Raw genomic sequence first — 71,096 nt, forward strand, 5'->3', positions numbered from 1 at the left:
ATTCTATTCATCCGGGGTCAACAAAGATGTATAGAGACTTGAGGGATGTGTATTGGTGGGGCGGTATGAAGAAGGACATTGCAAAATTTGTTTCGGGTTGCCATAGTTGTCAACAAGTCAAGGCCGAACATCAAAGGCCGAGTGGCCTAACTCAAGACATTGAGATACCTACTTGGAAGTGGGAAGAAATCAACATGGATTTTGTAGTGGGCTTACCCAAGGCTAGAAGAGGCTTTAATTCGGTTTGGGTAGTGGTTGATCGGATGACAAAGTCGGCTCATTTCCTACCGGTTAAAACTACTTACGGGGCTGAAGAGTATGCCAAGTTGTACATTCATGAATTGGTAAGGTTTCATGGGATTCCTTTGTCTATCATCTCGGATCGTGGTGCCCAATTCACTTCTCACTTTTGGAAGTCATTCCAAAGGGGTCTTGGTACAAAGGTAAAGCTTAGCACGGCCTTCCACCCTCAAACGGATGGCCAAGCCGAAAGAACAATTCAAACCTTGGAGGATATGCTTAGAGCTTGTGTATTGGAGTTGAAAGGTAGTTGGGATGATCATCTTCCTTTGATTGAATTTGCATACAACAATAGTTATCATTCTAGTATTGGTATGGCTCCTTTTAAGGCACTTTATGGTAGACGGTGTAGGTCACCGGTTGGGTGGTTTGAAGTTGGAGAGGTGGCCTTGTTGGGTCCGGATCTGGTCATTAATGTGCATATATGTTTAAATTGATGAGTTATGGATGCTTTACACTAAGTTTTGAAATCTTGAAGTGATGTTTAAATAAAATTTTTGCATTCATGTTGGGGCTGATATGTTCTTACTAAGTCTTGCCTTGTACGTCTCTTCCACATTTAGGGACGAATGTTCCCAAGGGGGAGATATTGAAATGACCCAAAAAGTTCTTAAAAATGTGCTTCGGAAGTTACCGGAAACTTGTTTAGCAATATAAAAACAATCCGTTTTCTTATTCGAAAATCCGACATCTTATTCTTGTTTAGGGGGTCAAATTGAGTTGGAAATGGGTCTAACCCAAATTTTAGAGCAACCGTATCAAAATCCGAAATTTCCAAGTGAAGCCTTTTTCGAGGGTCTACTTTGGAGGGTCATATCTCCTAGCACACAAATTATTGGGTGGCCAATAACATATCCATGGAAAGACCTTGGGGTTAGCTACCTAACGCACTTCGTTTCACCTCATTCGGAGTTCGGACGAAGAAGTTATGCCCATTTTCGTAAAATCTGTCCGGCAGGAAAGGAAATTTCCTGTGAGCGTTTTTACTGTTCACCCGCCTCATTTTTTTTTCTAAGTGTTGGACCATTTTTTCCAAAGGGCATATGTTATTTCCTATATACCATTAGTTTAATTCCCATCTCTAAAACTTTTCCCAAAACACCTCTCCCATACTTAGACACATTTTCTCTCAAGTTCTCTCAAGAACCCTAATTCAAAACCTTCCTCAAAATTAAAGAGACTCTTGCTCCAAGTTCCAAGCTTCCATTGAAGACACTCTCAAGACCTTCATAAAAACTCAAGGTATGTGGTGTTGAACTCATGGGTCCTTCCACCCATAGTGCCTAGACTCTATTCTACTCACTAATTCATGGTTTAAGTTAAGATTCATAAATTAGTCTTGTTCTTTGTAATAATTTCCTGCACATTGAATTTTAAACATGAAAAGTGATTGTTTTGAGCATGTTGTGACTCTAGAACTTGAACCTAAATCTGGAATGGATGTGGAGATTTTCATGTGGTATTGTGGGTGTTAAAAAGGTGTTGTTGTAGGTTGTTCACTGGTTTGGCTGCATAATTACTACAATATTTTCCATGCTCTTTGATTCCATTACATGCCTTCAAGGTGTTTGACAAAATGTCCAACTATGGAGAATTGATGAATCGATGCTTTAAAGCTTGAGTTATGAGATGTATGGAAATCCAGAGATGTGTTGATGACAAACTAAGCTTATGTATATATTCATTCCATACGTGAGATTGCATTAGAGCCTAATAAGAATTTCCTATATAAAGTGTTGCATGACCATGCCAGGTCTGGGGGAAAAGAACCGGACAACCATGTGAGAGTTTTATATCTCACCACCTAGGATGCTTGGGTGTGACCAACATCAACCATGTGAGAGGTTTATATCTCATCACCTAGGATGCTTGGGGTGTGACCAACATCAACCATGTGAGGGGTTTATACCTTGCCACCAGGGTGTCCGGGTGTGAACGGCATCCCCCATCCTAAGTTGGGGTTATAGATTGGTTGGATCATGCATACACATATGATATCTACTGTTATGATAGATTTACTTAAACATGTTTTGACTTCACTTTGATCATGCATCCTCATATTGTTATTCATAATCCCTATGAAACTATTTCTTGTATTTCGATTGTGTCCTTGTCTATTTGTTGTGTTGCACCACGCATACTTAGTACATTCCAAGTACTAACGCATATTTTGCCTACATGATGTCACCATGTAGGGACCGGAGCTACTCTTGATCCTTCTCTCCATTCACGTGGCTAGTACGGTGCTTATCCGAGTTTGTTGGTGAGTCCTCAATGATTCGAGGGCTATGTTATGTTTCCTACTCCTATGTTTTGAGACTTTAGATTGCAATTGTATTTTGACTATGAGGGGAGCCGGTAGTATGTCATGGCCCCCGTCCTATCTATGTATGTAGAGGTGTGCGTTGGACAAGTATTTTGTAAATGAGCTTGACTCTTGTTCTATGATGTCATTTTGAAATGGTTTGCCCTTAGTCCCTATTTCCCGTTAATTAATGTTGATTGTACTTCCGCGACCGATGAAGTGTGATGACAAGTTTTAGAGGCTTGTTTGGGGTTCCTTCGGGTTCCTCATTCGCCATGTCACGTCTAGGCCCTAGGCTTGGGTCGTGACAACCAAGCAAGTAAAGGACCAAGACACTTTGTCATAGGCTTTGGTCATGTCTAGTTTGATTACCACATTGTCTCCTTCTTTAGGCCTCTTGATGTCATGAGTGATTTCTTATGCAAGCATGATACTTTCTGTGATGCTCCTCCGTCTCACAAATCCGGATTGATTGTCTGATATGAGCAGAGGAATGATATCAGGTAGCCTCATGCTTAGAATTTTAGAGATGATCTTATTTGAGAAGTTACTGAGACTAATAGGCCTGAGGTCAGAAATATTGCTAGGCTGTTCCTTTTTGGGAAGCAAAACCAAGCATGCATGTGACATAAACTTGGGCATAATGTGACCACAAAAGAAGTGTTGTACAGCAGCTAACAGATCCTCTTTAATGATGTTCCTGTCACGACCCATGCCTAGGGCCTAGATGTGACATGGCGAATGAAGAACCCGAAGGAACCCCAAACAAGGCTCTCAAACTTGTCATCACACTTCATCGGTCGCGGAAGTACATTCAAAATTAATTAACGGGAAATAGGGACTAAGGGCAAATCATTTCAAAATGACATCATAGAACAAGAGTCAAGCTCATTTACAAAATACTTGTCCAACGCACACCTCTACATACATATATAGGACAAGGCCATGACGTACTACTGGCTCCCCTCATAGTCAAAATACAATTGCAAGCTAAAGTCTCAAAACATAGGAGTAGAAAACATAACATAGCCCTCGAATCATTGAGGACTCACCAACAACTCGGATAAGCACCGTACTAGCCACATGAATGGAGAGAAGGATCAAGAGTAGCTCTGGTCCCTACATGGTGACATCATGTAGGCAAAATATGCGTTAGTACTTGGAATGTACTAAGTATACGGGGTGCAGCACAACAATAGACAAGGACACAATCGAAATACAAGAAATAACTTCATAGGCATTATGAATAACAATATGAGGATGCATGATCAAAGTGAAGTCAAAACATGTTTAAGTAAATCTATACTAATAGTAGATATCATATGTGTATGCATGATCCAACCAATCTATAACCCCAACTTAGGATGGGGGATGCCGTTCACACCCGGACACCCTGGTGGCAAGGTATAAACCCCTCACATGGTTGATGTTGGTCACACCCTTAGCATTCTAGGTGGTGAGATATAAACCTCTCACATGGTTGATGTTGGTCACACCCAAGCATCCTAGGTGGTGAGATATAAACCTCTCACATGGTTGATGTTGGTCACACCCCAAGCATCCTAGGTGGTGAGATATAAACCTCTCACATGGTTGTCTGGTTCTTTTCCCCCGGACCGGGGATGGTCATGCAACACTTTATATAGGAAATTCCCATTAGGCTCTAATGCAATCTCACGTATGGAATGAACATATACACAAACTTAGTTTGTCATCAACACATCTCTGGATTTCCATACATCTCATAACTCAAGCTTTAAAGCATCGATTAATCAATTCTCCATAGTTGGACATTTTGTCAAACACCTTGATGGCATGTAATGGAATCAAAGAGCATGGAAAATAGGGTAGTAATTATGCAGCAAAACCAGTGAATAACCTACAACAACACCTTTTTAACACCCACAATACCACATGAAAATCTCCACATCCATTCCAAATTTAGGTTCAAGTTCTAGACTCACAACATGCTCAAAACAATCACTTTTCATGTTTAAAATTCAATGTGCAGGAAATTATTACAAAGAACAAGACTAATTTATGAATCTTAACTTAAACCATGAATTAGTGAGTAGAATAGAGTCTAGGCACTATGGGTGGAAGGACCCATGAGTTCAACACCACATACCTTGAGTTTTTATGAAGGTTTTGAGAGTGTCTTCAATGGAAGTTTGGAACATGGAGCAAGAGTCTCTTCAATCTTGAGGAAGGTTTTGGATTAGGGTTCTTGAGAGAACTTGAGAGAAAATGTGTCTAAATATGGGAGAGGTGTTTTGGGAAATGTTTTAGAGATGGGAATTGAACTAATGGTATATAGGAAATAACATATGCCCTTTGGAAAAATGGTCCAACACTTAGAAAAAAAAATGAGGAGGGTGAACAGTAAAAACGCTCACTGGAAATTGCCTTTCCTGCCGGACAGATTTTACGAAAATGGGCATAACTTCTTCGTCCGAACTCCGAATGAGGTGAAACGAAGTGCGTTAGGTAGCTAACTCCAAGGGCTTTCCATGGATATGTTATTGGTAAACCCAATAATTTGTGTGCTAGGAGATATGACCCTCCAAAGTAGACCCTCGAAAAAGGCTTCACTTGGAAATTTCGGATTTTGATGCGGTTGCTCTAAAATTTGGGTTAGACCCATTTCCCACTCAATTTGACCCCCTAAACAAGAATATGAAGTCGAATTTTTGAAAAACAAAACGTGTTTTTTTATATATAGCTAAACAAGTTTCCGGTAACTTCCGAAGCCCATTTTTAAGAACTTTTTGGGTCATTTCAGTTCCAGCATGCTTGGTAAAATTTGCTACCAATACCATCAGGACTAGGTGCTGAATTTGGATTCATGGCAAACTCCACCTGCTTTAGTTCCTCCAAAGTAGGCATTTCCTGCAGTTTCTGGTTCTGTTCAGGCGTAACTATAGTAGGCAAATGTTGAAGAATTCTTTCATCTATTCTGCGATTGTGACCAGTAAACATTTCCTGGAAGTATTCACAAGCTGCTTGTGCAATCTGCTCATCCCCTTGAACCCACACATCATTCCCTGTACAGATTTTATGTATAAAAAGTCTTCTTCTTCGACCCCTCATCAAAGCATGAAAATATTTGGTGTTGGCATCCCCCTCCTTAAACCATTGGAGTTGTGTCTTTTGTTTAAGAATGGATTCCTCCAACTTCAAATATCTAATATAATTGGCATTCATGAGTGTAACTGCTGTCTCAGTGCTTCAGTATTATGTGTAAGAAGTTCCTCCTCAGCCTTCTTGATAGTTTCTTCAAATTCTTTCACTTTGGCATAGGTATCTCCATACTCATTCTTTGACCAATTGCTAAGAGTGTGTGTCAGCCTCTTCATTTTCTGATGAAGTTGCCACATAGGATTACCTGTGACCTCCCTCTCCCAGCACTTTCGAACCGTCTTCATAAAATTAGCATTATCCACCCAACAATGAAGGAACTTGAAATACTTGATGTGGTTCTCATTTTTCCTAACCATTTCCATCAATAGAGGGCTGTGGTCAGATCCAACTGAGGATAGATGTTCAATAGTAGTTTGTGGCATGATCTCTAGCCATTTGTCATTGACCATAGACCTGTCCAACCTCTTCCAAACTCTAGCCTGTGCAGTCCTTTGGTTGCACCAAGTGAAAGGTATACCTGTAAAGCCCAGATCAGTTAGGCCACAAGCTTCAATCACACCGATGAACTCAAAGCTCTAATTCATGTTGTAAGGCATTCCCCCAAGCTTTTCTTCTATATTAGTGATAACATTGAAGTCTCCAATGGTACACCAAGGGATGTCCAGGTTAGCATACTGCAGTAGACTGTCCCACAGAGGTCTTCTCATATGTTCCTTACACTTAGCATAAATGAAGGACACCATGAATCCCTCAGTAAGATCAGAATGCTTGAAGTCTCCTGTGATATGTTGCTCACTATTTTCATGAATATTACCAGTGATCGCATTAGACCAAAAAAGCCAAAATTTTCCATTAGAGTTACTAATTGCATGTTCCATTTGAAGATGAACTCTCACAGTGTTGAGTTGGGAGTTGTCTACAAAGGGCTCAAGTACAGCAATCATATCTAACTGGTGCATTTTCTTGTGTGTTTGAAGTCTCTCCAGAGAACCTTGGGTATTGATACTCCTAGCATTCCAACAGATGGCCTTAATCATAAAAAACCTTTAGATTTGAACCTTGAGATGGGCCTGCTAGCAGTGGCAGAGATACTGGTGGTAGCCGGCTGTTTAGTGTTTCTGTTTTGCTTCCTACCTCTGGGAGACAGGCCTTGCTGCTCAGTGAGTTCTTGGACCTCTTCTGACCATTCAGTGTTAAAGGTTGAGCCAAAAGCTTGAATTAGAAGATTACTAGTTTCCTCTTCCTCTTCATCATACTTATCTATGGATTGATTATCAGGATCCAACTCATCCTCTGAATTCAAAGCTCCATAATCATCTTGTATGGGTCTCCCCTTCTTGACTTTGGTTTCTATCTGTTTCTCTAGTTGCTGGCCTTTTTCTGTTAAAACCTGTTCCAGTTCACTACTTTTTTCATGCCTCTTTTTCATAGCATCTCTTTTCTTTTTGCTCAGCCTTCCTCCTAATTTATTGTTGGTTCTGTCTCTCTGTTGTTCTGTTTCAGTATTCATCTCTTTCCTTTCCTGAATTGCATGTTGATCAACTTTCTTTTGAGTTGAGATAGGGGTAGCAGGGGCTCTGAGTCAATCCTATGGTCATAGGTTTCAACCTCATGCAGAACATGAGTCAATTCCCTCCCCCCTTTGGATACCCCTTCCTGCAAGTTAGTGTGTGTCTCATGTACCCTCCCTTACATACCTCCAGCAGCTTCCTCAGCAATATTAATATCAGTAGTATGATGGGGGTTAGGGGTGGGATTAGAGAGTCAATACCTGGGGTGTTGTTGATTTTAGTGGTTACAACCTGCTTTCTTGTTGTGTTATTGTGAGGATTTATTAGAGATGGATCCTTATCTGATCCTTGCATTGGATGACTTCCTTAACCTGCTGTCCTGTTGCTGTTACCTTCCTCCTCATTGTTTGTAGCTTGTAATTCCTGCATTTCAAAGTTAATATAGTTATTATGAGTAAGAATTGTAGGAAGTATACCTGATGGTTGTGTCTCCTGCTGCTTGCTGTCCATGGCTCCTTTTTGTTGTGGTGATACAGGTCTCCAGGCAGTCTTGGGATAGGATTGGTCCTGATTTTTGTTCTGCTTCTTTCTTTGGATCTGCCAGTGCTCTTCTTGATCACCACCATCCTACTCTTGGTGAATCTGGACCTAGGTAGTGTGAGTTTGCTGTTGGGCTTTAGGGTGGATTTTTCCTTGAGGTTGTCTTATATTTTCTCCAGGTCTGCAGTCTCCTCTTTGATCAGATTGTTGTGGAGCTTGTGCTTCTGATTTACCATTGTCTTGTTCCTGATTTTTATTGCCTTCTTTCTGTTGTTCCCCCTTAGTTTTGCTCTTCTTTTCAGCCTCCATTTCTTTCCTCCTTTGGAACTCCTCATCTCTTCTCTTGATATTACAAACATTATCCACATGCCCTTGGTGTTTACAGTAATGACAATAGTCGGGAATACCTTCATATTGAATTTTTTGCCACCTCCCTTTGTTGGGATCAGAGTTCTTGAATCCCAGCCAAACATGGGGAGGTCTTTCCTTGGTAAGGTCAATTTGAATCTTCACTCTAGCCATGCTGCCTCTAGATTTTTGGGAGGAAGGTGAATCAAGGTATAATACCTTACCAATAGAGCTCAGAATGGTTGTTAATAGGACCTTATTGTAACAATGCCACAGCAGTTCAGGAAGTGCCACCTATATAGAGACTATAGGGGTTTCTTCTTCAGGTGTGAAATTAGGGGTCCAAGTTTGAATTCTCATTAATTGACCTTCAATATTCATTCTTTGTTTAGTCCAAACCGTAACATAGTCAAACTCATTATCAAGATCAATATACACATGTCTAGAATTAAAATGAGTTATTTTCACCCCTCCAGTTAATTGAGTTTGTAAAGTGAAGCTTTTCCGGATCAATTCCATTTTGGACATGGTGTTGGTGAATTTGCCAACAAGAGTGTGTTTACAACTTTTAGCCAATTTGATATTATAATCATCCTCATCCAGAAGTACGGCAGGTAGTCCCTGTCTTGTGGTGTGTATGGGACTATTCAACACAATAGGAGTTTCATTTTTGGATTGGTTATATCTTAAACGAGCGGCAGAGAATTGCACAATAATGAAAGGAGCAGGTTCAGGAATATCATCCTGTTTAGAATTCTGGGCTCGACTTTGCTGTTGATTGTTCAAGTTTTTCGTACTACCCTGGTCTACATTATTACTAACCTGGTTATCTACATTCTTACTCCTTTGAAGATTAGGATCATACCTAGCAAAGTTGTCGGAGATCCTAGGAAAGTTGTTATGATATTCCATAGTAGCTCTAGTGTTGTCCTGTTGAGTTCGACTAGTCCCTCTCTGTTGATTTGCATCCTCATTCTGATGTTTTTACCCCTCTTTGTCTTTGTGTCCTGTTTGCACCTCTTTACCTTTACTTTGGCGACTTTGACTTGTTTGTCCATTCTTTCGCTGCTGATCCATTTTGGCTATCTCCATTGTCTTGCCCTGATTTGTGTCCTGCATTACAGAAGGATTAGCATTAGGAATTACGTTCATTGAGTTACCTCTAATTCCAAAGGAGAAATTCGATGATTGAGCTTCTGCAGCTGAGCTTTCTGTAATTTTGTTCCTCTTGCTCTGAATATTGGCTTGCTGTATATTTATTGACATTTCCTGTATTTGATCTGCTTCTTCATGTGTTGTAGGTGTCCTTGAGGTATGGATTGCACTCAGTTGGTCGTTGGTTCTTGCAGCTGGAACAGGGAAGGAATTATTCGTAACAATATCTTAAGCCTTCCTACTAGTTCCTTTGCTCAAATTCATTGCAACTTCATCCGGATGGATTGTTGTTGGTGTTTCCTCCTTCCAAATTGCTTGAAATGTCTGAAAGATGGATGTCCAAAGGTGGCGAAAAAATTCCTTTCCTAGATTTTTCATAAACTCCGGTGTCCTGGGTTCGAAGTTCGCCGAATTCCTTCCCGCCGGTGATTTCGCCGTCCATTTTGCTTGAAATTTCTGTGAGATGAACCTCATCATGTGGGGAGTAATCCCCAGTGGTTGAATCAACACGAATTTGACTTGAACTATCTCAAAATTGAAGGCGCAGCTCTAGAGATTTGTTCGTGTCTTTCGCGTAGATCGCCTCTCGATTATCGTTGATTGGGACGGTGAAATCAGTTGAGTTTTTACTATGATGTAGATCGAGACTAGAAGATTCCATATATCCAATCACTTTTTCATGAATCAATACAGAATCGCTTGGGGAAATAATATTACGCGTCCCTTCCAACTCTTTAACCAAAATTGTTGTGTTGATCGCGTCTGTGTTTTGTGAATTCGTGGAGTTGTGGGATGAATTAGAGAGAGTGGCTGGGTGGGTTTTGTCGGTAGCATTCAGGCGCTCCGATTGCACTTTATCTGGTGCCCTGGGGAGCTCTGCTGGCGGCTCATGCGCCGTTCCGGCAGTGCTGGCAGATTTTGGAAAAGTAGCCATTTTTTTGGCTATCTTGAGCACTTTTTTAGAGTGAGAAATTAGAGAGAGAATTTTTTTTTGACAATTGAAGATGCGATAGGTTTAGGGTTAGGGTTTAAGGTTCAGGGTTTAGGGTTTTGAGTTTAGGATTTATAGTTTAGGGTTTACGTTTTAGGTTTATGGTTTAGGTGTATTGGTTTAAGGCTAGGGTTTAGGGCATAGGGTTAAGGGTTTAGGGTTTAGAGTTTGGATTTTAGGAATTAAGGTTTAGCCTCTAGTTTTAGGGATTTTGGTTTAGGCTTTAGGCTTTAGGCTTTAGGTTTAGTGTTTAGGGTTTAGGATTTACGGTTTAACATTTAGGATTTATGATTTAGAATTTAGGGTTTAGGGTTTATGGTTTAGGGTTTAGCATTTAGAGTTTAGTGTTTTGGGTTTAGGGTTTACAGGTTAGTATTTAGGGTCTATGGTTTTGGGTTTAGGATTTAGAGTTAAGGGTGTTTCGGGTTTAGGGTTTACGGTTTAGGTTTTAGGTTTTTGGGGTTTGGGTTTAGGGGTTAAAGGTTTAGAGGTTAGGGTTTAGGGTTTAGGGTTTAGGTTTATGGTTTATGATTTAGGGTTTAGAGTTAGGCTTAAGGGTTAAGGGTATAGGGTTTAGGTTTTGTGGTTTAGGAGTTAGGGTTTTGGGCTTATGGTTTTGGGTTAAGGGTTTAGGGTTAAGGGTTTAGGATATAGGGTTTAGGGTTAGGGTTTAGGTTTTAGGTTTAGGATTTTGAGTTTAGGGTTTAGGGTTGAGGGTTTAGGTTTAAGACTTAGGATTAATGGTTTAGGGCTACAGTTTAGGTTTTAGGGATAAGATTTTACGGATTTGGGTTTACTGTTTTGGGTTTAGGGTTAGGGTTTAGGGATTAGAGTTTATGAATTAAGGTTTAGGGTTTAGCATTTAGCGTTTAGGCTTTAGGGTTTAGGGATTAGTGTTTTGGAATTAGGGTTTAGGGTTTAGCATTTAGGGTTTAGGGTTTAGGTTTTAGGGTTAGGGTTTAGGGTTTAAGGTTTAGGATTTAGGGGTTAAGGTTTAGGGTTTAGGGTTTAGGGTTAGGGTTTAGGGGTTAAGGTTTAGAGTTTAGGGTTAGGGTTTATGGTTTAGGGTTAGGGAAGGTTTAGGGTTAGGGTTTTGGGTTTTTGGTTTATGGTTTAGGGTTAAGTGTTTAGGATTTAGGGTTTAGGCTTAGAGTTTAGGTTTTAGGGTTTAGGATTTTTACTTTGCGCTTTAGGGTTTAGGTTTAGGGTTTAGGATTATTGGTTTAGGGCTATGGTTTAAGGTTTAGGGATTATATTTTACGGTTTAGGGTTTAGAGATTAGGGTCTAGGGTCTAGGGTCTAGGGTTTATGGGTTTAGTGTTTAGGGTTTAGGGTTTAGGGTTTATGGTTTTGGGTTTTGGGTTTAGGGTTTAGGGTTTATGGTTTAGGATTTATGGTTTAGGGTTGGTTTAAGGTTTAGGCTTTTGGGTTTATGGTTTAGAGTTTAGGGCTGAGGGATTAGGGTTTAGGGTTTAAGGTTTAGGATTTAAGGTTTAGGGTTGAGGGTATAGGGTTTATGATTTAGGATTTAGGGTTTAGGGTTAGGGTTTAGGTTTTATTGTTTAAGGTTTAGGGTTTAGGATTTAGGGTTTAGTGTTTAGGGTTTAGGGTTTATGGTTTAAGGTTTACATTTTAATATTTTGGGTTTAGGGTTTAGGGTTTTGGTTTAGGGATTAGGGTTTAGTGTTTAGCATTTAGGGATTACGGTTTAGCATTTCGGGTTTAGAGTTTAGGGTTTTTGGTTAATGGTTTTTTTTTATTTGCCTGTAAGTTGGATAGAACTGGTGGCATGCATTGAAAAATGCAAACATGAGATACAATTTACCTTAGTTATGTGGAAAACTCCTCCTCGTACTACATACAAGGTAAATATGGATGGTATTGATTTACATAATTCTGGAAAAATTGGAGGGGGAGGCATCTTACGAGATGATCAAGGGAGTATAGTATATGCTTTTGTTGTACCTTTTTGTGAAGGAACTAACAACCATGCAAAGGTTCAGGCTGCCTGTTTTGGTTTAAATTGGTGTATCCAACATGGTTACACTAATATTATATTAGAGGTTGATTCTGAATTATTAACAAAGTGGTTATTGCAGGTTGCTATTCCCCCTTGGAAGATACACTTGTATATACAGGAATTACAGATTCTTGCTAACCAATGTGTCTTTTTTCAGTGTGTGCATACTTACAGGGAGGCGAATGGTACTGCTGATCTATTGGCCAAATGTAGTCATCAACAAGACATTGTACAAAATTATTACACTCATCATCAATTACCTCTACTAGTTAAAGGAAGCTATCTATTAGAGAAATTGGGAGTACAAAACTTTAGACGCAAGAAGCTTAAAAGAATTAAACAACCACCTTGAACATAATTCAAAATCCTTAAAGCAAAGGCTCTCAAGGATAACAACATTACATTTTGACATGTTATAAACTATTCAATTTACTATGTCCTTTAGGTATAGTATTTTGTTTAGTCTTATTTTCATTAATTCTTGTAAAGGGAGAGTCTCCCTTATTTATGCTTTATTAGTAACTTTGTATTAAGAGAGAATCCTCTCTAGGTGCTTAGTTTTAATATTACATCTTATTGTATCGGGTGGAGTTGACTAACCTTAGTAGGTAGGTTGACTCTTGTCCCACCTTAGGTTGGAGGTAAGGTATATGTTCCCCTTCTTGTATAATTTTTTTTCATATATGATAAGGCATGGGGGTGTTGCTTTGGTTTAAGGTTTAGGGTTTAGGGATTTGGGTTTAGGTTCTAGGGCTTAGGGTTTAGTGTTGTAGGATTTAGGGTTTAGGGCTTAGGGTTTGGGATTTAGGGTTTAGGATTTAGGGTTTATGGTTTAAATAGTTTATGGTTTAGGGTTTAGGGTTTAAGATTTAAAATATAGGGTTTAGGATTTAATGTTTAGGGTTAGGTTTTTGAATTTAGGGTTTAGGATTAATGGTTTAGGGCTGCGATTTAGGATTTAGGGATTAGGTTTTAGGGTTTAGGGTTTAGGGTTTATGATTTACGGTTTACGATTTAGGGTTTTGGGTTTAGTGTTATGGTTTAGGGTTTAGAGTTTAGGAATTAGGGTTTAAAATTTAGCATTTAGGGTTTAGAGTTTAGAGTTAGGGTTTACAATTTAGAGTTGAGGATTTAGGGTTTAGGTTTAGGTTCTATGGTTTAGGGTTTGCGGTTGTAGGTTTAGGGTTTAGGGTTTAGGGTTAAGGGTTGAGGAGTAAGGGTTTAGGGTTTAGGGTTTGTGTGTTAGGTTAGGGTTTAGGGTTTAGGTTTTAGTGTTTAGGGTTTTGGGTTTAGTGTTTTAGGTTTAGGGTTTAGGATTTAGGATTTCGGGTTTAGGGTTAAGGGTTTAGGGTTTAGGGTTACAGATTAGGGTTTAGAGTTTATGATTTATGGTTTAGGATTTAGTGATTAGGGTTTAGAATTTAGAATTTATGGTTTAGGGTTTGGGGTTTAGGTTTAGAGTTTGGATTTAAGGTTTACGATTTGGGGTTTACGGTTTAGGTTTAGGATTTAGGGTTTGGGGTTTAGGATTGGGGTTTGGGGTTTGGGGGTTAGGGTTTAGTGTTTAGCATTTAGTGTTTAGGGTTTAGGGTTTAGCATTTTGGGTTTTGAGTTTAGGATTTAGGGTTTACGTACAATTTAGGGTTTAGGATTAATGGTTTAGGGCTAGGGTTTAGCATTTAGGGTTTAGGTTTTAAGGTTTAGGGCTAGGGTTTAGGGTTTAGAATTTGGATTTAAGGTTTAGGGTCTAGGGTTTACGATTCGGTGGTTAAGGTTTAGGTTTAGGATTTAGGGTTTAGAGTTTAGGTTTGGGGTCTGGGATTTTTTTTTTTGTTAACGACCCTTTGAGGGTTCAGGGGCTTAGCTACACCCCCAGGCCTTAACATAGATAAAAAGCAAAAATTACACGGAGGGGGACATAAACCTTACCTCCACTTATCGGTGGTATAAGAGTTGGTAGCCTACTAAGTAACCTTAGTAGGTTCTCCAACTCTTCCCCAAACTAATTAAGAGCTTATCATCTAAGCACCTAGATGGTTTAGGATTTACGATTTAGGGTTTTGGGTTTAGAGTTTACAGTTTAGGGTTTATAGTTTAGGGATTTGAGTTTAGGATTTAGGGTATAGGGTTTTTAGTTTAGTATTTAGCAATTTGGGTTTGCGGTTTAGGTTTAGGTTTAGGGTTTAGGGTTAGGCTTAGGGTTTAAGATTTAAAATTTAGGGTTTAGGGTTTAGGGTTTATGGTTTATGGTTTATGGTTTATGGTTTCGGGTTTATGGTTTATGGTTTGGAGTTTAGGGCTTAGGACTTAGGGTTTAGGATTTAGGGTTTAGGCTTTAGAGTTTAGGGTTTAGGGTTTATGGTTTAGGGTTTAGGATTTTGAGTTGAGGATTTACGATTTACGGTTTATGGTTTAGGTTTAGGATTTAGTGTTTAGGGTTTAGGAAATAAGGTTTAGGGTTTTGTGTTTAGGTTTTAGCGTTTAGAGTTTGGGGTTGTAGGTTTAGGGTGTAGGGTTAAGGGTTTAGTATTTTTGGTTAATGGTTTAAGGTTTAGGGTTTACGGTTTAGGTTTTAGGTTTAGTGTTTAGGGGTTTGGGTTTATGGGTTTAGGGTTTAGGGGTTAGGGTTTAGGGGTTATGGATTTAGGGTTTATGGTTTATGGTTTATGGTTTAGGATTTAGGATTTAGGATATAGGGTTAGGGTTTAGGTTTTATGGTTTTAGGTTTACAGTTTATAGGTTTAGTGTTTAGGAGTTAGGGTTATGGTTTAAGGTTTAGGGTGTAGTGTTTTGAGTTTTGTGATTGGGGTATAGAATTTAGGGTTTAGGATTTAGGATTTAGGATTTAGAGTTTTAGGGTTAGGGTTGAGGATTTAGGGTGTAGGATTTAGGGTTATGGTTTAGGGTTTAGGGTTTAGGGTTTAGGGTTTAAGGTTTATGGTTTATGGTTTAAAATATAGGATTTAGGATTTAATGTATATGGTTAGGGTTTATGGTTTAGGGTTTAGAGTTTAGGTTTTTGAGTTTATAGTTTAGGTTTTGGATTTAGGGTTTAGGATTAATGGTTTATGGCTATGGTTTAGGATTTAGGGATTAGGTTTTAGGGTTTAGGATTCAGAGTTTACGGTTTAGGGTTTAGGGGTATAGTTTAGGGTTTAGACTTTAGGAATTAGGGTATAGGGTTTAAAATTTAGTGTTTAGAGTTTAGGGTAAGGGTTTAGGGTTTAGAGTTGAGGATTTAGGGTGTAGGGTTTAGGGTTTAGAGTTGAGGATTTAGGGTGTAGGGTTTAGGTTTTAGATTTTAGTATTTAGTGTTTGAGGTTTAGGGTTTAGGGGTTAGGGTTTAGGGTTTAAGGTTTAGCGTTTAGGATTTAGGGTTAGGGTTTAGGGATTATAGTTTAGGGTTTAAGGTTAGGGATTAGGGTTTAGAGTTTAGGATTTAGGGTTTAGTCTCTAGGGTTTTGGGTATAACTTTAGGGATTAGAGTTTAGGATTTAGTGTGTAGGATTTAGGATTTAGGGATAAGGGTTCAGGGTTCAGGGTTTAGGGTTTAGGTTTTAGGATTGGTGTTTTGGGTTTAAGGTTTAGGGATTAGATTTTGGGGTTTAGGGTTTTGGGTTTAGGGTTTGGGTTTAGGGATTAGAGTTTAAGAATTATGGTTTAGGGTTTAACATTTAGGATTTAGGGTTAGGGTTTAGGGATTAGAGCTTTTGAATTAGGGTTTAGGGTTTAGCATTTAGGATTTAGGGTTTAGGGTTTAGGGTTTACGATTTAGGTGTTAGGGTCTAGGGTTTAGGGTTAGGGTTTCGGGTTTAGGGTTAAGGGTTAAGGATATAGTGTTGAGGGTTAGGGTTAATGGTTTAGGGCTACGGTTTAAGGTTTAGGGATTATATTTTAGGGTTTAAGGTTTAGGGTTTTGGGTTAGGATTTTTGGATTAGAGTTTAGGAATCAGGGTTTAGGGTTTAGCATTTTGGATTTAGGGTTTAGGTTTTAGAGTTGAGGATTTAGGGTTTAGGGTTAAGGGTTTATTGTTTAGGGTTTAGCGTTTATGGTTTAGGGTTTAGGGTTTAGGGTTTACAGTTTAGGGTTTAAGGTGTAGGGTTATAACTGGGTTTAGGGTTTATGGTTAAGGTTTAATGTGTAGGGCTGAGGGATAGGCTTAAAGTTTAGTGTTTACGAAATTAGGGTTTAGGGTTTAGGCTTTAGGAATTATTTAGGGTTAGGGTTTAGGTTCGGGATTTAGGTTTATGGTTTAGGATTTATGGTTTAGGGATAGGTTTTGGGTTTAGGGTTTAGTTTTAGGGTTTTGGGTTTATGGTTTAGTGTTTGGGGTATAGGGTTTAGGCTTTAGGATTAATGGCTTAGGGTTAGGGGTTAGGGCTTAGTGCTTAGGGTTTACATTTAGGGTTTACGGTTTTAGGGTTTAGGGATAGGCTTAGGGTTTACTATTTAGGAAATTTGGGGTTTAGGGTTTAGGTTTAGGGATTAGGGTTTAGGGTTTAGGGTTTATGGTTAGTGTTTAGGGTTTAGAGTTTAGGATTTATGGTTTAGGGTGTAGAGTTTAGGGTTTAGGGTATAGGGTTAGGGTTTAGGGTTTATGGTTTATGGTTTTGGGTTTACGGTTGTGGTTTCAGTTTTAGGGTTTAGGATTTAAGGTTTAGGGTTAGGGTTTAGGGTTCAGGGTTTAGGGTTTTGAGTTTAGGATTTACAGTTTAGGGTTTACGTTTTAGGTTTAGGGTTTAAGTTTAATTGTTTACGGCTTAGGTTTAGGGTATGGGGTTAAGGGTTTAGGGTCTTGAATTTTGGGTTTCAAATTTAGAGTTAAGGGTGTAAGGTTTAGGGTTTAGGATATAGGGTTTATGGTTTATGGTTTAGTGTTTGTGGTTATGGGGTTTAGGGCTTTTTTTTTTTTTTTTCCAGTTTAATTACCCTTGGAGGGGTAGGGGTTTAGCAACACCCCCAGGCCTTATCATAAATAAAAGCAAAAGTACAAGAAGGGGGACATAAACCTAACTTCCGAACCTATGGTGGTTCAGTAGTCGACCTTCCTCAAGGGATAGTCAACTCATCCCCATACAAATAAAGTAACCAGGATACTAAATACCTAAAGGAGAGGACTCCTCTCAATACATAGAATCTAGGAAGCATAAACAAAAGAGACTCTCCCTTTACAAATTCAACCAAAAACCTATTCAAAAGACCTATAATTTTAAACTATAGCTAGGTTGAAAAGGTTGAAGTATATTCAAGGTGGTTCCTTAATCCTCTTAATTTTCCTTCGCCTGAAATTTGCCATTTCTAGCAAGTCTAGTTGGTAGTAAACTCTTGCTTCTTTTGGTAATTGATGATTATTGAAATAAAGTTGGGGACTAGTGATCTTGTGGCTGTGTTTTGAAAGGGAATCAACTTACAGTTGGCTTCTCTGAAGGTGTGTTTGCATTTAAACTCGTGTGTTTGATTGATGAGTGCCTGCAATTTCTCTAGTTGTGTGTTGATGCTCTAATGAGGGTTGACTTTATGCATTATCCAGTCCACCAGAAGCTGTGAATCTACCTCCAGAAGGACATTCCTGTGGCCTAATTCTAAGGACCAGGTCATCCCGAAAATTGCTGCTTCTAATTCAACCTGGTTGTTAGTGCCTTCCCCCAATGGTGTGACAATTGCGAGTAACATTTCTCCATCCTGATCGCGTATGATACCTCCTGCTCCAGTTCTGTCGAGATTACTTAGTGCTCTGCCATTTGTGTTGATTTTTACCCATTGAGTCTGAGGTTTTGTCCACTTAACAAGGGTCACTTTGATATCATGCACACATTTTTCCCCTAGTTGGATCAGGTCCCTCCAATTCGAAGGCCATTTGATGTGAGGAAAGGTTGTGGTCATGAGCTTGTAATTGTCCTTGTATACGGCATATTTGACCCTGCTAGCATTGGATTGTTTTCCTCCATATTTACTAGCACATCTATTCTTCCATAGGTTTCGACAAATGAATATTGGCGTAGCTTATAGTAACAGCATATGTGCCTCATTATTGTATTTAGCTGACCACCGTTGCATGATTAGTTGTTTGTAAGGAGTTGTGGTCTGTGGTGATTCCGACATTTGCAACAAAGCTTTTCCACACAAATGTAGCAAGTTGTCCATTGTTGAAGGTGTGTTCGATTGTATCCATACCTGGCATGTTACAACAACAAAAACAATTGGCTGGCTTATTGCCAAAACTGGTTAGTTTCTCGTTCGTAGGAAGTTTACCTCTTAAGGTTCTCCACAAAAGAAAATATGATTTAAAGGGGATACACTTGTGCCAAATTGTCACGACCCAAGCCTAGGGCCTAGATGTGACATGGCGAATGAAGAACCCGAAGGAACCCCAAAAAAACCTCTCAAACTTGTCATCACACTTCATCGGTCGCGGAAGTACAATCAACATTAATTAACGGGAAATAGGGACTAAGGGCAAACCATTTCAAAAAGACATCATAGAACAAGAGTCAAGCTCATTTACAAAATACTTGTCCAACGCACACCTCTACATACATAGATAGGACGGGGGCCATGACATTCTACCGGCTCCCCTCATAGTCAAAATACAATTGCAAGCTAAAGTCTCAAAACATAGGAGTAGGAAACATAACATAGCCCTCGAATTATTGAGGACTCACCAACACACTCGAATAAGCACCGTACTAGCCACGTGAATGGAGAGAAAGATCAAGAGTAGCTCCGTTCCCTACATGGTGACATCATGTAGGAAAAATATGTGTTAGTACTTGGAATTGTACTAAGTATGCGGGGTGCAACACAACAATAGACAAGGACACAATCGAAATACAAGAAATAGTTTCGTAGGCATTATGAATAACAATATGAGGATGCATGATCAAAGTGAAGTCAAAACATGTTTAAGTAAATCTATACTAATACTAGATATCATGTGTATGCATGATCCAACCAATCTATAACCCCAACTTAGGATGGGGGATGCCGTTCACACCCGGACACCCTGGTGGCAAGGTATAAACCCCTCACATGGTTGATGTTGGTCACACCCCAAGCATCCTAGGTGGTGAGATATAAACCTCTCACATGGTTGATGTTGGTCACACCCCAAACATCCTAGGTGGTGAGATATAAACCTCTCACATGGTTGTCCGGTTCTTTTCCCCCGGACCTGGCATGGTCATGCAACACTTTATATAAGAAATTCCCATTAGGCTCTAATGCAATCTCACGTATGGAATGAACATATACACAAGCTTAGTTTGTCATCAACACATCTCTGGATTGCCATACATCTCATAACTCAAGCTTTAAAGCATCGATTCGTCAATTCTCCATAGTTGGACATTTTGTCAAACACCTTGAAGGCATGTAATGGAATCAAAGAGCATGGAAAATAGGGTAGTAATTATGCAGCCAAACCAGTGAACAACCTACAACAACACCTTTTAACACCCACAATACCACATGAAAATCTCCACATCCATTGCAAATTTAGATTCAAGTTCTAGAGTCACAACATGCTCAAAACAATCACTTTTCATGTTTAAAATTCAATGTGCAGGAAATTATTACAAAGAACAAGACTAATTATGAATCTTAACTTAAACCATGAATTAGTGAGTAGAATAGAGTCTAGGCACTATGGGTGGAAGGACCCATGAGTTCAACACCACATACCTTGAGTTCTTATGAAGGTCTTGAGAGTGTCTTCAATGGAAGTTTCGAACTTGGAGCAAGAGTCACTTCAATCTTGAGGAAGGTTTTGGATTAGGGTTCTTGAGAGAACTTGAGAGAAAATGTGTCTAAGTATGGGAGAGGTGTTTTGGGAAATGTTTTAGAGATGGGAATTGAACTAATGGTATATAGGAAATAACATATGCCTTTTGGGAAAAATGGTCCAGCACTTAGAAAAAAAAATGAGGCGGGTGAACAGTAAAAACGCTCACTGAAAATTGCATTTCCTGTCGGACAGATTTTACAAAAATGGGCATAACTTCTTCGTCCGAACTCGGAATGAGGTGAAACGAAGTGCGTTAGGTAGATAACTCCAAGGGATTTCCATGGATATGTTATGGGCCACCCAATTATTTGTGTGATAGGAGATATGACCCTCCGAAGTAGACCCTCGAAAAAGGCTTCACTTGGAAATTTCGGATTTTGATACGGTTGCTCTAAAATTTAGGTTAGACCCATTTCCCACTCAATTTGACCCCCTAAACAAGAATATGAAGTCGGATTTTCGAAAAACTAAACAAATTTTTTTTATATAGCTAAACAAGTTTCCGGTAACTTCCGAAGCACATTTTTGAGAACTTTTTGGGTCATTTCACAACTGAGAGAGTTGAATTTAGTATTGCATCTCTTCTTCCTGATATCATTCCATGCAGAGAAGCACGTAAATTTACCGTTAGTGCTGAGTTTCCAAATAGCTTGGTCTGGGATTCCCCGCTGAATGTGCAGTTCTGTTGATAGGATATTGGTTAGTTGACTGTTGGGTGCCTGCTGGATGAGCATGCTCCAGTTCCATTGTCCTTCATGCCAAAATTCTGCTACAGTAATGTTATTAAATCTGTTACCGTCAGCAGAGAATTGCACTAGAGGTCCAATGCCAAGCCAACTATCCCACCAAAAGGAACAACTGCCCGCATTGAGTTTCCAATGAATGTATTCTTCCACTTTATGTTTGTTATGCATCAGATGTTTCCAGGTCACAGAATCACCCGTATCCCATTTTTTACTAATCGGATTTGATCTTTGACAATATTTAGCCCATACAAATTCTCCCCAAAGTGTTTGTTTTAATCTAAAAATCCACCACTGTTTAAATTGGAAAAACTTGCAAACATCTTTGAGATTCCTCATACCAACTCCTCCGTCGTCATAAGGAAAGCTAAGATTCTTCCATGATGCCCAATGATATTTTTTGCTCTCATTCCTCCATCCCCAGAAAAAATCTGCCATTATATTCTGAACTTGCTTGAGGACAGTAGTAGGTGGAGTTACTGTTGAAAGAAGGTGAATAGGTAAGGATTGAATAACATGCTTGACCAAGACTGCTCTACCACCATAGCTCAATAGCTTAGTTTTCCAACCTGTAATTCTGCATAAAACTTTCTTAATAAGATCAGAAAAATAAACAATCCTAGGTCTACCAACAAATAGGGGGCACCCAAGGTAAGTGATAGGACCCTCTTTTTGTTTGAAGCCTGTGATTCTTTTAATCCCTTCTCTTGTGCTATTGAATGCATTTGAATGGACCATAAAGTGGTTTTATCCGTATTAATGAGCTGTCCGGAGGTCTACTCATAGGAATTCAGAGTTTGCATAATGAGTTTAAGAGTGTTCTGTCTTTTAGAAGTGAAGAGGATGATATCATCGGCAAAACTTAAGTGGTTTACTCGAGGCCCTCTAGTCTCCATGAAAAAACCATGATAGTTAGGGTTGTTGTGCAGCCTATTAAGGGATCTCGAAAGGACTTCTGCACCTAAAATAAATAGGGCAGGAGAAATAGGATCCCCTTGTTTGAGGCCTCTCGTGGAATGAAAGAAACCATGTCTTTTGCCATAGACAATAATAGAATACCAATTGTTGTCCATGATCCTCCAAATCATGTCAATAAATACCTCGTCAATCCCCATTCTTCTTAATACCAAACATATATAGGACCAAGAAACTCTATCGTACGCTTAAGCCATGCCCAATTTAATGATGACATTGCTCCCAATATTAGGCTTCTTAATCTGGTGAATAATCTCTTGGGCAAGCATAATGTTTTCTGATATACTCCTCCCTTTGACAAATCCGGACCGGTTCAGTGAAACCAAGTTAGGTATGATAAGGCCAAGTCTAGAGCTCACCAATTTAGATATAATCTTGCTTGTGAAGTTACTTAAACTAATGGGCCTGAACTCGGAAAGTTTGTTAGGATTGCTCACTTTAGGGAGTAGAACAATGCAAGAGTGAGAGAAATATTTCGGAATCATTTGACCACAAAAGAATGCTTGAATAACACCAAATAAATCCTTCTTGATAATATGCCAACATTTACGAAAGAAGTAACCATTCATCCCATCAGGACCAGCTGCAGAATTAGGATTCATAGAGAAAACCACCTCCTTCAACTCTTCCAAAGTAGGCATAGTAATCAGGTTATTAGTTTGTTCCTGATTGACCATCCTAGGGATGCAATTTAGAACATTCTCATTGATAACCTTGTCCTCCCCTGTGAAAATGTTCTGGAAGTGTCCACATGTAATTTCAGCAATGTTGTCATCTCCCTGTATCCACTCCCCCTCTTCACTGATAAGTTTGTGTATAAACAGTCTTCTTCTCTTTCCTCTTATCAGTGAATGAAAATACTTTGTGTTAGCATCTCCTTCTTTGAACCATTGTAATTGAGTTTTTTGTTTCAAAATTGAGTCTTCCATTTTCAAAAATCTGATGTATTTTGCATTAAGCTCATGAATTGTTGTCCTGTTTTTTTCAGTATGGTCTTGAATAAGATTTTCTTCAGCCTTCCTGACCTTCTCTTCATACTCCTTAACTTTAACAAAGATGTCACCAAATTCCCTTTTGGACCAGGAGCTCAGAGTATTGGACAATCTTTTCAGTTTCTGATGAAACAGCCACAAGATGTGACCTTCTACAATTTTGTCCCAGCAGGCTTTAACAACATCAAAGAAATTGGGTTGATCAGTCCAACAATTGAGAAATTTAAAATACCTAATTTGGTTTTCTTCTGTACCACTCATTTCCATCAACAAGGGACAGTGGTCTGATCCTACAGAAGGTAAATGAGCGATAGTAGTTTGAGGCATTGTTTCTAGCCATTTGTCATTAACCATTGCCCTATCCAGTCGTTTCCAGATTCTGTGATGTATTCCCCTTTTATTGGACCAAGTAAACCTTTGCCCACTAAAACCTAGATCAATGAGCCCACATGCTTCAATCACTGCAATGAAGTCTAGACTTTTCCTCATGTTATAAGGTATCCCTCCAAGCTTTTCCTCCATCGAAGTAATGACATTATAGACACCTACTAAGCACCAAGGTTTGCTGCTTTCAGCAGCATGGAACAACATTCTATACCATAAAAGTCTTTTGAGTAGATCCTAACAGTTAGCATACACAAAGGTTGTGGTGAAGTGAGTCTGAATTTCATTATGACTAATATCAGAAGTGATTTGTTCTTCATCCTCCTCAACTACTACAGAATCAATGTCCTTATTCCAAAAAAGCCAAATTTTGCCATTTCGATTACTTACAACATGCTCCATGGCTAATTGGTTTTTAAAACTTTGGATTTGTATAGTATCAGAGAAAGGTTCTAAAATAGCAATGATAGAAAGTTGGTGCATCCTCTTGAGCATTTTGATTCTTTCTAGAACACCTTGGGTATTGATCCCCCTAACATTCCAAATGATTCTACTAATCATTGAGATGATCTCGAAGAAAAGAGCCTAGTATTTGGTCTGCCAGCAGTGACTGTGTTGATGTCTTGATTTTTGAAGTGGAACCTGTCATGGTGTAGTCCTCTGGGAGATAGTCCCTGCATCTCTGCCACCTTTTGAATCTCTTCTTCCAGGCCTTTATCAGGATAAGGACTACAAGCTCTAATCAATAGCTCACTAGTCTCATCCTCCTCATCAGGGTCCTTGAGAGAGTGATTGTCCCCATCCAGATCATCTTCTGAATTGTCCACATCATATTCATCAATTTCAGGACCTTTTTTAGTTTGACATTTTTCATTTCTTTTATCTGGTGGCACATTTATAGGGATGTTCATATATAGGGCCTGCGGTGGAGTGATATCCATGCCAAGTTGTTCATCTACCATTATGAATTTCTTGCAAGTTTCTCCACTATTTTGTTGTTTCCCCTGCTGATTGTTATCATGCTGCTGATTCTGTCTCTTTTTTGCAGCTTCTCTCTTTTTGTTTGCTAGGTTTGTTCTTGCTTTTGGGTGTCTTTTGTTGGTTGCTAGTACTTGCTTTTGCTCCCACATCCTTTGCCATAGCCCATTTGGTTTGGTTATCTGCAGTTTTCTCCTCCACTTGGTTTTTGTTTTTGCTATTTTTGCTGGTATTTTGTCTTTCTTCCTCTGATTGTTCTTTATGTTGTACCTGTTGTTGATTAGGACTTGGTTGTTGTCTAGTGGTAGTAGGGGTTCTATAGTCTGAATTGTGGTCAGTGTGAGTTCCCTCATGCATAGCATGAGACAAATTCCCCCCTTTGGACACCCCTTCCTGCATGTTAGTTTGTTTGTTATAACATCCCCCTCCCATTCCTCCTTCAGATTCACCAGCATCATCAAGATATTTAGTGTTGGGGTTTGTGGGGTTTGGGAGCATTGAGTCAATACCTGTGCTCTTGTTTTTCCCATTGTTTGATGTTTGCTTGTCTTGTGATTTTTGGTGTTGGTCTGCCTTGGACCTGTTCTGTGTTGTTTGTGATGTTTTCCCTTCATTACTGTGTGCTCTCGACTATCCTCCATTTGTTTTTCCTACATGTTGGTTAGTAAAAGAATTATGATTTGCAGTTTTAATTGTACCTGTTTGCTGAGCTGTGCTTTGTGGTTGCTCCTTTGACACTTTGTTTTGTGGTGAAGTTGGTCTCCACAATGTCTTCTGTATTTTTTCTTCCTGTGATTTATTGTTTCTTCTTCTTGTCACTTGCCATTCCTCCTCCTTTTGTTGTTCAGGTTGCTGTTCACTGCTCCCAGCCTTGGTTCTTTGTTGTTGTTGCTCATCTTGTTCCCTTTTCTTGGTTTGCTTGTGCTCCCCTCCTTGTTGTCCTTGTTCACCTTTATTCATATTTTTCATTTCTGTTCCTAGCTCTTTCTTTCGTTTGAAGTCTTCATCCCTTATCTTGAAGTTACAATCACCTATCATGTGGCCTTGGTGTTTGCAGTATGTACAATAAGGGGGAATATTTTCAGACTCAATTGGTTGCCATCTCCCTATAGTGAGATCTTCATCATCCATACCAATCCGCGCATGTCTAGGTCGATCCTTTGTGATGTCCACTTGGACCTTTACCTTGGCCATACTGGCTCTAGTTCTCTTAATAGAGGTTGTATCTAAGTATAAAACTTTGCCCATAGACTCTAGTAGAGTTGTGATTAATTCTTTCTTGAACCAGTGCCGCAGTAGGCCTGGCAGTAGTACCCATATTGGAAAAATAGGTGGTTCTTCTTCAGGTCTAAAGTTGGGAGTCCAAGCTTGTATTCTCATAAGTTTACCCTTGATAGTCATTCTTTGTTGTGTCCATACAGTGTTATACTCCAATTCATTGTCCAAATCAATAAACACATGCCTAGCATTATAGTGTGCAATATTGACCTCCCTATTCAACTGAGTTTGTAAGATGAAGCTTTTTGTTATGAGTTCTATTTTCGGCATGATAGTACTTAATTTGCCTATAAGGGTGTATTTACAGTCCACAATCAATTTATTCATGAAGTCATCCATGTCATAAATAACAGCAGGCTGGCCCTGTTTAGTAGTGTGTCTGGGAGGGACCGGCTCTATAGTGGTAGCATGTGTAGCATGAATTTTTCTAAGTCTAGCAGGCAAAGTTTGTACCACTGTATAGGGAGCAGGGTCAGAATGCTGGTCCTGTTTGGTATTTTGGTTGTCATTTGGATTGATCTTTCTGATTGGGGATATTGTGTCTATCAAAGTTGCTGGAGATTTTAGGGAAGTTCTTGTGATAGATATTAGGTTCAGAATTCTCTACATAAGCAGGTAGTTGAGATTGGTTGTTAGTTCTCCTCCTATTCTGATTTTGATCCCCATATTGTTGGGATTCAATGTCCCCCCTGAGTAGTTCCTGATCATTCAACTTAATGGTGTTTTCCCCCTTTTCATTATCATTCGAATGAGTCTCACAACTACTCAGATTAACAACATCTCTACTAGATTTAGCATGAGAATACTTACCTGCTTGAGTATCATTCTCACTTGATTTTTTGCTTTGTGCATTGGTAGCTCCTGCCTGATGTTCCTGCATCTGATCATAGTGAATTTCATTACCATAATTAATGGTTTTAGCTAGTCTTTGCTGTCCCTCATTACTTGTTAATGTATCCGTTGGTTTCACTCCAAATGAGAAGTGGGATGAGCTCTCTACATCAATCAACTCCAAGGTTGTATCCCCTGCCATATCGTGTTGATCATTTTGCTCAGGACTCATTCGTGTATCTCCATGCTTTGATTTCATATTCATTTTTTGTTTTTCCTTTTAGAGATGGTCCTGTTTTTGACCATTTGGGCCAGTATTATCCTGTGACTATGTCCCCTGGTGTTCTGCTTCATTTCTGCAGTTAAGTTCTTCAACCTCAATTTGTTGCTTGGCTGTAGAAGCAATCAAACTTGCTTGAATTTCCTCTTGGTTGTGTTGTTCACCTAAATTGGTGGAGATATTGGTAAGGTGGACCTCCTCTTCCATAGAATAATTCCCCCCAGTAGCATCGCAGTCACTTTTCGATTTTCTGGCTGCTTGCTCATCGAAATTCTTGTCACCGACGATTGGACCGTTCATTTTACTTGACATTGCATTGAGGGGTACCCCTTCACCAGGTGAGCAAACCCCAGTGGTCAAATTGCCATGAAATTGGTGGGAAGATGGACGAATTTGAAGACTAAGGTCCGGCGATTTTTCGGTAAAATTCCCAGAAATCGCCTCATCAGTTCTCTCGAATGGCATGATGGATTCGTCTGATTTTTTAGTATAATGTAGCTCTTGATTAGTAGAATAATTCCCTTTAAACAGTTTTCTGTAAATCAACCTCTCGCGATCTGGCAAAATAATTTGTTGAATCCCGTCCAACTCCATTTTTAAAATCGCGATATGTATCACCTCAATATTTTTCGAATTCGTGGAGCTGTAGGATGAATTAGAGGACACTTCTTGGTGGGTTTTGTTCATCTTCTCAGGGCGCCTCTGATGGCTTTCCGCACATGTCTAGGTCGATCCTTTGTGATGTCCACTTGGACCTTTACCTTGGCCATACTGGCTCTAGTTCTCATAATAGAGGTTGTATCTAAGTATAAAACTTTGCCCATAGATTCTAGTAGAGTTGTTATTAATTCTTTCTTGAACCAGTGCCGCGGTAGGCCTGGCAGTAGTACCCATATTGGAACAATAGGTGTTTCTTCTTCAGGTCTAAAGTTGGGAGTCCAAGGTTCTATTCTCATAAGTTTGCCCTCGATAGTCATTCTTTGTTGTGTCCATACAGTGTTATACTCCAATTCATTGTCCAAATCAATAAAACACATGCCTAGCATTATAGTGTGCAATATTGACCCCCTCCCCCATTCAACTGAGTTTGTAAGATGAAGCTTTTTGTTGTGAGTTCTATTTTCGGCATGGTAGTACTGAATTTGCCTATAAGGGTGTATTTACAGTCCACAGTCAATTTATTCATGAAGTCATCCATGTCATAAATAACAGCAGGCTGGCCCTGTTTAGTAGTGTGTCTGGGAGGGACCGGTTCTATAGTGGTAACATGTGTAGCATGAATTTTTCTAAGTTTAGCCGCCAAAGTTTGTACCACTGTATAGGTAGCAGGTTCAGAATGCTTGTCCTGTTTTGTTTTTTGGTTGTCATTTGGATTGTTTGGGATTGATTTGGCTTATTGGTTTGTTGATCTTTCTGATTGGGGATATTGTGTTTATCAAAGTTGCTGGAGATTTTAGGGAAGTCCTTGTGATAGTTATTAGGTTCAGAATTCGCTCCATCAGCAGGTAGTTGAGATTAGTTGTTAGTTCTCCTCTTATTCTGATTTTGATCCCCATATTGTTGGGATTCAATGTCCCCCCTGAGCAGTTCCTGATCATTCAACTTAATGGTGTTTTGCCCCTTTTCATTATCATTCGAATGAGTCTCCCAACTACTCAGATTAACAACATCTCTACTAGAGTTAGCATGAGAATACTTACCTGCTTGAGTATCATCCTCACTTGATTTTTTGCTTTGTGCATTGGTAGCTCCTGCCTGATGTTCCTGCATCTGATCATAGTGAATTTCATTAACATAATTAATGGTTTTAGCTGGTCTTTGTTGTCCCTCATTACTTGTTAATGTATCCGTTGGTTTACTCCAAATGAGCAGTGGGATGAGCTCTCCACTTCAATCAACTCCAAGGTTGTATCCCCTGCCTTTTCGTGTTGATCATTTTGCTCAGGACTCATTCGTGTATCTCCATGCCCCTGGTGTTCTGCTTCATTTCTGCAGTTAAGTTCTTCAACATCAATTTGTTGCTTGGCTGTAGAAGCAATCAAACTTGCTTGAATTTCCTCTTGGTTGTGTTGTTCACCTAAATTGGTGGAGATATTAGTAAGGTGGACCACCTCATCCATAGAGTAATTCCCCCTAGTAGCATCGCCGTCACTTTTCTATTTTCCGGCTGCTTGCTCATCGAAATTCATGTCGCCGACGATTGGACCGTTCATTTTAATTCAGATTGCATTGAGAGGTACCCCTTCACCAGGTGCGCAAACCCCAATGGTCAAATCGCCATGAAATTGGTGGGAAGATAGACGAATTTGAAGACTAAGGTCCGGCAATTTTTCGGTAAAATTCCCAGAAATCGCCTCATCAGTTCTCTCAAATGGCACGATGGATTCATCCGATTTTTTAGTATAATGTAGCTCTTGATTAGTAGAATCATTCCCTTTAAACAGTTTTCTCTAAATCAACCTCTCGTGATCTGGCAAAATAATTTGTTGAATCCCGTCCAGCTCCGTTTCTAAAATCGCGATATGTATCGCCTCAATATTTTACGAATTCATGGAGCTGTAGGATGAATTAGAGGACGCTTCTTGGTGGGTTTCGTTCATCTTCTCAGGGCACCTCTGATGGCTTCCAAGTGCTCATCGGTGGCACACGCGCCATTTCAGCAAGTGATCTAGCCATTGGAGCTGTAATAGCTGTGTAGATTTTTGAGAGAGTCTCACGAAGAGAGAGAAATTAGAGAGAGAAAAAATTTAGAAATGGGGAAGCGATGGGGTTTAGGGCTTAGGGTTTAGAGTTTAGGGTTTAGGGTCTTGGTTTAGGGTTTATGGGTTTAGGGTTTAGTGTTTAGGGTTTATGATTTTAGATTTAGGGTTTAGGGTTAAGGGTTTAAGTTTTAGTATTTTGGATTTATGGTATAGAGATTTGGGTTTAGGGTTTAGGGTTTATGGTTTAGGATTGAGGGTTAGGTTTTAGGGTTAAGGATTTAGGGTTTAAAGTTTAAGGTTTAGGATTTAGGGTATAGGGTTTATGTTCTATGGTTTAGGGTTTAAAGTTTAGTGTTTCAGGTTTAGGGTTTAGGGTTTACATGTTAGGGTTCGGGTCTAGGGTTTTTGGTTTAGGATTTAGAGTTAAGCGTGTAGCGTTTAGGATTTAGGATGTAGGGTTAATGGTTTAAGGTTTAGAGATTATGGTTATGGGGTTGAGGGCTTAGGGTTTAGAGTTTAGGGTTTACTGTCTAAGGTCTAGGGTTTAGTGTTTAAGGGTTTAGGATTAATGGTTTAGTGTTAAGGGTTTAAGGTTTAGTATTTTGGGTTTATGCTATAGGGATTATGGTTTAGGGTATAAGATGAATGGTTTAGGGTAAGTGTTTAAGGTTTAGGGTTTAGGGTTTAGGGTTTAAGGTTTAGGGCTAGGGCTTAGGGTTTAAAGTTTCGATTTAAGGATTAGTGCTAGGGTTTATAGTTTGGTGTTTTGGTAATTGGTTTAGGATTTAGGGTTTAGCGGTTAGGTTTTTGGGGTCTGGGGTTTAGGATTTAGAGTGTAGGATTTAGGATTTAGGGTTTAGGGTTTAGGTTTTATATTTTAGGGTTTAGGGTTTAGGGTTTTTGTTTAAGGGTTTAGGGTTAAGGTTTAAGGTTTACAGGTTAAGGGTTTAGAGGTTAGGATTTAGGGTTTAGGGTTTAGGGTTTAGGGTTTAGTGTTTAGGATTTAGGGTTTAGGGTTTAGGGTTTAGGATTTAGGGTTTAGGGTTAGGCTTTAGGATTAAGGGTTTAGGGTTTAGGGTTTATAGTTTTAGATTTTAGGTTTAGGGTTTAGGGTTTAGGGTTTAGGATTTAGGGTTTAAGTTTTGGGTTTTTAGTTTATGGTTTAGTGTTAAGGGTTTAGAATTTAGGGTTTAGGGTTAAGGTTTAGGTTTTAGTGTTTAGGATTTTGAGTTTAGGGTTTAGGGTTCAGGGTATAGGTTTAGGGTTTAGCATTGATGGTTTAGGGTTTAGCGATTAGATTTTGGGGTTTAAAGTTTAGAGTTTCGGTTTTATGGTTAGGTTTTAGGGATTAGACTTTAGGAATTATGGTTTAGGGTTTAGCATTTAGGGTTTAGAGTTTTGGGATTAGAGTTTTGGAATTAGGGTTTGGGGCTTAGTATTTAGGATTTAGGGTTTAGGTTTAGGCTTTAGGATTTAGGGTTTAGGATTTAGGGGTTAGGGTCTAGGGTTTAGGGATTGGGTTTTTGGTTTATTGTTTAGGTTTAAGGGTTTAGGATTTAGGGTTTAGGGTTAGGGTTTAGCATTTTAAGTTTAGTTATTAGGGTTTAGGGTTTAGGATTAGTGGTTTAGGGCTACAGATTAATATTTAGGGATAAGATTTTAGGGTTTAGCGTCTAGGGTTTAGGGTTTATGGGTTTAGGGTATAGTGTTTAGGGTTTAGGATTTAGGACTTAGGGTTTAGGGTTAAGAGTTTAAGGTTTAGTATGTTGGTATTATAGTTTGGGCTTTAAAATTTAGCGTTAGGATTTAACGTTTAGGATTTAGGCTTTAGGCTTTAGGGTTTAGAGTTTAAGGTTTAGGATTTAGGGTTTAAGGTTCAGGATTTATGGTTTAGAATTTAGGGTTAAGGGTTTATGGTTTAGGGTTTAGTTATTAGAATTTAGTATTTTGGGTTTAGGGTTTAGGGTTTAGGGTTTGGGTTTTGGGTTTATGGTTTACGGTTAAGGGTTTAGGATTAAGGGTTTAGTGTTAGGGTTTAGGTTTTAGGATTATTGTTTAAGGTTTAGGGTCTAGTGTTTTTTGGGTTTTGGTATTAGAGTTTAGGGTTTAGTGTTTAGGATATAGGATTTAGGGTTTAGGGTTTAGGGTTTAGGATTTAGGGTTACAGTTTAGGATTTAGGATTTAGGGTTACTATTTAAGGTGTATGGTTTAGTGTTTAGGGTTTAGAGTTTAGTGTTTCGAGTTTTAGGTTTAATGTTTACAAGTTAGGGTATAGGTTTTAGGGTTTTGGGATTAGGGTTTAGAGTTAAGGTTGTAGGGTTTAGGGTTTAGGATGTAGGGTTAATTGTTTAAGGTTTAGGGTTTATGGTTATGAGGTTTAGAGCTTAGGGTCTAGAGTTTAGGGTTTAGGGTCTTGGGTTTAAGGTTTAGTGTTCATGGGTTGAAGGTTTTGTTTAGTGTTTAGGTTTTATGGTTTGGGGTTAAGGGTTTAAGGTTTAGTTTTTTGGGTTTATGCTATGGGGATTAGGGTTTAGAGTTAAGGTTTACGGTCTTGGGTCTAGGGTTTAGTGTTTATGGGTTTAGGGTTTAGTGTGTAGTGCATAGAATTTATGGTGTAGGGTTAAGGGTTTAAGGTTTAGTATTTTGGCTTTATGGTATAGGGATTAGGGTATAGGGTTTAGGGTTTAGGATAAATGTTTTAGGGTGAGAGTTTAAGGTTTAGGGGTTAAGTTTAGGTTTTAGGATTTAGAGTTTTGGGTTTACGGTTTAGGGTATAGGGTATAGGGTTTAGCGTTTAAGGTTTAGAGCTAGGGTTTGGGGTTTAAAGTTTGGATTTAAGGTTTAGGGTCTAGGGTTTACATTTTAGTGTTTAGGGTTTTTGTTTAGGATTTAGGGTTTAGGGTTTAGGTTTGGGGTTTGGGGTTTGGGGTTTGGGGTTTAGGGTTTAGGGTTTATGGTCTTGGGTTTATTGTTTAGGGTATAGGGTTTGGGGTTTTTGGTTAAGGTTTTAACGTTTAGGGTTTACAGTTAAGGTTTTAGGTTTACGAGTTAAGGGTTTAGAGGTTAGGGTTTTGGGGCTAGGGTTTAGGGTTTAGGGTTTAGGGTTTAGGTTTTAGGGTATAGGTTGAGGGTTAGGCTTTAGGGTTTAGGGTTTAGGGTTTATAGTTTCAGATTTGGGACTTAGGGTTTAGGGTTTAGGGTTTAGGGTTTAGGGTTCAGGGTTTAGTGTTTAGGGTTTAAGGGTTAGGGGTTAGAGTTTAGGGTTTAGGGTTTAGGGTTTAGTGTTTATAGTTTATGGTATAGGGTTTAGGGTTTAGGGTTAAGGGTTTAGGGTTAGGGTTTAGGGTTTAGAGTTTAGGATTTAGGATTTAGGGTTTAGGGTTTAGGGTTTAGGGTTTAGAGTTTAGAGTTTAGGGTAGGGTTTAGTGTTAAACCTTTAGGATTTATGTTTTAGGATTTAGTGTTTAGGATTTAGGGTTTAGGGTTTTGGGTTTAAGGTTTAGGTTTTAGGGTTTAGGGTTTAGGATTTATTGTTTAGGGTTTAGATGTTGGGGTTTTGGGTTGTTTTCTTTTTATTTTATTTTATTTGAACGACCATTGGGGTGGTCAGGGGCTTAGCAACACCCCAGGCCTTAACATAAATAAAAGCTCAAAAGAGCTCAAAAAAATATACAAGGAGGGGGACATAAACCTAACCTCCGATCCTATGGTGGGTCATAGGTCGACCTACCTACTAAGGTTAGTCGACTCATTGCCATACTATAAAGGAGAAACCTAGAACTATGCACCTAAGGAGAGGACTCCTCTCAATACAAAGATTCTAGGTAAACATAAATATGGGAGACTCTCCCTTTACAATAATAAAGTTAAAAAACTATGCCTATGAAAGAAGCTGTATGTTTAACTACAGCTACATTGAGGTGGTTGCAACACTTCAGGGGGGTTCTTTGATCTTCTTAATCTTTCTTCTTCTGAAACTTGCCATCTCAAGCAAGTCTAGTTGATAATATGCTCTTGCCTCTTTTGGTAATTGTTGACTATTGAAGTAGAGTTGTGGACTAGTGATCTTGTGACTGTGTTTTGAAAGTGAATCCGCCACAAAATTAGCTTCTCTGAAAGTGTGGTTACATTTGAACTTTTGAGTCTGTTGGATGAGTGCCTGTAATTTCAGCATCTGTGTGTTGATGCTCCAGTGCGGTGATGCTTTTTGCATTATCTAGTCGACCACCAGCTGGGAATCCACCTCCAAAATAATTTTACAGTAACCTAGTTCAAGGGACCAGGTCATCCCAAAAATAGCCGCTTCTATTTTTGCCTTGTTGTTGGTTCCCTCTCCTAGTGGAGTGGCAAAGGCCAATAACATTGATCCTTCTTGGTCCCTGATTATGCCTCCTGCTCCCAACCTGCCTGGATTGTTCAAAGCACTCCGATCCGAGTTAATTTTAACCCATTGGTCTGGTGGTTTGAGCCACATAACCTTAGTCACTTTGGTATCATGGATGCATTTTTCCCTTTTGGAGATGAGTTCCTTCCAATTTGAGGGCCAATTAATTTAAGGAAATGTTGTAGTCATGAGTTTGTAGTTATCCTTGTAAATGGCATATTTGACTCTGCTCATGTTGGACTGCTTCCCTCCGTATTTACTAGCACATCTATTTTTCCATAGATTCCAACAAATGAATATAGGTGTAGCTTGTAAAAGGAGCCTGTGTGCTTCATTGTTGCATTTGGTAGACCACCACTGCGTAATTAACTGAGGCAGTGAACTGTGATCATTGTTGATTCCAGCAGCTGCAGCAAAACTTCTCCACACGTATATCGCAAAAGGTCCACTGTTGAAAATGTGCTCTATGGTGTCCTGGCCTGACCTGTTACAACAACAAAAACAATTTGCTGGCTCATTGCCAAAACTGGTTAGCTTTTCATTAGTAGGGATTTTACCACGTAGGGTTCTCCATAATAAAAAGGAAACTTTAAAAGGGATATTCTTGTGCCATGTGAAGTTGTTAAAATAAGACTTGGCTTTCTTCTCCTTTATATCATTCCAAGCTGATAAGCACGTGAATTTGCCATCCTTGTTTAGCTGCCAGATAGCTTGGTCTGGAAGGTCCATCTGGATGTACACTTCTGTGGAAAGGATGTTGGCTAGCTGGCTGTGAGGAGCTTGTTGAATAAGCATGCTCAGGCTCCATTGCCCCTCGACCCAAAAATCTGCCATTGTTGTATTGTTGAATCTATTACTTTCCGAGGAGAATTGAGCAAGATGTCCATCACCTAACCAATTGTCCCACCAAAAGGAGCAATTGCCTGAATTGAGTTTCCATTTAATATGCTCCTCCACTTTTTGTTTGTTGTGCATCAAATGTTTCCAGGTCAATGAATCCCCTGTGTCCCATTTCCTGCTGATGGGGTTGGATCGTTGACAGTATTTTGCTTTTAAAAAATCCCCCCAAAGAGTATGTTTGGATCTGAAGACCCACCATTGTTTATATTGGAAGGCCATGCACACATCCTTGAGGTTCCTCATGCCAACTCCTCCTTCATCATATGGAAAACTAAGCTTCTTCCAGGAGGCCCAGTGGTATTTTTTCCTCTCATCCCTCCATCCCCAGAAAAAATTTTCCATGATGCTTTGAACCTGCTTTAGGACAGTTACAGGAGGTGTCACAGCTGATAAGAGATGGATGGGTAAAGACTGCAAGACATGCTTTACTAGAACTGCTCTACCACCATAACTTAACAATTTTGTTTGCCAACCTGTGATCCTGCACAATACTTTGTTAATAAGGTCAGAAAAATAAATTATTCTTGGTCTACCAACAAATAAAGGGCAACCAAGATAAGTAAGTGGACCCTCTTTCTGCTTGAAGGTAGTGAGTCTTTTGATCCTTTCCTTGGTGCTGTTGAATGCATTAGGATGGACCATGAAGTGGCTTTTATCAATGTTGACAAGCTGGCCTGAAGTTTCTTCATAAATTTTCAAGGTTTTCATAATCAGCCTCAAGGTTTTTTGTCTTTTGAAAGAGAAAAGGATAATATCATCTGCAAAGCTTAAATGATTCACTTGAGGGCCTCTAGGTTCCATAAAGAATCCATGGTACTCTGGGTTATTGAGAAGTCTGTTCAAGGATCTAGAAAGGACCTCCGCACCTAAAATAAATAGGGCCGAAGATAATGGATCACCTTGTTTGAGACCCCTTGTGGATTGGAAGAAGCCATGTCTTTTACCATTAATAATAATAGAGTACCAATTGTTATCCATGATCCTCCAAACCATGTCAATAAAGACCTCATCAAACCCCATTTTTCTCAATACCAAGCATATATAAGACCAAGAGAACCTATCATACGCCTTAGCCATGTCCAGTTTAATAACCACATTGCTCCCAATATTAGGTTTCTTAATCTGATGAATAATCTCCTGTGCCAGCATAATGTTCTCTAATATACTCCTCCTTTTGACAAAACCAGATTGGTTGAGGGATACTAACTCAGGTAGAATATAACCAAGTCTGGAACTCATCAGTTTAGAAATGATCTTGCTAGTAAAGTTTAGGGTGTAGTGCTTTGGGTTTATGGTTTAGAGTTTAGGATGTAGCATTTAGGGTTTAGGATTTAGGGTTTAGGATTTATGATTTAAGGTTTAGGATTTAGGGTTACGGTTTAGGATTTAGGATTTAGGGTTTAAGATATAGTGTTACGATTTAAGGTTTATAGTTTAGAGTTTAGGGTTTATAGTTTAGTGTTTTTAGTGTTTATAGTTTTGGGTATAGGGTCTAGGGTTTTGGGATTAGTGTTTAGAGTTAAGGGTGTAGGGTTTAGGGTTTAGGATGTAGGGTTAATTGTTTAAGGTTTAGGATTTATGGTTATGGGGTTTAGGGCTTAGGGTCTAGAGTTTAGGGTTTAGGGTCTTGGGTCTAGGGTTTAGTGTTTATGGGTTTAAGGTTTAGTATTTAGTGTTTAGGATTTATGGTTTGGGGTTAAGGGTTTAAGGTTTAGTTTTTTGGATTTATGGTATGGGGATTAGGGTTTAGAGTTTATGGTTTAGGGTCTTGGGTCTAGGGTTTAGTGTTTATGGGTTTAAGGTTTAGTGTTTAGTGCTTAGAATTTATGGTTTAGGGTTAAGGGTTTAAGATTTAGTATTTTGGGTTTATGGTATAGGGTTTAGGGGTTAGGTTTATGTTTTAGGGTTTAGAGTTTTGGGTTTTGGGTTTTGGGTTTAGGGTATAGGGATTACGGTTTAAGGTTTAAAGCTAGGGTTTGGGGTTTAAAGTTTGGGTTTAAGGTTTAGGGTCAAGGGTTTACAGTTTGGTGTTTAGGGTTTTGGTTTAGAATTTAGGGTTTAGGGTTTAGGGTTTAGGTTTTTTTTTTTTTTTAATTAACGACCCTTGGGGGGGTCAGGGGTTTAGCAACACCCCTAGGCCTTATCATAGATAACAGAAAAGTAATTACAAAGAGGGGGACATAAAACCTTACCTCCGATCCTAAGGTGGTGCATGAGTCTATTTTCCTACTAAGGAAAGTCTACTCATCCCCATAATTCTAAGAGGAAACCTAGAACTAAGCACCTATAGAGAGGACTCCTCTGTGTACATAAATTCTAAGAAACATAAATGAGGGAGACTCTCCCCTTACAAATAGATCTACAAACCTAATAAAAACTAGACAAAACCTAAAGAAGGGGAATGAAAAACTTCAAGGTGGTTTCTTAATTCTCTTCAACTTTTTCCTCCTGAAGTTGGTCATTCCCATCTTTTCAAGAAGGAAACTTCCTTTAGCTGCTGCAGGTAGCTGGTTGTGAGTATAAAAATGCTGAGTAATGTCTGATCTGTGACTTTCCTTGGATATAAAATCTGTTGTGGAATTGTCCTCTCTGTAAGTATGCTGGCATTTGAAAAATTCCAGCTGAGTGACGATCTGCTTAAGCTGAATGATGTACTGCTACAATTTCCAGGGGGGTTTGAAATTGTGATTAAGCCATTTAGTAAGTAGTTCAGAATCCACTTCCAAGATGACTTTCATGTAACCATGTTTAACACACCAATCTAGTCCATGAGTTGCTGCTTGAGTTTCAGCCTGGTTATTGGTACCAATACCAAGAGAAACTGTGAAGGCATAAATCATGTTTCCCTTGAAATCTCTCAAAATACCCCCTCCTCCTATCTTCCCCTGCATATGTAGTGCACTACCATCAGTGTTGAGTTTCAAAATGGGGCTGAGAGGACTTTGCCACCTGATCTCCATGATTCTGATGTCTTGGGAACATTTCTCAATAGGGTTTAGGTTTGGGGTCTGGGGTTTGGGGTTTAGGGTTTAAGGTTTATTGTTTAGGGTATAGGGTTTAGGATTTTTGGTTAAGGGTGTAAGGTTTAGGGTTTACGATTAAGGTTTTAGGTTTACGAGTTAAGTGTTTAAATGTTAGGGTTTCGGGGCTAGGGTTTAGGGTTTAGGGTTTAGGGTTTAAGGTTTAGGGTTTAGGGTTTAGGGTATAGGTTTAGCATTTCTTGTTTAGGGTTTAGGGTTAGGCTTTAGGGTTAAGGGTTTAGGGTTTATAGTTTTGGATTTAGGACTTAGGGTTTAGGGTTTAGGGCTTAAGGGTTAGGGGTTAGGGTTTGGGTTTGGGTTTAAGGTTTAGAGTTTATAGTTTATGGTATAGGGTTTAGGGTTTACAGTTAAGGGTTTAGGGTTATGGTTTAGGGTTTAGAGTTTAGGATATAGGGTTTAGGATTTAGGGTTTAGGGTTTAGGGTTTAGGGTTTAGAGTTTAGGGTTTAGGGTTTAGAGTCAAACCTTTAGGATTTATATTTTAGGATTTAGGGTTTAGGATTTAGGGTTTAGGATTTAGGGTTTAGGGTTTTGGGTTTTGGGTATAGGTATTAGGGTTTCATGTTTAGGGTTTAGGGTTTAGGGTTTAGATTTTAGGGTTTCGGGTTTAGGGTTTATGTGCTAGGGTTTATGGTCTAGGGCGTTGGGTTTATGGTTTAGAGTTTCGGGTGTATCGTTTAGCATTTTTGGATTTAGGGTTTAGGATATACAATTTAAGGTTTAGGGTTATTGTTTAAGGCTTAGGGTTTTGTGTTTTGGGTTTTGGTATTAGAGTTTAGGATTTAGGTTTTAGGATTTACGATTTAGGGTTTAGTGTTTCGGGTTTAGGATTTAGTGTTTAGGATTTAGCGTTACGGTTTAGGATTTGGGTTTTAGATTTAGGGTTACGATTTAAGGTTTATGGTTTAGTGTTTAGGGTTTAGGGTTTAGGGTTTAGGGTTTAGAGTTTAAAATATAGGGTTTAGGATTTAATATTTAGGGTTAGGGTTTATGGTGCAGGGTTTAAGGTTTAGGGTTTAGGAGTAATGGTTTAGGGCTATGGTTTAGTATTTAGGGATTAGTTATTAGGGTTTAGGGTTTATGATTTAAGGTTTAGGGTTTAGGGTTTACGGTTTAGGATTTAGGATTTAGGGTTTAAGGTTATGTTTTAGGGTTTAGGATTTTGGGTTTATGGTTTAGTGTTTATGGTTTAGGATTTATGATTTAGGGTTTAGGGTTTAGGGTTGAGGGTTTAGGGTTTATAGTTTACAATTTAGGGTTTATAGTTTAGGGATTTGAGTTTAGGATTTAGGGTATAGGGTTTTTAGTTTAGTATTTAGGGTTTTGTGTTTGCGGTATAGGTTTAGGGTTTAAAATTTAGGATTTAGGGTTTAGGGTTTAGGGTTTATGGTTTAGGATTTGGAGTTTAGGGCTTAGGACTTAGGGTTTAGGGTTTAGTGTTTAGGCTTTAGAGTTTAGGTTTTAGGGTTTAGGGTTTATGGTTTATGGTTTAGGATTAGATTTTGGGGTTTAGGGTTTCGGGTTTGGGGTTTGCGTTTAAGGATTTGAGTTTAGGAATTATGGTTTAGGGTTTAGGCTTAGGGTTTAGGGATTCGAGTATTTGAATTAGGGTTTAGGGTTTAGCACTTAGGATTTAGGGTTTAGGGTTAGGGTTTAGGGTTTAGGGTTAGGGTTTTGGGTTAGGGTTTAGGGTTAGGGTTTAGGGTTTATGGTTAAGTGTTAAGGGTTTAGGATATAGGGTTGAAGGTTAGGATTTCGGTTTTAGGGTTTAGGATTTTGAGTTTAGCGTTTAGGGTTTAGGATTAATGGTTTAAGGTTTAGGGATTAGATTTTAGGGTTTAAGGTTTAGGGTTTTGTGTTTTGGGTTAGGATTTAGGGATTAGAGTTTAGGAATCAGGGTTTAGGGTTTAGCATTTAGGATTTAGGGTTTAGGTTTTAGAGTTGAGGATTTAGGGTTTAGGGTGTAAGGTTTAAGGTTTAGGGTTTAGGGTTTACAATTTAGTGTTTAAGGTTTAGGGTTAGAGTTGAGAGGTTACTGTTTATGATTAAGGTTTAATGTGTAGGGCTGAGGGATTGGCTTAGAGCTTAGTGTTTACGAAATTAGGGTTTAGGCTTTAGGCTTTAGGATTAATGATTTAGGGTTAGGGTTTAGGTTCAGGATTTGGGTTTAGGGTTTAGGATTTAGGGTTTAGGATTTAGGGTTTAGGGATAGGTTTTGGGTTTAGGGTTTTGGGTTTATGGTTTAGTGTTTGGGGTATAGGGTTTAGGTTTTAGGGTTTAGGCTTTAGGATTAATGGTTTAGGGTTAGGATTTAGTGCTTAGGGTTTACATTTAGGGTTTAGGGTTTTAGGGTTTAGGGATAGGCTTAGGGTTTACTATTTAGGAAATTTGGGGTTTAGGGTTTAGGTTTAGGGATTAGGGTTTAGGGTTTAGGGTTTAGGGTTTTAGGGTTTAGTGTTTATAGTTTATGGTTTATGGTTAGTGTTTAGGGTTTTGAGTTTAGGATTTATGGTTTAGGGTTTAGAGTTTAGAGTTTAGAGTTTAGGGTATAGGGTTAGGGTTAGGGTTTAGGGTTTACGGTTTATGGTTTTGGGTTTTGGGTTATGGTTTAGGTTTTAGGGTTTAGGATTTAAGGTTTATGGTTAGGGTTTAGGGTTCAGGGTTTAGAGTTTTGAGTTTAGGATTTACAGTTTAGGGTTTACGTTTTAGGTTTAGGGTTTAAGTTTAATTGTTTAGGGCTTAGGTTTAGGCTATAGGGTTAAGGGTTTAGGGTTTAGGGTCTATAATTTTGGGTTTCAGATTTAGAGTTAAGGGTGTAGGGTTTAGGGTTTAGGATATAGGGTTTATGGTTTAAGTTTTAGTGTTTATGGTTATGGGGTTAAGGGCTTTTTTTTTTCCAGTTTAACTACCCTTGGAGGGGTAGGGGCTGAGCAACACCCCCAGGCCTTATCATAAATAAAAGCAAAAGTACAAGGAGGGGGACATAAACCTAACCTCCAAACCTATGGTGGTTCTGTACTCGATCTTCCTCAAGGGATAGTCAACTCATATCATACAAATAAAGTAACCAGGCTACTAAATACCTAAAGGAGAGGAGTCCTCTCAATACATAGAATCTAGGAAGCATAAACAAGGGAGACTCTCCCTTTACAAATTCAACAAAAAACCTATTCAAAAGAGCTATAATTTTAAGCTATAGCTAGGTTGAAAAGGTTGAAGTATATTCAAGGTGGTTCCTTAATCCTGTTAATTTTCCTTCGCCTGAAATTTGCCATTTCTAGCAAGTCTAGTTGGTAGTAAACTCTTGATTCTTTTGGTAATTGATGATTATTGAAATAAAGTTAGGGGCTAGTGATCTTGTGGCTGTGTTTTGAAAGGGAATCCGCTACACAGTTTGCTTCTCTGAAAGTGTGTTTGCATTTAAACTCGTGTGTTTGATTGATGACTGCCTGCAATTTCTCTAGTTGTGTGTTGATGCTCCAATGAGGGTTGACTTTATGCATTATCCAGTCCATCAGAAGCTGTGAATCTACCTCCAAAAGGACATTCTTGTGGCCTAATTCTAAGGACCAGGTCATCCCGAAAATTGCTGTTTCTAATTCAGCCTGGTTGTTAGTGCCTTCCCCCAATGGTGTGGCAAATGCGAGTAACATTTCTCCATTGTGATCGCGTATGATACCTCCTGCTGCAGTTCTGCCAGGATTACTTAGTGCACTGCCATTTGTGTTGATTTTTACCCATTGAGTCTGAGGTTTTGTCCACTTAACAAGGGTCACTTTGATATCATGCACACATTTTCCCCCTAGTTGGATCAGGTCCCTCCAATTCGAAGGACATTTGATGTGAGGAAAGGTTGTGGTCATGAGCTTGTAATTGTCCTTGTATACGGCATATTTGACCCTTCTAGCATTGGATTGTTTTCCTCCGTATTTACTAGCACATCTATTCTTCCATATGTTCCAACAAATGAATATTGGCGTAGCTTGTAGTAACAGCCTATGTTTCTCATTATTGTGTTTAGCTGACCACCATTGCATGATTAGTTGTTGTAAAGAGTTGTGGTCTGTGGTGATTCCGACATTTTAAATCTGTTACTGTCAGCAGAGAATTGCGCTAGAGGTCCAATGCCAAGCCAATTATCCCACCAAAAGGAACAGCTGCCCGAATTGAGTTTCCAATGAATGTGTTCTTCTACTTTATTTTTGTTATGCATCAGATGTTTCCAGGTCAGAGAATCATCCGTATCCCATTTTTTACTAATCGGATTTGATCTTTGACAATATTTAGCCCTTACAAATTCTCCCCAAAGTGTTTGTTTTGATCTAAAAATACACCTCTGTTTATATTTGAAAGACTTGCAAACATCTTTCAGATTCCTCATAACAACTCCTCCCTCGTCATAAGGAAACATAAGATTCTTCCATGATGCCCAATGATATTTTTTCCTCTCATTCCTCCATCCCCAGAAATAATCTGCCATTATACTTTGAACTTGCTTGAGGACAGTAGTAGGTGGAGTTACTGCTGAAAGAAGGTGAATAGGTAAGGATTGAATAACATGCTTGACCAAGATTGCTCTACCACCATAGCTCAATAGCTTAGTTTGCCAACCTGTAATTCTGCATGAAACTTTGTTAATAAGATCAGAAAAATAAACAATCCTAGGTCTACCAACAAATAGGGGGCAACCAAGGTAAGTGATAGGACCCTCTTTTTGTTTGAAGCCTGTGATTCTTTTAATCCTTTCTCTTGTGCTGTTGAATGCATTTGAATAGACCATAAAGTGGCTTTTATCCGTATTAATGAGCTGTCCGGAGGTCTCCTCATAGGAATTCAGAGTTTGCATAATGAGCTTAAAAGTGTTCTATCTCCCAGAAATGAAGAGGATGATATCATCGGCAAAACTTAAGTGGTTTACTTGAGCCCCTCTGGTCTCCATGAAAAAACCATAATAGTTAGGGTTGTTGTGCAGCCTGTTAAGGGATCTCGAAAGGACCTCTGCACCTAAAATAAATAGGGCAAGAGAAATAGGATCCCCTTGTTTAAGACCTCTCGTGGAATGCATGTCTTTTGCCATTGACAATAATAGAATACCAATTGTTGGCCATGATCCTCTAAATCTTGTCAATAAATACCTCGTCAAACCCCATTCTTCTTAATACCAAACATATATAGGACCAAGAAAATCTATCGTACGGTTTAGCCATGTCCAATTTAATGATAACATTGCTCCCGATATTAGGCTTCTTAATCTGGTGAATAATCTCTTGGGCAAGCATAATGTTTTCTGATATACTCCTCCCTTTGACAAATCCAGACTGGTTCAGTGAAACCAAGTTAGGTAAGATAAGGCCAAGTCTAGAGCTCACCAATTTAGATATAATCTTGCTAGTGAAGTTACTTAAACTGATGGGCCTGAACTCAGTGAGTTTGTTAGGATTGCTCACTTTAGGGAGTAGAACAATGCAAGAGTGAGAGAAATATTTCGGAATCATTTGACCACAAAAGAATGCTTGAATAACACCAAATAAATCCTTCTTGATAATATGCCAACATTTCTGTAAGAAGTAACCATTCATCCCATCAGGACCAGCTGCAGAATTAGGATTCATAGAGAAAACCACCTCTTTCAACTCTTCCAAAGTAGGCATAGTAATCAGATTATTATTTTGTTCCTAATTGACCATCCTGGGGATGCAATTTAGAACATTCTCATTGATAACCTTGTCCTCCCCTATGAAAATCGTTTGGAAGTGTCCACAGGCAGCTTCAGCAATGTTGTCATCTCCTTGTATCCACTCCCCTCCTTCACTGATAAGTTTGTGTATAAACAATCTTCTTCTCTTTCCTCTTATCAGTGAATGAAAATACTTTGTGTTAGCATCTCCTTCTTTGAACCATTGTAATTGAGTTTTTTGTTTCAAAATGGAGTCTTCCATTTTCAAAAATCTGATGTATTTTGCATTAAGCTCATGAAGTGTTGTCCTGTTTTTTTCAGTATGGTCTTGAATAAGATTTTCTTCAGCCTTCCTGACCTTCTCTTCATACTCCTTAACTTTAACAAAGACGTCACCAAATTCCCTTTTGGACCAGGAGCGGACAATCTTTTCAGTTTCTGATGAAATTGCCACATGATGTTACCTTCTACAATTATGTCCCAGCAGGCTTTAACAACATCAAATAAATTGGGTTGATCAGTCCAACAATTGAGAAATTTAAAATACCTGATTTGGTGTTCTTCTCTAACACTCATTTCCATCAGCAAGGGACAGTGGTCTGATCCTACAGATGGTAAATGAGTGATAGTAGTTTAACGCATTGTTTCCAGCCATTTGTCATTAACCATTGCCCTGTCCAGTCGTTTCCAGATTCTGTGATGTGTTCCCCTTTTATTGGACCAAGTAAACCTTTGTCCATTGAAGCCTAGATCAATGAGCCCACACGTTTCAATCACTGCAATGAAGTCTAGACTTTTCCTCATGTTATAAGGTATCCCTCCAAGCTTTTCCTCCATCGAAGTAATGACATTATAGTCACCTACTAAGCACCACGGTTTGCTGCTTTCAGCAGCATGGAACAACATTCTATCCCATAAAGGTCTTCTGAGTTGATCCTTACACTTGGCATACACAAAGGTTGTGGTGAAGTGAGTCTGAATTTCATTATGACTAATATCAGAAGTGATTTGTTGTTCATCCTCCTCAATTACTACAGAATCAATGTCCTTATTCCAAAAAAACCAAATTTGGCCATTTCGATTACTTACAGCATGCTCCATGGCTAATTGGTTTTTAAAACTTTGGATTTGTTTAGTATCAGAGAAAGGTTCTAAAATAGCAATGATAGAAAGTTGGTGCATCCTCTTGAGCATTTTGATTCTTTCTAGAACACCTTGGGTATTGATCCCCCTAACCTTCCAAATGATTGTACTAATTATTGAGATGATCTCGAAGAAAAGAGTCTAGTATTGGTCTGCCAGCAGTGACAGTGTTGATGTCTTGATTTTTGAAGTGGAACCTGTCATGGTGTAGTCCTCTGGGAGATAGTCCCTGCATCTCTGCCACTTTTTGAATCTCTTCTTCCAAGCCTTTATTAGGATAAGGACTACAAGCTCTAATTAATAGCTCACTAGTCTCATCCTCCTCATCAGGGTCCTTGAGAGAGTGATTGTCCCCATCCAGATCATCTTCAGAATTGTCCACAGCATATTCATCAATTTCAGGACCTTTATTAGTTTGACATTTTTCATTTCTTTTATTCGGTGGCACATTTATAGGAATGTTCATATATTGGGCCTGCAGTTGAGTGATATCCATGCCAAGTTGTTCATCTACCATTATGAATTTCTTGCAAGTTTCTCCACTAGTTTGTTGTTCCCCCTGCTTATTGTTATCATGCTACTGATTCTGTCTCTTTTTTGCAGCTTCTCTTTTGTTTTGCTAGGTTTGTTCTTGCTTTTGGGTGTCTTTTCTTGGTTGCTAGTAATTGCTTTTGCTCCCATATCCTTTGCCATAGCCCCTTTGTTTTGGTTACCAGCAATTTTCTCCTCCACTTGGTTTTTGTTTTTGCTATTTTTGCTGGTATTTTGTCTTTCTTCCTCTGATTGATCTTGATGTTGTACCTGTTGTTAATTAGGACTTTGTTGTTATCTAGTGGTAGCAAGGGTTCTAAAGTCTGAATTGTGGTCAGTATGAGTCCCCTCATGCATAGCATGAGACAAATTCCCCCCTTTGGACACCCCTTCCTGCATGTTAGTTTGTTTCTCCTGACATCCCCCTTCCATCCCTCCTTCAACTTCACCAGCATCATCAAGATATTTAGTATGGGGATTTGTGGGGTTTGGGACCATTGAGTCAATACATGTGCTCTTGTTTTTCCCGTTGTTTCATGTTTGCTTGTCCTGTGATTTTTGGTGTTGGTCTTCATTGGACCTGTTCTGTGCTGTTTGTGATGTTTTCCCTTCATTACTGTTGTGCTCTCGACTATCCTCCATTTGTTTTTCCTACATGTTAAGGTTAGTAAAAGAATTATGATTTGCAGTTTTAACTGTACCTGTTTGCTGAGCTGTGCTTTGTGGTTCCTCCTTTGACACTTTGTTTTGTGGTGAGGTTGGTCTCCACACTGTCTTCTGTGTTTTTTCTTCCTATGATTTATTGTTTCTTCTTCTTGTCACTTGCCATTCCTCCTCCTTTTGTTGTTCACGTTGTTGTTCACTGCTCCCAGCCTTGGTTCTTTGTTGTTGTTGGTCCTCTTGTTCCCTTGTCTTGGCTTGCTTGCGCTCCCCTCCCTGTTGTCCTTGTTCACCTTTATTCATATTTTTCATTTATGTTCCTAGCTCTTTCTTTCGTTTGAAGTATTCATCCCTTATCTTGAAGTTACAATCACCTATCATGTGGCCTTGGTGTTTGCAGTATGTACAATAAGGGGGAATATTTTCATACTCAATTGGTTGCCATCTCCCTATAGTGAGATCTTTATCATCCAAACCAATCTGCACATGTCTAGGTCGATCCTTTGTGAGGTCCACTTGGACCTTTACCTTGGCCATACTAGCTCTAGTTCTCTTAATAGAGGTTGTATCTAAGTATAAAACTTTGCCCATAGACTAGTAGAGGTGTGATGAATTCTTTCTTGAAGCAGTGCCACGGTAGGCCTGGCAGTAGTACCCATATTGGAACAATAGGTGTTTCTTCTTCAGGTCTAAAGTTGGGAGTCCAAGCTTGTATTCTCATAAGTTTACCCTCGATAGTCATTCTTTGTTGTGTCCATACAGTGTTATAGTCCAATTCATTGTCCAAATCAATAAACATATGTCTAGCATTATAGTGTGCAATATTGACCCCCCCATTCAGCTGAGTTTGTAAGATGAAGCTTTTTCTTATGAGTTCTATTTTCGGCATGGTAGTACTGAATTTGCCTATAATGGTGTATTTATAGTCCACAGTCAATTTATTCATGAAGTCATCCATGTCATAAATAACAGCAGGCTGGCCCTGTTTAGTAGTGTGTCTGGGAGGGACCGATTCTATAGTGGCAGCATGTGTAGCATGAATTTGTCTAAGTCTAGCAGCCAAAGTTTGTACCACTGTATAGGGAGCAGGTTCAGAATGCTGGTCCTGTTTGGTTTTTTGGTTGTCATTTGGATTGTTTGGTCCTTTGGATTGATTTGGCTGATTGGTTTGTTGATCTTTCTGATTGGGGATATTGTGTCTATCAAAGTTGCTGGAGATTTTAGGGAAGTCCTTGTGATAGTTATTAGGTTCAGAATTCTCTCCATGAGCAGGTAGTTGAGATTGGCTGTTAGTTCTCCCCCTATTCTGATTTTGATCCCCATATTGTTTGGATTCAATGTCCCCCCTGAGCAGTTCCTGATCATTCAACTTAATGGTCTTTTTCCCCTTTTCATTATCATTCGAATGAGTCTCACTACTACTCAGATTAACATCATCTCTACCGGAGTTAGCATGAGAATACTTACCTGCTTGAGTATCATCCTCACTCAATTTTTTGCTTTATGCATTGGTAGCTCCTGCCTGATGTTCCTGCATTTGATCATAGTGAATTTCATTGGCATAATTAATGGTTTTACCTGGTGTTTGTTGTCCATCATTACTTGTTAATGTATCCGCTGGTTTCACTCCAAATGAGAAGTGGGATGAGCTCTCCACTTCAATCACCTCCAAGGTTGTATCCCCTGCCTTATCGTGTTGATCATCTCTATGCTTTGATTTAATCTTCATTTTTTGTTTTACCGTTGAGAGATGGTCCTGTCTTTGACCATTTGGGCCAGCATGATCCTGTGACTATGTCCCCTGGTGTTCTGCTTCATTTCTGCAGTTAAGTTCTTCAACCTCAATTTGTTACTTGGCTGTAGAAGCAATCAGACTTGCATGAATTTCCTCTTGGTTGTGTTGTTGACCTAAATTGGTGGAGATATTGGTAAGGTGGACCTCCTTATCCATAGAATAATTGCCCCTAGTAGCGTCGCCGTCACTTTTCGATTTTCTGGCTGCTTGCTCATCGAAATTCTTGTCGCTGACGATTGGACCCTCTATTTTACTTGAGATTGCATTGAGAGGTACCCCTTCACCAGGTGAGCAAACCCAAGTTGTCAAATCGCCATGAAATTGGTGGGAAGATGGACGAATTTGAAGACTAAGGTCTGACGATTTTTCGGTAAAATTCCTGGAAATCGCCTCATCAGTTCTCTCAAATGGCACGATGGATTCATCTCATTTGTAGCTCTTGATTAGTAGAATCATTCATTTTAAACAGTTTTCTCTGAATCAACCAATCGCGATCTAGGGAAATAATTTGGTGAATCCCGTCCAACTCCCTTTATAAAATAGCGATATGTATCGCCTCAATATTTCGCAAATTCGTAGAGCCATAGGATGAATTAGAGAATGATTCTTGGTGGGTTTTATTCATTTTCTTAGGGCTCCTCTAATGGCTTTCATCCGGCGGCTTGCAAGTGCTCATCGGTGGCTCACGCGCCATTCTAGCAAGTCAGCTAGCCGTTGGAGCTGTAATAGCTGTGTAGATTTTTGAGAGAGTCTCGCAAAGAGAGAGAAATTAGAGAGAGAGAAAAATTGAGAAATGGGGAAGCGATGTGGTTTAGGGCTTAGGGTTTAGAGTTTAGGGTTTAGGGTCTTGGTTTAGGGTTTATGGGTTTAGGATTTAGTGTTTAGGGTTTAGGATTTAGGATTTAGGATTTAGGGTTAAGGGTTTAAGGTTTAGTATTTGGGAATTATGGTATAGAGATTTGGGTTTAGGGTTTAGGGTTTAGGGTTAGGTTTTAAGGATTAGGATTTAGGGTTTAACATTTAGGGTATAGGGTTTAGGGTTTAGGGTTATTGGTTTAGTGTTTAGGGTTAGTTTTTAGGGTTAGGATTTATGGTTTAGAATTTAGGGTATAGGGTTTATAGTTTATGGTTTAGGGTTTAGAATTTAGTGTTTTGGGTTTAGGGTTTAGGATTTACATTTTAGGGTTTCGGGTCTAGGGTTTCGGGTTTAGGATTTAGAGTTAAGGGTGTACGATTTAGGGTTTAGGATGTAGGGTTAATGGTTTAAGGTTGAAGGTTTATGGTTATGGGGTTTAGGGCTTAGGGTTTAGAGTTTAGGGTTTAGTGTCTAGGGTCTAGGGTTTAGTGTTTATGGGTTTAGGATTAATGGTTTAGTGTTAAGGGTTTAATGTTTAGTATTTTAGGTTTATGGTATAGGGATTATGGTTTAGGGTTTAGGGTATAGGATGAATGGTTTAGGGTAATGGTTTAAGGTTTAGGGATTAGGTTTAGGGTTTAGGGTTTAGGTTTTAAGGTTTAGGGCTAGGGCTTAGGGTTTAAAGTTTGAATTTATGGTTTAGTGTCTAGGGTTTATAGTTTGGTGTTTAGGGATTTGGTTTAGGATTTAGGGTTTAGGTTTTGGGTCTGGGGTTTCGGATTTAGGGTGTAGGGTTTAGGATTTAGGTTGACTCGAAGATCGTCGAATTTGAGTGCGCACTTCTGGCGATTTATTTGTGTTGCTCTCCAAATTCGCCTTGCGAGATCTCTCGATTGGGACGATAGAATCAGTTGGGTTTTTGGTCGAATATACATCGTGATTAGGTGATTTCATAACAACAATCAATTTTCCATGAATCGAAACATGAACCTCTAGCGAATTGATTTTACGAATTCCGTCCAGCTCTCTCTATGAAATCGCAGTGTTGATCGCTTCAGTATTTTGCAAATTTGAGGAGTTGTAGGATGAATTATGGGGCGTGGCTAGATGGGTTTTGTTGCTCTTGCCATGGCGGTCCAGTTGGTCTTCGTTCGATGGCCGAGAGAGTTCTACCGGCGGCTCTCGCGCCATTCAGGCAGTGCGTGCATCAGGTGTGAATATAGCTGTTATGGGCCAAATTTTGAGCGCTATTTTTAGATAGAGAAATTAGAGAGAGAAAAAATTCATCAAATGAGGATGCGATGGGGTTTAGGGTTTAAGTTTAGGATTTAGGGTTTAAGTTTTGGGTTTTGGGTTTATGGTTTAGGGTTAAGGGTTTAGGATTTAGGGTTTAGGGGGTTTAGGTTTTAGGGTTTAGGATTTTGAGTTTAGGGTTTAGGGTTGAGGGTATAGGTTTACGGTTTAGGATTGATGGTTTAGAGTTTAGGGATTAGATTATGGGGCTTAGAGTTTTGGTTTTATGGTTAGGGTTTAGGGATTAGAGTTTAGGAATTATGGTTTAGGGTTTAGCATTTAGGGTTTAGGGTTTTGGGATTAGAGTTTTGGAATTAGGATTTGGGGCTTAGTATTTAGGATTTAGGGTTTAGGTTTAGGTTTAGGCTTTAGGGTTTTGGGTTTAGGGTTTAGGATTTAGGGGTTACGGTCTAGGGTTTAGGGTTGGGGTTTTTGGTTTATGGTTTGGGTTTAAGGGTTTAGGATTTAGGGTTTAAGGTTAGGGTTTAGGTTTTAGGGTTTAGGATTTTAAGTTTAGGGTTTAAGATTAATGGTTTGGGGCTACAATTTAATATTTAGGAATAAGACTTTAGGGTTTAGGGTCTAGGGTTTTGGGTTTATGGGTTTAGGGTTTAGGATTTAGGATTTAAGGTTTAGGGCTAAGGGTTTAAGGTTTAGTATTTTGGGTTTATGGTTTAGGCTTTAAGGTTTAGGGTTTAGGGTTTAGGGTTAGGGTTTAGGGTTTAGGATTTAGGGTTTAGGGTTTAGGCTTTATGGTTTAGAGTTTAGGGTTTAGGATTTACGGTTTAAGGTTTAGGATTTATGGTTTAGAATTTAGGGTTAATGGTTTATGGTGTAGGGTTTAGGGTTTAGAGTTTAGCGTTTTGGGTTTAGGGTTTAGGGTTTACATGTTAGGGTTTATGGTCTAGGGTTGTGGGTTTAGGGTTTAGAGTTAAGGGTGTAGGGTTTAGGATTTAGGATGTTAGGTTAATGGTTTAAGCTTTAGGGTTTATTGTTATGGGGTTTAGGGCTTACAATTTATAGTTTAGGGTTTAGTGTCTAGGGTTTAGGGTTTAATGTTTAGGGTTTAGGATTTGTGGTTTAGTCTTAAAGGTTTAAGATTTAGTATTTTGGGTTTATGGTATAGGGATAATGGTTTAGGGTTTAGGATGAATGGTTAAGGTAAGGGTTTAAGGTTTAGGGGTAAGATTTAGGGTTTAGGGTTTAGTGTTTAGGGTTTAAGGTTTAGGGCTAGGGCTTAGGGTTTTGGGTTTAAAGTTTATTTTTAAGGTTTAGTGTCTAGGGTTTACAGTTTGGTGTTTAGGGTTTTGGTTTAGGATTTAGGGTTTAGGGTTTAAGTTTGGTGTCTTGGGTTTAGTGTTTAGGATTTAGGGTTTACGGTTTAGGGTTTGTTATTTAGGGATTAGGGTTTTTAGTTAAGGGTTTAAGGTTTAGGGTTTATGATTAGGGTTTAGGGTTTACAGTTAAGGTTTTAGGTTTACTAGTTAAGGGATTAGAGGTTAGGGTTTAAGAGTAAGGGGTTAGGGTTTAAAGTTTAGGGTTTAGAGTTTAGGTTTAGGGTTTATGGTTAGGGTTTAGGGTTTAGTGTTTGTAGTTTCGGATTTTAGGTTTAGGGTTTAGGGTTTAGGGTTTAGGGTTTAGTGTTTAGTGTTTTTGATTTAGGGTTTAGGGTTTGGGTTTTAGGTTTTGGGTTTTGGCTTTATGGTTTAGGTTTAAGGGTTTATGGTTAGGGTTTAGGTTTTAGGGTTATTGTTTAAGGTTTAGGGTCTAGTGTTTTGGGTTTTGGTATTAGAGATTAGGGTTTAGGGTTTAGGATTTAGGATTTAGGGTTAATGCTTTAGCATTTAGGGTTTAAGGTTTAGTGTCTAGGGTTTACAGTTTAGTGTTTAGGGTTTTGGTTTAAGATTTAGGTTTTAGGGTTTAAGTTTGGTGTCTAGGGTTTAGTGTTTAGGATTTAGGTTTTAGGGTTTTAGTGTTTATTATTTACGGTTTAGGGTTTTTAATTAAGGGTTTAAGGTTTAGGGTTTACGGTTAACGGTTAATGTTTTAGTTTTACTAGTTAAGCGTTTAGAGGTTAGGGTTTAGGGTAGAGGGGTTAGGGTTTAAGGTTTAGGGTTTAGGGTTTAGGTTTAGGTTTTATGGTTAGGATTTAGGCTTAAGGGTTCAGGGTTTAGAGTTTATAGTTTCAGATTTTAGGTTTAGGGTTTAGGGTTTAGGTTTTAAGGTTTAGGGTTTGGGTTTTGGGTTTATGGTTTAGGGTTAAAGGTTTAGTATTAAGGGTTTAGGGTTAGGGTTTAGCATTTTGTGTTTAGGGTTTAGGGTTGAGGGTTTAGGTTTAATGATTTAGAGTTTAGGGATTAGATTTTGGGGTTTAGGGTTTCAGGTTTATGGTTAGGGTTTGGGGATTAGAGTTTAGGAATTATGTTTTAGGGTTTAGCATTTAGGATTTAGGGTTTAGGGATTATAGTTTTGGAATTAGGGTTGAGGGTTTGGCATTTAGGACTTAGGGTTTAGTGTTAGGGTTTAGGGTTTAGGATATAGGGGTTAGGGTCTAGGGTTTGGGTTTTTGGTTTATGGTTTAGGTTTATGGGTTTAGGATTTAGGGTTTAGGGTTAGTGTTTAGGTTTTAGGGTTTAGGATTTTAAGTTTAGGGTTTAGGGTTTAGTATTAATGGTTTAGGGCGACAATTTAATATTTACATATTAGATTTTAGGATTTAGGGTCTAGGGTTTAGGGTTTAGGGTTAATGGGTTTAGGGTTTAGGAATTAGGATTTAGGGTTTAGGGCTAAGGGTTTAAGGTTTAGTATTTTGGGTTTATAGGGATTAGGGTTTAGTGTTAGGGTTCACTGTGTAGGATTTAGGATTTAGGGTTTAAAGTTTAGGGTTTAGGATTTAGGATTTATGGTTTAGAGTTTAGGGTTTAGGGTGTACAGTTTAGTGTTTTGGGTTTAGGGTTTAGGGTTTATAGGTTAGGGTTTAGGGTCTAGTGTTTTGGGTTTAGGGATTTGAGTTAATGGTGTTGGGTTTAGGGTTTAGGATTTTGGGTTAATGAATTAAGCTTGAGGGTTTATGGTTATGGGCTTTAGGGTTTATAGTTTAATATCTAGGGTCTAGGGTTTAGTGTTTATGGGTTTAGGGTTTAGGATTTATGCTTTATTGTTAAGGGTTTAGTGTTTAGGATTTAGGGTTTAGGGTGTAGGGTTTATTATTTACGGTTTAGGGTGTTTAATTAAGGGTTTAAGGTTGAGGGTTTATGATTAAGGTTTAGGGTTTACGGTTAAGCTTTTAGTTTTACGAGTTAAGGGTTTATGGGTGAGGGGTTAGGGTTTAAGGTTTAGGGTTTAGGATTTACCGTTTAGGGTTAAGGGTTTAAGGTTTAGTATTTTGGGTTTATAGGGATTAGGGTTTAGGGTTTAGGATTTAGGGTGTAGGGTTTAGGCTTTAAGTTTTAAAATTTAGGGTTTAGGATTTAGGGTTTAAGAGTTAGGATTTATGGTTTAGAGTTTAGGGTTTAAGGTTTAGAGTTTAGTGTTTTGGGTTTAGGGTTTAGGGGTTACAGGTTAGGGTTTAGGGTCTAGGGTTTTGCGTTTAGGGTTTTGAGTTAACGGTGTAGTGTTTAGAGTTTAGGATGTTGGGTTTATGGTTTAAGCTTTAGGGTTTATGGTTATGGGATTTAGGGCTTATGGTTTAGTGTCTAGGGTCTAGGGTTTAGTGTTTATGGGTTTAGGGTTTAGTCTTTAGGGTTTAGGATTTATGCTTTAGTGTTAAGGGTTTAAGGTTTAGTATTTTGGGTTTATGGTATAGGGATTAGGGTTTAGGGGTTAGGATGAATGGTTTAGGGTGAGGGTTTAAGGTTTAGGGTTTAGGGTTTAGGTTTTACGGTTTATGATTTAGGGCTAGGGTTTAGGGTTTAAAGTTTGGATGTAAGGTTTAGTGTCTAGGGTTTATAGTTTGGTGGTTAGGGTTTTGATTTAGGATTTAGGGTTTAGGGTTTAGGGTTTAGGTTTGGGGTCTGGGATTTGGGGATTAAAGGTTTAGGGTTTAGGGTTTAGGGTTTAGTGTTTAGGGTTTATGGTTTTTGGTTAAGGGTTTACGGTTAAAGCTTTAGGTTTACGAGTTAAGGGTTTAGAGGTAAGGGCTTAGGGGTTAGGGGTTAGGGTTTAGGGTTTAGGGTTTAGGGTTTAGGTTTTGTGGTTTAGGTTTAGGGTTTACGGAGTGGCTTTAGGGATAAGGGTTTAGGATTTAGGGTCTATAGTTTTGGATTTCAGGCTTTGGGTTTAGGGATTAGGATTTATGGTTTAGGGTTTAGGGTTTAGGGTTTGGGTTTTGGATTTATGGTCTAGGGTTAAGGGTTTAGGATTTAGGGTTTTGGGTTAGTTTTTAGGTTTTAGGGTTTAGAATTTTGAGTTTAGGGTTTGGGTTAAGGGTTTAGTGTTTAGGGTTTAGGATTTATGCTTTAGTATTAAGGGCTTAAGGTTTAGTATTTTAGGTTTATGGTATAGGGATTAGGGTTTAGGGTTTAGGATGAATGGTTTAGGGTGAGGGTTTAACGTTTAGGGTTTATAGTTTAGGGTTTAGGTTTTAGGGTTTAAGGTTTCGAGCTAGGGTTTAGGGTTTAAAGTTTGGATCTAAGGTTTAGTGTCTAGGGTTTACAGTTTGATGTTTAGGGTTTTGATTTAGGATTTAGGGTTTAGGGTTTTGGTTTGGGGTTTGGGGTTTGGGGTTTGGGATTTAGGGTTTAGGGTTTAGTATTTAGGGTTTAGGGTTTATTGTTTAGTGTTTAGGGTTTAGGGTTTTTGGGTAAGGTTTTACGGTTAAAGTTTTAGGTTTACTTGTTAAGGGTTTAGAGGTTAGGGTTTAGGCGTTAGGGTTTAGGGTTTAGGGTTTAGGGTTTAGGGCTTAGGTTTTAGGTTTAGGGTTTATGGTTAGTCTTTTGGGATAAGGGTTTATAGTTTCGGATTTCAGGTTTTGGGTTTAGGGATTAGGATTTAGGGTTTAGGGTTTGGGTTTTGGATTTATGGTCTAGGGTTAAGGGTTTAGGATTTAGGGTTGAGGGTTAGGGTTTAGGTTTTAGCATTTAGAATTTTGAGTTTACGGTTTGGGGTGAGGATTTAGGTTTAGGGTTTAGGATTAATGGTTTAGGGCTAGTTGTTTAGGGTTTAGGGATAAGGTTTTGGGGTTTAGGGTTTAGTGTTTCGGATTTATGGTTAGGGTTTAAGGTTTAGGGGTTAGGTTTAGGCTTTAGGGATTATGGTTTAGGGTTTAAGGTTTAGGGCTAGGGTTTGAAGTTTGGATTTAAGGTTTAGTGTCTAGGGTTTACTGTTTGGTGTTTAGGGTTTTGGTTTAGTATTTAGGGTTTAGGTTTAGGGTTTAGGGTTTAAGTTTGGGGTCTAGGGTTTGGGATTTAGGGTTTAGGGTTTAGGATTTAGGGTTTAGGGTTTAGGGTTTATTGTTTAGTGTTTAGGGTTTTTGGTTAAGGGTTTAAGGTTTAGGGTTTACGGTTAAGGTTTTAGGTTTATGAGTTAAGGGTTTAGGAGTTAGGGGTTTTTTTTTGTTTTTTTTTATTTGAACGACCCTTGAGGGGTCAGGGGATTAGCAACACCCCCAAGCCTTAGCATAAATAAAAACAAAAAGATACAAGGAGGGGGACATAAAACTTAACCTCCGATCCTATGGTGGTTCTTCAGTCGACCTTCCTTAGAAGGATGGTCAACTCATCCCTATACTAGCAAGTGAAACCTAGGAACTATGCATCTAAAAGAGAGGACTCCTCTCAATACAAAGATTCTAGGAAACGTAAAAAAGGGAGACTTTCCCCTTACGATAATAAAATTTAAAAACTATGCCTATGATAAAGAGTTATAATTGTAGAATTATAGCAAGGTTGAGAAGGTAAGGTTTTCTCAAGGGGGTTCTTTGATATTCTTGATCTTCCTTCTTCGGAAATTTGCCATTTCAAGTATGTCTAATTGATAATAGGCTCTAGTTTCCTTTGGTAGTTGGTGTATGCCGAAGTATAACTGTGGACTAGTAATTTTGTGGCTATACTTTGAAAGAGAGTCAGCCACAAAATTTGCTTCTCGGAAGGTATGCTTGCATTTGAACTCATGTGTTTGTCTTGTAAGGGCCTGCAATTTCCGGTGTTGTGTGTTAATGCTCCAATAGGGGTTGGTTTTGTTCTCTAAACAGTCTACCAAGAGTTATGAGTCCACCTCCAAAATGACGTTCCTGTATCCTAGCTCTAGTGACCAGGTCATCCCAAAGAGAGCTGCTGCCACCTCTGCTTGGTTATTAGAACCTTCCCCCAAAGGAGTTGCAAATGCTAGCAACATTTGTCCAGATTGGTCTCTTATGATGCCTCCAGCTCCAATTCTGTCGGGATTCCCTAAGGCACTGCCATCAGTGTTAATTTTAACCCAGTCATCTGGAGGTTTGATCCACTTAACAACAGTTACTTTTGTGTCATGAGTGCATTTTTCCCCCAACTGAATCAGATCCCCCCAGTGTGAAGGCCATTTGATATGAGGAAAACTTGTCGTCATGAATTTGTAATTGTCCTTGTAGATTGCATATTTGACCCTACTAATGTTTGATTGTTTCCCTCCATGTTTGCTAGCACATCTATTTTTCCAGAGATTCCAGCAAATGAAAATTGGTGTAGCTCGTAATAGCAACCTGTGTTCTTCGTTGTTGGACTTAGCTGACCACCATTGCATGATGAGTTGGGGTAATGAGCTGTGGTCTGTGATGATTCCCGCTGATGCAGCAAAGCTCTTCCACACGTTGGTAGCAAAATGTCCCTTATTGAAGGTGTGCTCTATAGTGTCCAAACCTGGCCTATTACAACAACAAAAACAGTTTGCAGCTTCATTGCCAAAGCTTGTTAGTTTTTCGTTAGTAGGAAGTTTACCATGTAAAGCTCTCCACAAAAGAAAATAACTTTTAAAGGGGATACTCTTATGCCAAATGAAGGAGTTGAAATTAGTCTTGTTCCTCTTCTCCCTGATCACATTCCATGCAGATGAGCAGCTGAATTTGCCATCACTGTTAGGTTTCCAAACAACTTGGTCTGCGATGCCCTGCTGGATGTAGAGTTCTGTGGCTAGGATATTGGCAAGCTGGCTATTAGGGTCCTGTTGCAGGAGCATGTTCAGGTTTCATTGTCCCTCGAGCCAAAATTGTGCTACAGTGATCTGATTGAACCTGTTACTGCCAGTGGACTGGTACGTAAGAGGTCCCACTCCAAGCCAATTGTCCCACCAAAAGGAACAATTGCCTGAGTTTAGTTTCCAATGAATATGTTCCTCAACTTTATGTTTGTTGTGCATCATGTGTTTCCATGTCAATGACTCTCCTGTATCCCATTTTTTACTAATAGGATTAGACCTTTGACAATACTTGGCTTTTAAAAAATCTCCCCAAAGGGTATGTTTGGATCTGAAAATCCACCATTGTTTATACTGAAAAGACTTGCACACATCCTTAAGATTCCTCATCCCTACACCCCCGTCATCATAAGGAAAGCTTAAATTTTTCCACGAAGCCCAATGGTAATTTTTCTTCTCATTCTTCCATCCCCAAAAGAAGTCTGCCATGATGCTCTAGGTCTGTTTGAGGACAACACTAGGGGGGGTTATTGCTGCTAGAAGGTGAATAGGTAGAGATTGCAACAAATGCTTGACTAGAATTGCTCTACCACCATAGCTTAACAATTTAGTGTGCCAACCTGTGATCCTGCAAAACACTTTGTTAATAAGATCAAAAAAGTAAATAATCCTAGGTCTACCAACAAATAGAGGACAGCCAAGGTAAGTGATAAGGCCCTCCTTTTGTCTGAAGCCTGTGATCCTTTTGATTTTGTCTCTGATGCTGTTGAAGGCATTAGGATGGACTATAAAATGACTTTTATCTTTGTTAACAAGTTGGCCAGAGGTCTCCTCATATAAGTTCAAGGTTTGCATAATAAATTTCAGAGTTTTTTGTCTCCCCGAAGTGAAGAGAATAATATCATCTGCGAAACTTAAATGATTAACTTAAGGGCCTCTGGGTTCCATCACGAAACCATGATAATCAGGATTACTATGAAGTCTGTTCAGGGATCTAGAAAGGACCTCTGCACCTAAAATAAATAGGGCAGGAGATAGAGGATCACCTTGCTTCAAACCTCTGGTGGAGTGGAAGAAACCATGTCTTTTGCCATTGACAATAATAGAATACCAATTGTTGGCCATGATCCTCCAAACCATATCAATAAATATCTCATGAAATCCCATTTTTCTCAACACCAAGCATATATACGACCAAGAGACCCTATCATACGCTTTTGCCATGTCAAGTTTAATAGACCTGTCTGTTGCTCCTTGGGTTTGTGTCCTTCCCTCTTTGGTATGCTCTTCATGTTGAGCTTCCTGCATGTTCAGATTAGTAAAAAAGTTAAGATTAGGGTTATTTGTTATACCTGCTTGCTGAACTGTCCTCCTATTTTGTGGTGAGGTTGGTCTCCAAACTGCTTCCTAAGTTTTTTCCTCCTGTTGCTTGTTGGTTTTTCTTTTTTGTGTTTGCCATTCTTCTTCCTTTTGTTGTACAGATTGTCTTTGGTGGCTAACTTCCCTGTTACCTTGGTTTTGTTTCCCATCATTTTCTTGTTCCTTGGCCTATTTGTTGTCATTTCCCTTCTGCCATTCTCCCCTTTATTTTTGTCCTTCTTGTCGACTTCCAATTCCTTCCTTTTCTTGAATTCCTCATCCCTTGATTTGAAATTACACTCATATATCATATGCCCTTGATGTTTGCAATAATCACAATATGGAGGGATGTTTTCATACTCAATAGTTTGCCACCTTCCTATAGTAAGGTCCTCCGAATCTAGTCCAATCCATACATTTCTAGGTCTGGCCTTAGTCAGATCAACTTGGACTTTTACCTTGGCCATGCTAGCTCTGGTTCTCTTAATGGAGGTTGTGTCCAGGTACAAGACTTTTCCTATAGGAGATAGGAGGGGTGTTATAAACTCCTTTTTAAAGCAGTGCCATGGTAACCCTGGGAGAAGTATCCATATAGGAACAATAGGCGTTTCTTCCTCAGGTTTGAAGTTAGGGGTCCAGGCCTGTATCTTCATCAGTTTGCCTTCAATAGTAATTCTTTGTTGTGTCCACACCGTATTATAGTCCAGTTCATTCTCCAGGTCAATAAACATATGTCTTGCATTGTAATGAGCTATATTTGCCCCCCCCCCCCGATTAGTTGAGTTTGCATGATAAAGCTCTTTCTGATGAGCTCCATCTTTGGCATGGTGTTGCTGAATTTTCCTATCAGAGTATACTTACAATCAACAGCCAGTTTAGTCATAAAATCATCCATATCATAAATGATAGCTGGTAATCTTTTCTTAGATGTAATTTTAGGAGGCACCAGCTCAATAGGGGTTTCATGTTGGGCTTGAATGTGTCTAAGTCTTGCAGCCATGGTTTGAATCACCGTATAAGGAGCTGGTTCACTACTCTGATCCTTTTTTGCCTGGGGGATGATGTTTGGAATGGTCAGATCATTGGATTGGTTTTGGTTGTTGGTGTGTTGGTTTTTTTGGGTTTGGGGTACATGATTCTCAAAATTATTGGAAATTTTAGGGAAGGCAATATGATACCTGTTAGTCTCTTGACTCCCTCTATGTTTATTTTGCTGAATCTGCACCAGATTATCAGTTCCATTGGCCTGAGATTCATGTACATGTTGGTACGACATAATGTCCCTTCTTACCTGTTCCTGCTCGACAGAACTACCAGCTAGTTGCCCCTTTGTATTCATTTGTAATTGGCCTTCGCTATCACTCATAATTACAGCATTGTAACCGATATTGGAGTCAGTAGGTTTACCTGATTGAGATCCCTACTGGTTGAGGGATACTAACTCAGGTAGAATAGAACCAAGTCTGGAGCTCACCAGTTTAGAAATGATCTTGCTAGTAAAGTTGCTTAAATTGATGGGCCTGAACTTAGTGATTTTGTTGGGATTGCAGGCTTTAGGAAGTAGAACAATGCAAGAATGAGAGAAGTACTTAGGTATTATCTGTCCACAGAAAAAGGCTTGAATGACTGCTAGGAGATCATGTTTGATGATTTGCCAGCATTTCTAAAAAAAGAAACCATTCATCCCATCCGGCCCAGCAGCAGAGTTAGGATTCATAGAGAATACTACCTCTTTCAATTCTTCTATAGTAGGTACAACAGTAAGGTTATTATTTTGTTCCTGGTTAACCATCCTAGGGATGCAATCCATAGCACCCTCATTGATGAGCTTATTTTCCCCTGTAAATATGCTCTGAAAATGTTCACAAGCAGCCTTAGCAATATTTTCTTCTCCCCGTATCCATTCCCCATCTTCCCTGAGTAACTTGTGGATAAAAAGACTTTTTCTTCTTCCCCTTATCAGAGAGTGGAAGTATTTAGTATTGTGGTCTCCTTTTCTGAACCATTGTAACTGGGTCTTTTGTTTTAAAATAGAGTCTTATAGTTTCAAGAACTTTATATATTCTGCATTCAGTTCATGAAGAGTAGCCTTGTTGCTGTCAGTTTGCTCTTGGATAAGTTTCTCTTCTGCAATTCTAACCTTCTCTTCATATTCCTTGACTTTCATAAAGATATCACCAAATTTCCCTCTGGACCAGGTGCTGAGGGTGTTAGATAACCTCTTCAATTTCTGGTGGAATCTCCACATGTTGTTTCCCTCTACCTTCCTTTCCCAGCAAGACTTAACCATGTCAAAAAAGTTAGGATGGTTAGCCCAACAGTTAACAAATTTGAAGTATTTGGTATGCTCCTCCTCCTTGGCAACCATTTTCAGAAGCAAAGGACAGTGATCAGACCCTATAGAAGATAGGTTTGTGATGGTAGTCTGAGGCATTTTCTCCAGCCAGCTATCATTAACTAGAGCTCTGTCTAGTCTTTTCCATATTCTGTGGTGGATACCTCTGTTGTTGGACCAAGTATATTTCTGACCACTGAAGCCTAAATCCAGGAGTCACAAGCTTCAATCACAACTATAAATTCAATGCTTTTTCTCATATTATAAGGTACTCCTCACAGCTTTTCCTCAATATTAGTAATAACATTGTAGTCACCTACAGAGCACCAAGGTCTGTTATTATCAGCAGCATTGTAAAGAATCCTATCCCACAGGGATCTTCTGAGATGATCCTTGCACTTAGCATATACAAAAGTAATGGTGAATTGGTTGTGAAGTGCATTGTGTCGAATATCACAAGTAATTTGTTGTTCATCCTCCTCTAGTACAACATAATCAATGTCAGTCATCCAAAAGAGCCAAATTTTTCCATTGCAATTACTTACTGCCTGCTTCATAGCTAGTTGGTGCTTGATGTTTTGAACATGGGTGTTATCAGAAAAGGGGTCAAGGACAGCAATGATGGAGAGTTTGTGCATTTTATCGAGCATTTTGAGTCTTTCAAGAGCTCCCTGTCTGTTGATCGCCCTTACATTCCAAATGAGTGTATTAATCATTGAGATGATCTGGTAGTAAAGAGCCTAGTATTTGGTCTGCCAACAGTGACAGTGTTGATGTCCTGAGTTGTGAATTTGAATATATCACGGTGAATACCTCTGGGTGATAGGCCCTGTTGACTGGCCACCTGCTGAATCTCATTCTCCAGGCCCTGATCAAGATAAGGGCTAAAAGCTCTAATCAGTAGCTCACTAGCCTCATCATCCTCATTAGGGTCCTTGAGGGACTGATTGTCCACATCAACTTGATCCTCTGAGTTGTCCACAACATATTCATCTACTATAGGCCTTTTATTCATTTGGCACTTTTCAACTCTTTTATCAGGAGGAACATTAGTAGGAAGAGTCATATATTGGGCCTGTAAAGGAGTTATATCCATGCCTAGGTGCTCATCAACCATACTGAACTTCTTGCAAGTTTCCTTATTGCTTTGTTGTTCCCTTTGCTGAACACTACCTGTTTGGAGATTCTTTTTCTTTTTTGCATCCTCTTTTTTTTTTTGCTAGGTTTGTTTTTACTTTTGGGTGTTTCCCCTTGGTTGCTAGTACTAGCATTGACTCCCATATCTTTTGCCATAGAACCTTTATTCTGTTTGCTTGCAGTTCTTACCTCATTTTGTTGTTTTTCTCTGTTATTTCCTTTCTCAGGTTGCCTTTGATACTGCAGCTATTGTTGTTCAGTACTTTGATGTTGTCTTATAGTGGTAGCAGGGGTTTTAGGTCTAGTATTATGGTTCCAGTGTGTACCCTCATGCATAACAGGAGTCAGATTCCCTCCTTTGGTCACCCATTTCTGTATGTTAGTTTGTTTCTCCTGACATCCCCCATCCATCCCTCCTTCAGCTTCAACATTGTCATCAGGATATGAATTATTAGGTCTATGGGGATTGGGAGCATTAAGTCAATACCTGTGCTTTTGTTATTCTCTTTGTTTCCTGTTTGCTTGACCTGTGTTTTTTGGTTATGGTCTGCTTTAGGCCTGCTTTGAGTTCTTTGTGTTGTTGTCCTTTCCTTAATGTTATGCTCCTGGGTATCTTCACTTTGTTTTTCCTACATGTTGAGATTATTAAAAGAATTATAGTTAGAAGTATTGCTTGTACCTGTTGGTTGTGCTATGGTTTGTGGTTGCCCCTTTGACATATTGTTTTGTGGTGAGGTTGGTCTCCACATTGTCCTCTGTACTCTTTCCTCCTGTGGTTTATTGTTTTTTCTTTTTGACACTTGCCATTCTTCTTCTTTTTGTTTCTCAGGTTGGTGTTGAATGCTTCTTTCCTTAGTGCTTTAGTGTTGCTGCTCCCCCTGTTCATTTGTCTTGGCTTGCCTGTGCTCATTGCCTTGTTAGCCTGGTTCTCTTGTATTAATATTTTTCATCTCAGCTCCAAGCTCCTTCCTGCGCTTGAAATCCTCATCCCTTATTTTGAAGTTACAGTCACCTATCATATGACCGTGGTGTTTGCAGTAAGTACAGTAGGGAGGGATGTTTTCATATTCTATAACCTGCCATCTCCCTATAGTTAGGTCTTCATCATCCAGTCCTATCCAAACATGTCGAGATCTATCCTTGGTGAGGTCTACCTGGACCTTTACCTTGTCCATACTAGCTCTAGTTCTCTTAATAGAGGTTGTATCTAAGTATAACACTTTGCTCAGAGACTCAAGTAGAGGGGTGATAAATTCTTTCTTGAAGCAATGCCATGGTAATCCTGGTAATAATACCCATATAGGAACAATGGGTGTTTCTTCTTCATGCTTAAAATTGGGGGTCCAAGCCTGTATTCTCATCAGTTTCCCTTCAATGGTCATTCTTTGTTGTGTCCATACAGTGTTATAGTCCAATTCATTTTCCAAATCAATAAATACATGCCTAGCATTGTAATGAGCAATATTGACCCCCCCCCCCCCATTCAGCTGAGTTTGTAGGATGAAGCTTTTCCTGATGAGCTCAATTTTAGGCATGGTGGTACTGAATTTTCCTATAAGGGTGTACCTACAGTCCACTGTCAGTTTGTTCATGAAGTCATCCATATCATAAATCACAGCCGGCTGACCCTGTTTAGTAGTATGTCTGGGAGGGACAAGTTCGATCGAAGTGGCATGAGTAGCATGGATTTGCCTCAGTCTAGCAGCTAGTGTTTGTACCACAGTATAGGGGGCTGGTTCAACATTTAGATCTTGTTTGGTGTTTTGGTTCCCATAGAGGTTGTTAGGGGCTTTGGGTTGATTAGGATGGGGTGATCGTTTGCTTTTCTGATTGGAGGTAGTGTGTCTATCAAAATTGGAGGAAATCTTAGGGAAATCCTTGTGATACTTATTGGATTCAGCATTCCCTCCATAAGCAGGTAGCTGGGATTGACTTTCATTCTTCCCACTACCATGGTTTCGATCAGCCTGCTGTTGAGGTTCGATATCTCCCCTGCCTTGTTCCTGATCATTCAACATAACATTCTTTTGCCCTTTTGTGTTGGCATCCACATGGTCCTCGCTGCTATCCAAGCTAACTACCTTCCTATTAGAATTAGATTGAGAAGACTTACCTTGTTGATTGTCCTCAGCAGTCAACTCTTGATTCTTTGAATTGGTGTTGATTTCCTGCTGCCCCTGCATTTGATCAAGATTCAGTTCATTAGCATAAGTAATAGCCTTACATGTTCCCTGTTGTCTTCCATTATTTGGAGTTGTAGCCATTGGTTTAATTCCAAATGAGAAGTGTGATGAGCTTTCCACTTCAATCACTTCCAAAGATGTAGACCTTGCATTAGCTTGTTGGTTCTTTTGGTCTGGTCTTATTCGTGTATCTCCTTGCTTGGGGTTGAGCTTCATTATTTGTCCCTCCATTGAGTGTTGTTCTTGTTTTTTTACCATTAGGACCTGCATAATCTTGGGAGTTTGTCCCCAGCTGCTCTTCTTGATTTCTGCAGTTGAGGTCATTCAATTTGGTTTGTTGCTTAATTGTAGAATCAACTAAACTTGCCTGGATTCCTTGTTGGTTGTGTTCCTGAAGTGAGTTGATGGATATATTGGTAAGGTGGACTTCCTCTTCCATAGAATAGTCGTCCCTAGCAGCGCCGCTTCCACTTTGCATTTTTTTGACAGCTTGTTCATCGGAGTCCTTGTCGCCGGTGATTGGGCTGGCCATTTTACTCGAGCTTGAAGTGGGATATAGCTCTTCACCAGGTGAGTATTCCCCAGTGTTCAAATCGCTATGAAATTGCTGGAAAGCCGGTTGAATCTGCAGGTGCATTTCAGGCGATTGCCCGGCGATTTGCCCAGAATTCTCGTCCTTAGATCTCTCAATTGGAAAGGTGGAATCACTGGGTTTTTTAGTATGTTGTAGACCTTGATTAGTAGAATCATTCCCATTAAACAACTTTCGATGAATCAACCTATCGCGATCTGAGGAAATAATTTGTTGAATCCCGTCCAGCTCCTTCTCCAAAATTGTGATGTTCATCGCCTCTGTATTTCGTGAATTCATGAAGTTGCAGGAGGAATTAGGAGATAATGCTTAGTGGGTTTTGTTCGTCTGTTCAGGGCGCTCCTGATGGCCTTGGTCCGGCGGCCTGAAGAGGCCCACCGGCGATTCACGCGCTATTCTGGCTGGTGAACTAGCCGTTAGAGCTGTAGTTGCTGTGTAAAATTAGAGAGAGTTCCACATATAGAGAGAAATTAGAGAGAAAAAAAAAATTGGGAAATGGGGAAGAGATGGGGTTTAGGGTTTAGGATTTAATGTTTAGGATTTAGGCTTTAAGGTTTAGAGTGTAGGGTTTAGGATTTAGGGGTTATGGTTTAGAATTTAGGGTTAAGGATTTATGGTTGAGGGTTTAGGGTTTAGGGTTTTGAGTTTAGTGTTTCAGGTTTAGAGTTTAGGGTTTATATGCTAGGGTTTAGGGTCTAGAGTTTTGTGTTTAGGGTTTAAAGTTAAGGGTGTAGGTTTGAGGGTTTAGGATGTTGGGTTAATGGTTTAAGCTTTAGGGTTTATGGTTTTGGGGTTTAGGGCTTAGGGTTTAGAGTTTAGGGTTTAGTGTCTAGGGTCTAGGGTTTATTGTTTATGCATTTAGGGTTTAGTGTTTAGGATTTAGGATTTGTGGTTTAATGTTAAGGGTTTAAGGTTTAAGGGTTTAGGATGAATGGTTTAAGGTAAGGGTTTAAGGTTTAGGGGTTAGGTTTAGGGTTTAGGGTTTAAGACTTAGGGCTAGGGTTTAGGGTTGAGGGTTTAAAGTTCGGATTTAAGGTTTAGTTTCTAGGGTTTACAGTTTTGTGTTTAGGGTTTTGGTTTAGGATTTTGGGTTTAGGGTTTAGGTTTGGGGTGCGGGGTTTGGGATTTAGGGTTTAGGGTTTAGGTGTTTAGGGTTTAGGGTTTAAGGTTTTGGGTTTAGGGTTTAGGGTTTAGGGTTTATGGTTTTTGGTTAAGGGTTTAGGGTTTAGGGTTTACGGTTAAGGTTTTAGGTTTACGGGTTAAGATTTTAGAATTTAGGGTTTAGGGGTTAGGGGTCAGGGTTTAGGGTTTAGGGTTTAAGGTTTAGGGTTTAGGTTTATGGTTTATGGTTTATGGTTTAGGGTTTAGGGTTAGGATTTAGGGTTAAGGGTTTAATGTTTAGGGTTTATAGTTTCGGATTTTAGGTTTAGGGTTTATGGTTTAGGATTTAGGGTTTAGAGTTTGGGTTTTGGGTTTATTGTTTAGCCTTAAGGGTTTACGATTTAGGATTTAGGGTTATGGTTTAAGTTTTAGGGTTTAGAATTTTGAGTTTAGGGTTTAGGGTTGAGGTTTAGGGTTTAAGATTAATGGTTTAGGGTTTATGGATTAAAATTTGGGGTTTAGGGTTTATGGTTAGGGTTTAGGGATTAGAGTTTAGGAATTATGGTTTAGTGTTTAGCATTGAGGATTTAGGGTTTAGGGATTAGAGTTGTGGAATTAGGATTTAGGGTTTAGCATTTAGGATTTAGGGTTTAGGGTTAGGGTTTAGGTTTTAGGATTTAAGTGTTAGGGTCTAGGGTTTAGGGTTTGGGTTTTTGGTTTTGTTTATGTTTAAGGGTTTACGATTTAGGGTTTAGGGTTAGGGTTTAGATTTTAGGGTTTAGGATTTTAAGTTTAGGGTTTTGGGTTTAGGATTAATGGTTTAGGGCTATAGTTTAATATTTATAGATTAGATTTTAGGATTTAGGGTCTAGGGTTTAGGTTTTATGGGTTTTTTTTTTTAATGACCCTTTGAGGGGTCAGGGGTTTAGCTACACCCCCAGGCCTTAGCATAGATAAAAAGCAAAAAGTACACGGGGGGTGACATAAATCTTACCTCCACTTAATAGTGGAACAAGAGTTGGTAGCCTACTAAGTAACCTTAGTAGGTTCTCCAACTATTCCCCAAACTAATTAAGAGCCTATCATCTAAGCACTTATATGAGAGGACTCCTCTTGATACAAAGAATCTAGGAAAGCATAAAAGAGGGAGACTCTCCCCTTACATGCAAAAGACAAAATAAAAAATCTTTCCTATCAAGGGGCAGTCTGTATGTAGATGACAGAAAGATCATGCAAAAAAGAGGGCCTGAAGAAGTTCTGGCTTCTCATAGGACCTCTAGGCTGTGGAGACTTAAGGTGGTTCCTTGATTCTCTTCAATTTTCTTCTTTTGAAACTTGCCATACCTGCGAGGTCTTGATGAAGATAAGCTGTTGTAAGAGTGGAGAGTTGTTGGCTGTTCAAGTACACTTGAGGACTGGTAAGTTGGTGACTTTGTTTGGAGAGTGAGTCTGCCACAAAATTGGCCTCCCTAAGAGTGTGAATACACTTGAAGTGAGTGAATTGAGTGACTATTTGTTGAAGCTTTTGCATTTGGATTGAGAGAGACCAAGGGGTTGTGGTGTTGTTCTTAATCCAATCCACAAGAAGTTGGGAGTCAACTTCAAGGATCACGTTATTATAATTCAAATGAATACACCAAGATAAGCCAAATATAGCAGCCTTCACCTCGACTTGGTTGTTGGTTCCGTTGCCTAATAGAGTTGCAAAAGCAAAGATAATTTCTCCAATGGAATTCCTGAGTACTCCCCCTGCTCCTATGCTGCCCGGGTTATTCACCCATCCGTATTTAATTTAACCCACCTGGCTGGAGGTTTAGTCCACTTGACAACCGTGACCTTGGTGTCATGAGTACATTTCTCAATGAATGTAGATAGCTTGTTCCATCCCAAAGGCCAAGATATATATGGAAAAGTTGTACGCAACAGCTTGAAGGTATCCAAAATCACTAAGTGTTTTACTCTTGCAATGTTGGATTGTTTTCCCCCGTATTTTTTAGCACATCTATTCTTCCACAAATTCCAACAAATAAAGATTGGAGTGGATTGTAGAATTAGCTTGTGTGCATCATTGAAGTGAGAAGAACTCCACCACCTCATGATCATGTTTCTAATAGGCAGAAAATCAGTTTGCATGCGTAAAGAAACAACAAAATATTTCCAAACATTTCTTGCGAAGTTCCTTGTATTAAAAATGTGCTCAATGGTATCTTCACCAGGCGAGTGACAGCAGTAACAGTCACTTGGTTCGATTCCAAAATCTGAAAGCTTTTCATTAGTAGGGAGTTTGCCTCTTATTCTTCTCCACAACAAGAAAGAACAACATGATTTTTTAGATTTAGACTGTGTAGCATATATAAATAAAACAATCCAATTATGGATAGGATACATATCAAAACAATTAATAGATAACAAGATAATAATAATAAAGGCACCAGGATACATAGAAAGAATACTTATAAGAACAGTAAAATTATGGCTACAAAATTTAACAAGTGAAAGCTTAACAACTTTAAGAAATAATAAAAAAATTGATGGTGGAATAGCTACTACAACTATGGAAATATTATATAAATACGAAATAGCTATAAGAAATGAATTTAGTAGTATGACAACAGAGGTAGAAGAACAAAATAAAGAAAAAATTATAAATCGAAATCTAATGACAAAATTAGCAATATGTAATATGTGTTACATAGATGAATATATATGTACATTTAGAGAATACTATTATAAAGGAACATATAGCACAAAAGAAAGCAAAGAAATAAGAAAATTATATTTTACAAAATTACCAGAACCTTTTATTTCAAAAATAATAAAAAGTTGGAATGAAGCAGAATTAACAGACACCTTAGGAGCTAGAATGAAATTCTTGCAACGATGGTTTATGGAACTATGTGAAAAACATAAAGAAGAAATAAAAATGAAAAAAATATTAGTAAAAAACTTGACATGTTGCAAAAATAAAACAACACCTCAATTTGGTTGTACAGATAGGTATTATAAAAATAAAAAGAAATATAATAAAAAATACAGATCAAAATATAAATATAAAAAACTAAGAAGAAGGTACTATGTAAAAAATTACAAAACCAAAAGACTATATAGACCAAAAAGAAAACTAACGGAACATACTTGTTATAATTGTGGAAAATTAGGACATATAGCTAAAGATTGTAAATTACCTAAAAATCCAAAGAAAAAACAAATATCAAAAATAATAATAGACGATGAAAAATATACGTAGATAGAATACATAGATTATGAATTAGAAAGTGAAGATAACATATATGAAATATCAGAAAATGAAATAGATAATGACATAGAAATAGAATCAGATAATGAATTCTATAATATAACAAATGACTGAAGCAGACATACAAATAATAAATAAAGAAGAACATCAAGACGAAGAATCTTTAGAACAGAAAATAATATTTGATAATAGTATATTTGAACATATAAAAGGAAAAGAATTAGACCTAAGCGTAGCAAAAATATTAGAAATACCAGCAATAAGAAACTGGTTTAAATGACGAAAATAAGAATATTATGTAGTAAGTCAAAGAGAACATATCATAGATTGCAAATACACTAAAGGAAAGACCAAAATACCAATAATAAATAAACGAATAATAAATAAAAAATACAATATATTAAGGCTAAAAATCCAATTAAATATGTACATTTAGGAGGAACAGAAATATTAATAAAAGCATGTTTTAGAGAAGGAATAGATACACCCATAGAAATATACTTAGCGGATGATAGAATTATACAACCCATAGAAAAAAATATAATAAGTGCAGTAAGAGGTAACCTCATATACCAAAGATTTAAATTTATAATAAGTGCTAACTACTCAGTAGCAATAAATGATAAAAATATAGATAAATCACTAGTAATATACTGCGAATGTCAGGGATAGAACTAGCTCCAGGAAGTAAAATATTTACAACTAGATGTAAAAACTTATATGTTCTAACAACAAAACATAAAATAACAACAAAAAAAAAAATAGATAAAATAAAAATAGAAGATCCCTTTGAAAGGATAGTTACAGTCATAGATAAAAATGATTATAGTTATAATGAAATTGATATAGAAGAAGATTTAGAAATAGTAAAAGAAAGACTAAGCACATCAAAAAGAATAAACAATGAGATACCCCAAATATCATAAAAAATGAGTACATCAAGGAGAATAGATAAAACCCCAAAAAAATCAATGGAAGAAGAAATAAAACCACATCATTACTACATAACGGGAATAATGGAACAACGAAAATATTTAATATTAATAGATACAAGACGAGAAGAAAACTATATTACAAGAGAATTAGTGACGAAAGATGAAATAATAACTATTGAACAATCATGCCCCGAACTACCAAAAACATTAATGTATATCGAAGAAATTAAAGAAAAGGAAATAATCATTAGAGGAGTACCAATAGTGATAAAATTCAAAATATATCAAGAAGATGAAAATATCATTTTTGGAATAAAATGACTAGAACAAGTAAAACCATATAATCTAGAAGACAAACAGTTAACAATAAATTATGAAAATAAAAGAGTAATAATAAAAAGGACTTTAGTATAATAAAAATATGAAAAAATATATACTTGCAAAGATAATAATAGAAGAATATTACAACCGATATTATACACCAATGATAGATACGGGAGCAGAAGCTAATATATGTAAATACAATTGTTTACCAAAAGATAAGTGGGAAAAATTAAAACACCGATAGTAGTAACATGATTAATAATGAAGGAAGCATGATCACATATAAGACAAAAAATATAAAAATACAAATATGGGATAAGATATTAACTATAGAAGAAATATATAACTTTGAATTAACTACAAAAGATATGCTATTAGGAATGCCATTTTTAGAAAAATTATACCCACATATAATAACAAAAACACACTGGTGGTTCACGACACCATGTAAACAAAAAATAGGAGCAAAAAAAGTAAATAATAAAAAACGAAAAACAACAGAATGGATAAAAGGAAGTGAAAAAATTACACAAAAATTAGAAAATATAAAAGAAGAAGACCCTAAAATATAATTAATTATATTCTCTATAGATAAAGTAAAAATAATTCAAGATAAGTTAGAATTATTATATAGTGATGATCCTCTACAAGGATGGGAGAAACATAAAACAAAAGTAAAAATTGAGTTAATTGATAATAATAGTATAATAACCCAAAAATCATTACAATATAATTTTAATGATTTAACCGAATTTAAGATACATATAAATGAATTACTAGAAAAAAGATATATACAAGAAAACAATAGTAAGCACACAAGCCCGACATTTATCGTAAATAAGCATAGTGAACAAAAAAAAAGAAAAAGGCAGAATGGTTATTGATTATAGAAATTTAAATGCAAAAACCAAAACATATAATTATCCGATACCAAATAAAATACTAAAGATAAGACAAATACAAGGATATAATTATTTTAGCAAATTTGATTGTAAATCAAGATTTTATCACTTAAAACTAGAAGAAGAATCTAAAAAACTAACAGCATTCACCATACCACAAGGATTTTAAGAATGGAATGTATTACCATTTGGATATAAAAATGCACCAGGTAGATATCAACACTTTATGGACAATTACTTTAAACAAATAGAAAATTGTGTAGTGTACATTGATGATATATTATTATATTCCAATACACAAGATGAACATATAAGATTATTAGAAAA

At 38.4% G+C, this 71,096-nt stretch overlaps 2 protein-coding genes across 2 annotated transcripts; both read right to left on the bottom strand.

Annotated features, from left to right (window-relative positions):
- Positions 1 to 43,258: 43,258 nt before the first annotated feature.
- LOC125829910 (uncharacterized) lies at positions 43,259 to 44,361 on the bottom strand. The gene is made up of 2 exons (XM_049509160.1): positions 43,899 to 44,361; positions 43,259 to 43,698 (listed from the first exon to the last, which is right to left on the bottom strand). Exons 1-2 carry the CDS (start codon positions 44,359 to 44,361, stop codon positions 43,259 to 43,261), a joined length of 903 nt encoding a protein of 300 aa, XP_049365117.1.
- A 558-nt stretch (positions 44,362 to 44,919) lies between these two features.
- Positions 44,920 to 45,897, bottom strand: LOC125830006 (uncharacterized). Its single transcript, XM_049509248.1, has 3 exons — positions 45,761 to 45,897; positions 45,444 to 45,585; positions 44,920 to 45,204 (listed from the first exon to the last, which is right to left on the bottom strand). The coding sequence occupies exons 1-3, from the start codon at positions 45,895 to 45,897 to the stop codon at positions 44,920 to 44,922; spliced, it is 564 nt and encodes a 187-aa protein (XP_049365205.1).
- Positions 45,898 to 71,096: the final 25,199 nt, after the last annotated feature.

The sequence above is a fragment of the Solanum verrucosum genome, unplaced genomic scaffold (genome assembly GCF_900185275.1).
Source record: "Solanum verrucosum unplaced genomic scaffold, falcon-dt-bn FXZP01001100.1, whole genome shotgun sequence".
In the NCBI taxonomy this organism is placed as follows: domain Eukaryota; kingdom Viridiplantae; phylum Streptophyta; class Magnoliopsida; order Solanales; family Solanaceae; genus Solanum; species Solanum verrucosum.

What these genes read in the sequence shown, in the direction of transcription:
- LOC125830006 (XM_049509248.1), bottom strand. Translation starts at nt 45,897, where the DNA reads ATGAATAAAGGTGAACAAGGACAACAGGGAGGGGAGCGCAAGCAAGCC. An exon ending in CAACAAAAGGAGGAGGAATG is followed by an intron (nt 45,586 to 45,760) that starts GCAAGTGACAAG and finishes CTTAACATGTAG; the next exon opens with GAAAAACAAATGGAGGATAG. An exon ending in CGGGAAAAACAAGAGCACAT is followed by an intron (nt 45,205 to 45,443) that starts GTATTGACTCAA and finishes AATTAACAACAG; the next exon opens with GTACAACATCAAGATCAATC.
- LOC125829910 (XM_049509160.1), bottom strand. Translation starts at nt 44,361, where the DNA reads ATGGAGCATGCTGTAAGTAATCGAAATGGCCAAATTTGGTTTTTTTGG. An exon ending in CAAATGGCTGGAAACAATGC is followed by an intron (nt 43,699 to 43,898) that starts GTTAAACTACTA and finishes CAATTTCATCAG; the next exon opens with AAACTGAAAAGATTGTCCGC.